Genomic DNA, 72089 nt, shown 5'->3' on the forward strand with positions numbered 1-72089 from the left:
GTCCACTATCCTACGGTACATCCATTCACGGTTTGCAGTCATTTTCTTATGATGTTACGAATAATAACCTAATCAATTAAAAGAGAACCATCAGAATGCTATGATGAAGAAAATATTAAATTTATCATGCAATATATGATGTCATACAATAACAAGAATTATGATGCATGCATTGATAACTTAATATTTTCATGTGCAAACTATTAATGACACGATACAATCATTTGAAGCATGCTTTTATTATACAGTTTCACATGGAAGCTATAATCAAATTGAAAGTAACTACATACAAGCATGAATACAATTACATCAAACATTGCAATACATCGTAATCATTCATATCAAACAAATGGCAAACATGTACTTGCAACAAACACACTTCAATATTCCACTAACTACTACCACGCCTAGCATGGACTCTGTACTCCAAAAATAAGAACACTTCCATATTCATATATTAAAATCATGCTCAGCATGATCTCCGAACTCTAACAAAACAACCCTAAATATCAACAACTAAGTGAGTGTGTGAAAAATAAAGTGTTACATCTAATAAATTAAATAACATGTGATACGCTTGCATCACTTACTCACCATGGGTATTTACCCGATTTGTATTGTTTTTGTCACTTACTTACCACGAGTGGCTGAGCACAAGCGGGTTCCGTTGAGAAATCTGCAAAAAACAATGTTTTAAAATGAAGTCACCACAAAAAAAAACTGAGGCAATTGAAAACATTTTGCATAGGCCTTGAGAACCCTCGAAACCGCAGGGGGTCGACCACCTGCATTTTGGCAGGGGAGTCGACCCCCTGCTGTTCCGGCAGGGGGTCGACCCCCTTACAAAGGGGGGTCCTGAGGCTCCCCCCCGAACCAATTTTTTTTGGGGCCTTGTATAATTTTTTAATTTTCTTTCCCTCTTTTAACTATCAAAAAAGAGCAATAAAGCATTTTGTTTAATCGTGGGGCTCATGTTTCCTTCGGTTGTTTCTTTCTCGAGGTTTTCGTAACACCCCTTCCCACAATTTTTCTATTTTTCTTTTTTCTGTTTCTTTCTCACGATTTTTTCAATGACTCTCCTACAACAATTTTTAGTATTGTCGGGTCTTCAACGAGCCTCACAGCGATTTATAGTGTTGTCCGGTCTTTCAACAGCGATTTGTAGTATTGTCGGGCCTTCCTATAGCGATTTGTAGTGTTTTTGGGTCTCCAACGAGCCCAACAACGATTTATAGTATTATTCGGCCTTAAAACAATAATTTGTAGTATTGTCGGGCCTTCCTACTGTGATTTGTAGTATTTTCAGGTCTCCAACAAGCTCCACAGCGATTTATAGTGTTATCTGGTCTTCCAACAACGATTTGTAGTGTCTTCTGCAAATCACTATAGCAATTTGTAGTGCTTTTGGTCTCCATCGAGCCCCACAATGATTTATATTGTTGTTGAATCTCACTATAGCGATTTGTAGTGTGTTCCGCAAATCACTATAGCGATTTGTAGTGTTATTTAGTAAGCAAATCGCTGTAAATCGCTACCCGAATTAGGACCAACTTGTTAGGGTCATATCTCCCTAATCGGAGGTCATATTCCAAATCCGTAAAAAGTAGTGTCTTCATTATTGAGTCTAGTTTATTCCTGTAAATTTTCAGTGATTTCTATGGTCATTTCATTCTCTATTTTAACTAAAAACCGGACCCCTATTATTCTGTGTTGTGCAACCCAAAAAGACTACAAATCGCTATAGTGATTTGCGGAAGACACTACAAATCATTGTTGAAGACCGAATAATACTATAAATTGTTGTGGGGTTTGTTGAAGACCCGAAAACACTACAAATCATTATAGAAAGGCCCGTTAATACTATAAATCGTTGTTGGAAGATCAGATAACACTATAAATCGTTGTTGGGCTCTTTGGAGACCTGAAAACACTACAAATCGTTGTAGGAAGGCCCGACAATACTACAAATCATTGTTAAAAGACTGGATAACACTATAAATCATTGTGGAATTTGATGGAGACCCAAAAACACTACAAATCGTTGTAGGAAGGCTCGACAATACTACAAATTATTGTTGAAAAATCGGATAACACTATAAATCGTTGTGGAGCTCGTTGGAGACCCAAAAGCACTACAAATCGTTGTAGGAAGGCCCGACAATACTACAAATCGTTGTTGGAAGATCAGACAATACTACAAATCGTTGTAGGGCTCGTTGAAGACCCGACAACACTAACAATCGTTATACAGGAGTCATTGAAAAAATCGTAGAAAAGAAACAGAAAAAGGAAAATAGAAAAATCGTGGGAAGGGGTGTTACGAAAACCTCGAGCAAGAAACAACTGAAGGAAACATGAGCCCCACGATTAAACAAAACACTTTATTGTTTTTTTTCGATAGTTAAAAGAGGGAAAGAAAATTAAAAAATTATACAAGGCCCCAAAAAAATTTAGTCCGGAGGGGGGGAACCCCCCCCCCCCCCCCTTAAGGGCAAAAACTCTAAATCAGGCTCCACAACTCATCAAGTTGAATGATGTTACCCACGCTAGGAGGAGCCCCCAAACCCCCTCCTGTAAGGGCAAAAACTATGAATCAGGCTCCACAACTCATCAAGTTGAACGATGCTACCCACGCTGGGAGGAGCCCCAAAACCCCCTTCCTGTAAGGGCAAAAACTCTAAATCAGGCTCCACAACTCATCAAGTTGAATAATGCTATCCACGCTGGGAGGAGCCCCCAAACCCTCCTCCTATAAGGGCAAAAATTCGGAATCAAGCTCCACAACTCATCAAGTTGAATGATGCTGCCCACGCTGAGAGGCGCCCTCAGACCCCTCTTCTGTAAGGGTAAAAACTCTAAATCAGACTCCACAACTCTTTAAGTTGAATGATGCTACCCACGCTGGGAGGATCCCCCAGACCACTCTCCTGTAATGGTAAAAACTCTGAATAAGGATCCATAACTCATTTAGTTGAATGATGTTACCCACGTTGGGAGGAGCCTCCAAACCCTCCTCCTGTAAGGGCAAAAAATCTGAATCAGGCTCCACAACAGTCAATGTGCAGGTCAGACGATGCTTGATGGAGCAATGTAGGATCTTCTGCTGGATGTGCACATAAGCAGAAAGAGAAAAGAGAGAGAGAGTGAGAGGGTTGATGTTCATGGCCTCCTCCAGGGGAGATTTCTTTCTCTAATAATCCTGCAGTGCAGAGACTGAGTCTTAAATAATCATCTTCGGGGCACTTAAGTCTTTATAAACACTCTTTTTTCTAGAATCGTCATTTTTTTTGGCACCAATGGAGGAGAGGGTACTTAAGTCTTTGCAATCGCATCAAACTTTAACGTTAATTAATGCTGACAAACATGAGAATACGAGACACACATGCTTAAATACGTGGTGCTTTTTGGGACCCCCGAGGATGAGATACCCTATTGGGGGTAACATATAACCTGCTTTGCAAGTTTTGGGTTTATGCTTTTATAATTATTGTTTACTTTTATAGAATGGTGACACCTGTACTTTTGAAAAAGTCTCCCATTTAGAGATTATTCAAACAGATCCTTGATTACAAGTTTAGTTTTTTTTGGGGGGTGTGCGCCTGCTATCCATGGTCTCACACCCACAAGCTCCAGTTTCACAGCAATAAATACATCTGTCAACATAAAGGTTGTATCTGTTTTTGATATTTCTAACGACAAAAGCTGATGATCAACAGAAATGTCATTTTTTATGAAACAATTTTCTCTTATAAATTTTTTTATACTATCTCTTCTACTACAAAAACTCCTTTTCAATCGATCCCTATTTCTTTTCTCACAACAGCATTCCTTCCTGTGGACCCACCTCAGCCCGCTGTCCTATCCATCCCTAACGTCTCCCCGTTGTCTTCCAGTCCTGTCCACCAGCCTTTTAATAAATCCTTGCCTGCTAGGTATCATTCTATAGTTATTGGTTCCCAAACACATTTCTTAAAACTCAAAGTCTATTTTGCTACCCATTACCATATTCTTATAACGCCCTTCTTGAACTTGAACAACACGGGGAACCGTCCAGTTTCTCTAGAGCCTTTAAGCATGAGAGCATTGGCAGGCATGCTATGAATGACGAATTTCATGCTCTCTTGTAAAATGGAAAATGCATGGCGTTAGTGCATCATTCTCCATATTATAATGTGGTCAGTAAGTGAATTTTTAAAATCAAGCGAAAGGCTGATGGCAGTCTTGGGAGATGACCACACCAAATCCGGATCGACTTGCAGTTTGCACTGACTACTTAACAACCTATCTTTTTACAAAAGGATTCCGATTTCAATCGGTACATCCAAAGCGGCAGGATCTCCCATCAAATGTATACAAATAAATCTAAACTATAAAACCAAGTCTAGAACAAGAATGTCACTGACTTTAACACACACTCCCTACAAAAGAACAAACTCACTCGACGACATACCAAAACTACTGGGGCACGACCTTCTGCTACAAAAGAGCAACTGTGGACTATGTTAATAAACACCCGCAAACCGAGGAACTGTGGCTTCTGCATCTCCAGCTAATTAAAAGAGCAGAGGAGAGAGAGCAGCCACGCTTCTTACTACGACCACGACTATATATATATATGTGTGTGTGTCTGTGGTAAAAAGATGAAAGAGAAGAGAAGTACAACCCTTCTGCACCTGCACCCATTGCCACTAAAAGGGAAGAGGGAAGCAGGGCGAGGTTGGAAAAAGTAATGGGTGTTTCACTAATATCCTACATAAGGAGGAAGTAGATGTTGATGGGGGCTAACAAATAGAGCCTGCTCTGCATGTTAAGACACACCAGACTGGGTGGTAACCATGGACGACGACTTGGCCCCGAGGCTGGACGCCTTCGCGTAGTTGCTCGATTCTCCCTTCCCAGAGGGAACGAAGAAGGTGCCGTTCAGCATCAGGTCACCCTCCGACCTCCAGTGCCAATCCTTCCATTCATCATCCGGCACGTCCAGCCTCTTCGTCACCTGCCAATACGTACCAAAACCCTCAAAATTGATCAACCAAGCACACTTGTTTTCACATTTTGAACTATGAATATCGAATACACCTATTAATATTCATTCGCCTCACCTCCTTGGCGAAGGGGTCTTGTGGAGCAAGGTATCGGTTGCCCTGGCTGTTGATGGTCGGGGACGCGCTTCCCCCGATAGCGTACATCTCCCATTGCGTATACTCGTTGTTCACCACGTGAAAGTAGCCGTGCCTGCATCTGCACCCACCCGCCCACTCCCGAAGCAGGTTATATGTTCCCCCTCCGAACAGGGTAGTTAGCTACATCTCATGTTCGGGGGTCCCAAAGAGCACCACGTATGTAAGCATGTGCGTCTCGTATCCCCATGTTTGTCAGCATTAATTAGCGTTGGAGTTTGATGCGATTGCAAAGACTTAAGTACCCTCTCCTCCATTGGTGCCAAAAAAATGACGATTCTTGAAAAGGAGTGGTTGTAAAGACTTAAGTGCCCCGAAGATGATTATTTAAGACCCAGTCTCTGCACTGCATGATTATCTGAGAAAGAAATCTCCCCTGGAGGAGGCCATGAACATCAACCCTCTCACTCTCTCTCTCCCTTTTATTTATGCTTCTATGCACATCCAACAAAAGATCTTACATTGCTCCATCAAGCACCGACTGACCTGCACATTAATTGTTGTGGAGCCTGATTCAGAGTTTTTACCCTTACAGGAGGAGGGTTTGGGGGCTCATCCCAGTGTGGGTAGCATCATTCAACTAAATGAGTTGTAGATCCTGATTCATAGTTTTTACCCTTACAGGAGGAGGGTTTGGGGGCTCATCTCAGCGTGGGTAGCATCATTCAACTAAATGAGTTGTAGATCCTGATTCAGAGTTTTTACCCTTACATGAGAGGGGTCTGGGGGCTCCTCCCTACATGGGTAGCATCATTCAACTTGAAGAGTTGTGGAGTCTGATTCAAAGTTTTTACCCTTACAGAAAAGGGGGGTCTGAGGGCTCCTCCCAGCGTGGGTAGCATCATTCAACTTGAAGAGTTGTGGAGTCTGATAAAGAGTTTTTACCCTTACAGAAAGGGGTCTGAGGGTTCCTCCCAGCGTGGGTAGCATCATTCAACTTGATGAGTTGTGGAGTCTGATTCAGAGTTTTTACCATTATACGAGAAGGGTTTGGGGGCTGCTTCCAACGTGGATAACATCGTTCAATTTGATTTGTTGTGGAGTCTGATTCAGAGTTTTTTCCCTTACAAGAGATAGGTTTAGGGGCTCCTCCCAGCGTGGGTAGCATCGTTCAACCTTATTCGTTGTGGAGCCTGATTTAGAGTTTTTGCCCTTATAGGAGGGGGTCCGGGGGCGCCTCCCCGACACGGGTCCCAAGTGTCGTGGTAAAAAAATGTACAGGGTGTCGTGGTGAGAAAAACATATGTTTGTTCCAAGCAAGGTTGAAAGAAATCAATGGAAAATTCAACATGGAGCATGCCAGAATCAAGATGTGGATGTCAAGCGAGAATGGTGTTGTGCAACTCAAATAACACAAAATAATAAGGGTTTCATTTTTAGTTAAAATGGAGAATGAAATGACAATAGAAATTGCTTAAAATTTACAGGAATAAACTAGACTCAATAACGAAGACACCATTTTTTACGAATTTGGAATATGACCTCCTGTTAGGAAGATATGACCCTGACAAGTTGGTCCTAATTCGGGTAGCGATTTACAGCGATTTGCTTACTGAATAACACTATAAATCGCTATAGCGATTTGCGGAAGACACTACAAATCACTATAGTGAGATTCAAAAACACTATAAATCGCTATAGCGATTTGCGGAAGACACTACAAATCGCTATAGTGAGATTCAAAAACACTATAAATCGCTATAGCGATTTGCGGAAGACACTACAAATCGCTATAGTGAGATCCAAAAATACTATAAATCGCTATAGCGATTTGCGGAAGACACTACAAATCGCTGTTGAAAAGCCGGATAATAGTATAAATCGTTGTGGGGCTCGTTGGAGACTCGAAAATATACAAATCGCTGTAAGAAAGCCCGATAACACTACAAATCATTGTTGGAAGGCCCCAAACCCCGACCTTGGAAAAACTTGAAAAAAAAAATTGAAAGGTTTAAGTAGAAATTCAGCGGAAAGCAGATGTGAAAAAAAAACAGCGAAGCCGCGAGTCTGGGCGGCCACCACAGATAAGTGCAATGAGTGGAAACAGTGTAACCAACGGTGTGTACAAAGGCGTAACTGTGAAATAAGGAGGGTAACCACCCCAACAGTTTAAAGGCTTTACAAAATCTAAGTACAAAAAGTACAAAACAGGAAATACATCCCAATAAACAACCAAAACCCCAAAAGGAGACCACTAGGTACAGGAACTGCAGGTCAAGTGTGTGGGTCCCCCGAGCCTCCACAAGTAAAGTAACTGAAGTAGAATCTACAGAACAAGTAAAGTAGCAACTACAGTAAGTCAGTTGTTTGGTTAGTCTTTAAGTTCTTCTGATTACTCCTTCGGATACGCGAAGGAACCTTGCATTCTGTGAGACATGCACTCGGTGTCTGTTATTCAAACTATCGCGTGGTAACCGGGGAAGCTACAGACCGAGTCAACCATATGCGAGCAGCGCACAGCTAGGAGAAAACACTCGCATAGGCAAGTATTGCAATTCATACTACTGCAGTAGTGAGGCCCTAAGAAGGTAACCTCGACCTCCCTGACTCTGAGTGACTGGAGGCCAAAGGAACGCTACAGCTCCTGTCAAAACACATGTCGTAGTAACGACAAGTCACTCAGGGTTGTACCATCCACACTCTCCCAAGGTGAACCATTTTGTGAATGGGGGCAAAGCAGGTTTATCTTTCTTAAGGCTCAAGTTCAAACATACCTCACAACGAGGAATCTGCTCGTGGTCCCCGCAGGGTATGCAAAACGAGTACTTGGCCTGCCCATCCACGTTCTCAGCCTCACACGGCCAACGGAGCACACTGCTCGTGAAAGCAGTCAAAACACCATATTATTTTATTTTCTGTTTAGGGTATATCACACAAGAGTCTATGCAACACAAGGGCCACTGCCCGAAGACTCCAACTGAGCCCACAACAAATCATTTCAATATTCATACCCTATGGTGTTCAATTTTCTCTCTTTTCATAAGGTAAGTGCACCTAATGCGTTTACTGATGCCTCAGCGATGTACCTCCTACGGGTACGTGCTACTCACAACTGTGTCAAGATGTGCCAAGTGCAAAGTGTAAGAGTATCACAATTTCTATCTTTTGCACAAATATAACCACAGAGGCATTACATGATATTAAACTGCACTATATTACGTATTTCAGTGTTATGATTGCATTTATCAACAATTTCATACTCAAGGGTTTGAAATTGAATTTAACCCATCATCCTGTCTAATGGGAATAACATTGGTTTCCCCCAAGGTGAATCGTTGCTCTTGCACGGAAGATGCAACTGCGACCCAAAGGACCATTACACATGGTTCAACGCACTTACATGTTTATGGTGAAATCTTTGATATTCCCGTCTTTATGGGAACAACATTAGCTATTTACACGGTATGGGGAGCTGCGCCTGCGGTCCCGAAACAAACCGTTTGTCAAAATAAACGCAGGACAACATTAATTGATTCGAAGTGTAACATCATCAAGAGAAATATTTGGACAGGACACAAGAGTGTCGCACGTCCATTCGGTCATACCGAAGCAATCATTTAAGTGTTATTAACCTCTATGAGTACATATATACATATATATATAGTCACGTTACAAAGATACTCAAGGTTCCACATACACATACTTATATAAATGTATGTATATACACAATCACACTTATATATATATCGAACTCGATGCAACCCAAGGCATGTGTACTTGTGCCAAAAACCTAGCCGAGGTGTGAAGGAGGTGTAGGCTAACTAAACCCGAAATTGGGTCTACTATGGTTCAGTTAGTAATGGACTCATGCTGGTTTTGAAAGAAAAGTGTCTGACAACCATGATAATTGGGTTTTGGGGCTGCAAGGGTGTCAACAAGGAGTTTACACACTTGCGGCCAAAAAGGGGTTCCAATCTCAAACGATGGTCTGGTCTTCCGGGTCATACTGTCATGCATGCCAACCGGATCTGGTCCGACCCATAGTTCGGGCCAGATCGACAAAGGGTTTCGGTTGGGGCTGATTCAAGCCGCCGGCAAGAGTAGCCATGGCTAAGTCTGCAAGTTGGTCACAAGGGGTTGGACACAGTCGGTCTGGTCCATAGGGCCAGTCTGCTGTCAGCCATCTATAGGTATGAACCATTCGGTTCATACCCAGACCCACAAGGGGTCAGCTCTCACAGCCCGAGTGCCCAGCACCGTGCGGCTGGCACCCAACTCCTCCTAAAGTAAAACCATGGCTGGCACCATGTGCCAGCCTGGTTTCTAACGCATACACAGGTCTGAACCATGGTTCAACCCTGCATGCAAACCGAGGGTGGCCGAATGAAAGAAAGACCTGGGCGCTCGGCACCACCAGGTTCCATCCGGCTCCACCAAAAAGTAGGCAGGGCTGGCACTGTGTGCCCTTCCCAGCAGCATGAGCAGGAGCTCACGGGGGGCGGGTGGGGGTGTCGAGCAGCCAACCCAAAAGGGGCTGGCCACGGCGTCTAGGCTCGCCTAGACATCTATGCCCTCCGGCTACCTAGTGTGCCAACACATAAAGATCCAAGCACTTGTTGTTTAAACAAGAAATAGAATAAGAACAAAAGAAAAGGCATGTGTGGCCTTGATGCCGGAGGCTCAAGGCCCTCCCGTCCCAACTGGGTCCTGGTCACACGACCCAGGCCATAAGCAAGTTGCAGCACTAGTTCCACATACTGACAGGGCTGAACCCGATGCGCCAACCAACCCACTGTGGTTGCTGCCGGCTGCAACACTCCCACAGTGTAGGCAGACACTCATACGCATGCACCACAAGGCTGGGTGCATGTTGGACGAGCCCAGCTCGGTCCAGCGCACCCCAGCCACTCAACTCGTCCAACACACGAAAAAAAAACAAACAGCAACTTCAAGGTCGACTTTCAGCAAACGTGAAGAATAATACAAAAAAAAGAGGAATAAGAAGATGACATATCATGTATTGAAATCAAAGCATGGAATCATGCATCCAAGGGAAAAGAACATAGTGAAATAGAGATAATCCTTACACACGAGCCAACATGAACAATAACCCAAAGGAAATCTTTGGAAAGAAACTTGTCACTCTAATCCGCCGAAGGAGCACGCACGCATAGGTGCGTTTGCAACCTTGGCTTCACGTTTTGACAATAAGAGCATTATGATAGGTTTCTTCACCTTAGCTACTTGAAGAAGAGGAAGGTGATGATGCAGCTACACGTTAAGAGGTTCCCACGGCTGGAGGGAGGAAGCAAGTGAGTGGGAAAGAGAGAAATTTTGGGAGAGAGAGAGAGTTCTTGAAAAAAAATCACCCAACAAGAGAGAGAGGGGCCCATTTTTTTTCTAAGGGTTTTATAGGATGTACTTTAGGTTGGACGGCTAGGATCTACCCCTTCAAGATGGAGGGTTGGGGTGCTCCACGCCCCCCCATAGCCAATGCATGTCAAGCTTTTAAACTTTTTAGAAAGACTTTCAAAAATAACATTTTGAAAAGCAATCAATGTTTTGAAAAATTTCAAGGGATGCCCAAGGCTAGCCGCCCCTTAGGCCCAACCCGTTTTGAGTATTTAAAAACTTTTAAATTTGTTTCAAAATTGCCATGGGATGCCAGCCCCATGCTCTCCTTTTGGAAAAGACGCCTCTCATGATGAGCTTTGGGCTCCATCATGAGGTTTTTGAAAAGATAAATGGCCAATAGAGGCCCTCTTTTTAAAACCATGCAACTTTCTTGCAAAACGCCACCCAGCTGGTCCACCCTTGACCAGCTGGTCAACCATGGCTATGGATGTCCACTGTAGGGGTCGTCCATGGGTCTTGGATCCACTAGGTGCTCCGGATCAAAAACCAAAACCCGTCAATAATGTATGTCATAAGAAAACACTTATTTAATGAAACAAAATAATAATTTAATTCCAACAAATTATTTCATTCTCTTTATAACCTTAATTAACGTAGAATGGTTGAAGCCTCTTAAGGAAATCACCACTCGTTCGTTAAAATTAAGCGTTCTAAGATTCGGGTCCAAAATTAAGTCAATACTCGTAATTCACATGCACTAACGAGGTTTCCTCGTCGTTCGGGTCTGAATTTTGGGGTGTATCACTACCACCCTATTACAATCTTATCCTAAAAGTTTCAGGTGTTGATTCGTTCTAGATTTCCCGAAATTTTTTTATTTACATAATATTACGCGATTTATCCAGTTCTCAAAATAAGCAAATCTTCAAAAATTGCCCAAAACATAAAAATTCATCGATTTCCATATAATTACACAATAATCATGAAAATTAGAATCGTGGATCTTACATCCTCCCCTCCTTAAAAAGGATTTTGTCCGCAAAATCGCTCTTAGGAGGTTACAAAAAGTTCTGGATAAGTCTCCCTCATGCTCGCTTCTGGTTCCCACGTGCATTCTTCCATGCCATGGTGCTGCCATCGTACCTTAACTAGCGGAACAGTCTTTGTACGCAAAACTTGATCTCGTCGATCAACAATCTCGATAGGCTTTTCTGACAAGGTCAAATCTTCCTGCACGTCCACATCTTCGTAACGAATGACATGTGATGGGTCAGGAATATACTTCCTGAGCATCGACACGTGAAAAACACTATGAATGTGGGCATATTGTGGAAGCAATTCGACACGATATGCCACTTCACCAATCCTCGCTACGATCTCAAACAGTTCAACATACCTCAGACTCAACTTCCCTTTCTTTCAAAAATGAAACACGCTCTTCGTCGGCGAAACTCTGACAAAAACCATGTCTCCAACATCAAAAGACAATTCGCGACATCTCTTATCAACGTAACTCTTCTTCCTATCTTGCGCTGCCTTCAAACATTCACGAATCTTCTGCAGTTGCTGCGTGTAATGCTGAAGAACAATCGGCGCTTCGCTCGCTCTATCGCTGATGTCGTCCCAAAAAGATGGCGACCGACAAGGTCTACCATACAACGCTTCGTACGGGGCCATCCCGATACTAGCGTGGTAACTGTTGTTATACGCGAACTCTACCAAACATAGGTGTGAATCCCATTCACCCTTCCAATCAAGCATACAAGCACACAACATATCTTCTAATGTTTGAATCGTCCGCTCGAACTACCCATCCGTCTGAGGATGAAAGGCTGTACTAAACTTCAATCTCGTCCCTAAAGCAGATTGCAATTGACCCCACAATCGCGAATTAAATCGGGGATCATGATAAAAAATGATAGATCTCGGCACACCATGCAATCGAACGATCTCTCTAATGTACATATCGGCCAGGCTCTCAAGCGACTGGCTGATCCTGATCGGCAAGAAGTGGGCAGACTTGGTGAGTCTGTCCACAACTACCCAAATCACATCGTGTTTACGCCTAGACAGTGGTAAACCTACCACGAAATCCATCGTAACATCCTCCCATTTCCACTGAGGAATCTCAATCCTCTGCAAGGTACCACCGGGACGCTGATGTTCCGCTTTGACTTGCTGACAAGTCAAACACTTTGCAACGTAAGCCGCTGTCTCTCGTTTCATACCTTGCCACCAATACTTCCGTTGTAAATCTTTGAACATCTTTGTTCCTCCCGGATGAATCGTGTACTTCGACAGATGAGCTTCGTCAAGAATATCTCTCTTCAGCTCAGGGTCGCTAGGTACCCAAAGACGATCTTTCATACGAACGTTGCCATCTTCAAACACTCTAAAAGAAGAGTCTGCTTGCTCTGACAAGGCTAGAAACTTGGCGTACTGACCGTCAAGCTTTTGAGCTTCTACTATCCTTGGCAGAAACTCAGATTGAATGGTCAGACCAGACAATCTGATCGAACCATCACCAACAAAAAAAGGTTTCCAGGCTATGAAATCTTCAATGAGCTTCTGGCTCCACACCAGACTAGCCAGAACACCACTCGATTCGTGGCTAAGCGCATCCGCCACAACGTTTGCCTTCCTAGGGTGGTAAGACAACGTGAAATCGTAGTCCTTGATAAACTCAAGCCATCGTCGCTGCCTCATATTCAGCTCCTTCTGAGAGAACAAATACTTGAGGCTCTTGTGGTCTGAAAAGACCTCAAACGATTTCCCGTACAAGCGATGTTGCCATGATTTCAAAGCGAACACAACTGCTGTCAATTCTAGATCGTGCGTCGGATAATTCCGCTCATGAGTCTTCAGCTGTCTGGAGGCATAAGCAATCACTCGTCCATGCTGCATAAGCACACAACCTAAACCGGTACCAGAGGCATCTGTGTACACCACAAAACCACCTCTACCAGAGGGCAAGGCTAACACCGGCGAGGTCGTCAACTTCGTCTTTAGGATCTGGAAACTGTCCTCACAGGCATTGTTCCACACGAACTTAACACCCTTATGTAACAGCTTAGTCAAAGGTAATGCGATCCTCGAAAAGTCTTGGATAAAACGTCGATAATAACCGGCCAATCCAAGGAAACTACGAATCTCAAACACATTCTAAGGCTGCTTCCAGCCCAGAACTGCTTCGACTTTTGCTGGATCGACGGATACTCCATCCTTCGATATCACGTGGCCAAGAAACATGACACGCTCGAGCCAAAACTCACACTTAGGGAACTTGGCGAACAACTGATGCTCACGAAGAGTACTTAAAACAATTCGTAAATGCTCTCGATGCTGCTGCGGACTTTCCGAATAGACCAAGATGTCATCGATAAATACTATCACGAACGAGTCCACAAATGGTCGAAAGATCCGGTTCATCAAATCCATGAATGTTGCAGGAGCATTCGTGAGGCCAAAAGGCATCACCACGAACTCATACAACCCATATCGCGTCTTGAAAGTTGTCTTCGCAATGTCATCCTCTCGGATACGAAGCTGATGGTAGCCTGATCTGAGATCAATCTTCGAGAAAACCTTTGCTTTCTGCAACTGATCAAAGAGATCTTCGATCCTGGGCAACGAGTACTTGTTCTTAATTGTCGCTTGGTTGAGCATCTGATAATTGATGCACAACCTCAAGGATCCATCCTTCTTCTGTACGAACAGCACTGGTGCTCCCCATGGTGAAGCACTAGGTCGAATAAAACCCTGATCGAGAAGTTCTTCCAACTGACACTTCAACTCTTCAAGTTCCGCTGGAGCCATACAGTATGGTGCCTTAAAAATTGGTGTCGTTCCAGGCATCAACTCGATACCAAATTTGATCTCTCGCCTCAGAGGTAACTCAGGTAGTTCCTCCGGAAAAACATCAACAAATTCTTTGACCACATCCAAGTCATTGATCAGAACCATCTCGGGTTCAATTGGGGAAATACTGACTAAGAAAGCAGTACCCCCTTTCCGCAGATACTTCTGAGTCTTAAAAGAAGAAATCATGCGGCTCTCACGCAGGGGTTGAGGAAGCTTGATTTCTAAAACAGGACGATCAGGCTGGGAAAGAACGATCTTGCCTTCCCGACAAAAGACTTGAGCATGGTACTCGAAAAGCCAATCCATGCCCAAAATCACGTCGTACTCTGTCATGTCTAACAGGATAACGTCAGCTGACAGGTTTTGCCCTGCCACTGACACTGCGATGTTCGAAATATATGAGTCACAAAAAGACTGCTCTCCAGTCGGAGTGCGAACCTCCAACAAAAAAATCAAAGGCTCAACAGACAAAGGCAAGGTATGAGCAAATCTAGCTGATATAAACAAATGAGTAGCTCAACAATCAAACAAAGTAAATGCTTCATGTCCGGCTACCGAGATCGTACCTTGGACCAACTCCGCTTTGGTTACTTGGTCAACCGTTGTCGCGTATGCTCGTCCGGCAACGACTCTTTGGTTTGCTGGCTTCGGTGGGTACGGCTGTTGCTGCTGCTGTGTAGCGGTCTGTCGCTGTTATGTCGGCTGTGAAGTACTCGGCGTATTCCTGTGCTGGTCATCCACTTGTTTTTTTCTGCAATCCCGGATATAATGACCCATCTTTCCGCAATATAAACATCCGCCTGTGTCCCGTGGGCACGGTCGCCCTGGATGATTTGTGGTACACTTCGGACAACTGGTCGCGGTAAGCTGCTTCTGCTGCGGCTGCTGGCGTTGCTGGTACTGGGGTCTATGGTTCTGATACTGAATCTGGCGGCTATCACTGTTGTTGTTATTGTTGTTGTGCTGCTTCTTTGACTGAGGACGAAATTGAAAGTGCACTAGGATCGAGGCAACGAGCACTAGAGGGGGGGTGAATAGTGCTTTTAAAAATTTATGCGGAATATTGAATGATTTTGCAAATCTCAAAGCAAACACACAAAGAACACAAGATTTTATCCTGGTTCGATCAAACCCGACCTACATCCAATCCCCAAGCAAAACCCGCTTGAGATTTTCCACTATCAACCTTGTAAACTACAAGATCACACAGACCATAACCGGTCCCACTTTCAGTAACAATCCTACTGAAAGCAAACAACTCCTTTACACCAAGGAGTCCTTCTTTTTACACAAAAGAAATAACAACTTACAATACAACCTATGAGCCTTCCTTTTGAATGCAAATGAGATGCAATTGGCTTTTGAGGTTGTTGAAACACTCTACTCACGAATTCACTATCTCTTAAAGTGATTTGAGTGAAAAACTGAAGTGAAAATATCACGTGAGTGAGAAAACAAATGCTTGAATGAATAGGAGTGAAAAGCAAGAAGTAATTCAATATAATTCTATTGAATTTGATGTTTTTGAGTGTAGAATGCACTCATATTTATAGTTAAAAGATTCCATACGTTGAGAGTATGAAAGGGTGTCAAAATTGTCCATTTCGAACGATCAAAACGTTTGAAAAATGAAAAGATGCACCTTTTTGAAGTTTCAGGAAAACGGCAAAATTAGTCGACTGAAACATCAGTTAGTCGACTAATAGTTAGTTATTAGTAGACTGACCGTTATCGTCGGTCGACTAATTTGTTAATCGAGCCGTTTGAAAATCTGAACTTTTGAAACTTAGTCGACTTGAGAAAAGTTAGTCGACTGATAATATCATCAGTAGACTGAAAAACCTTTTAGTCGACTGCTGCTAAAAACTTCTAAAAAAAACAAACATTCTGTTCAGTCGACTGATAAAAAGCATTAGTCGACTGCTGCTAAATTTTTTCAGAAAACACATGTTCTGTTCAGTCGACTGATAAAACCATTAGTCGACTGCTGCTAATTTTCCAGAAAACAGACATTTTGTCCAGTCGACTGATAAAATCTTCGGTCGACTAATTTGACAAGAATGACTTTTTAGAAAATATGGCGCAAAAGGATTAGTCGACTGATAAGTCTATTGGTCGACTAATAAACATGAAAATTTAAGAAATGAGTTTTCTAAAAAGATTTTCAAAAGAGTTTCTTTTAGAAAAGTTTTTCTAAAGACTTTTAAGGTGAAATGCAACCTAAATATGCACTCTAAGTAAGGCTCTTACAAGAATCTAAGAATTTTAATGAATTAAACATTTGCACACTAGTCTTTAAGGATTCTTCACCGAATTCTTCAATTTCTTCATAGCCTTGGCTGAAATGCAGTTGATTCTACTTGCTCATCATCAAAACCTTGTACTTGATGTATCATGTATGGCTTCATTGTTGTAACAGTCTCCCCATTTTTGATGATGACAAACTTAATCAAAGATGAAGCATTTAGATGCATAGATGGAGATTTTACTCCCCCTATCAATATGCTGCAAAACACTAAAAGTTAGCACATTTAAAGCACATATATCACATATTGATTGGTTTGCATTTCCATTCATCATTTCTTCATGCATTTAGAAATACATTCATTCAAAGCTTTCTTTTTCTGTTAATTTTGCATTTCTCCTGCAAGATCTCCTGTAATGTAATTGCTATCATCTTTTTCTCAAGATCTCCCTGCAATTTCAAAGTAATGCTATCTTTATCTTTTTCTCCCCCTTTGTCAGAATAAAAAAGAGTAAGGGCAAAAATAGCATAAGCAAAATAGAGATACAAGTTTAAAAATATTACAACCATAAAGTAAGTGATGTCTTCTTTTAAATCGTTGTAATTTTGAAAAGATTTTTATATGAAAAACATGTGAAAACCAGACATCAAATAATAAAAACCGGTTCTCACTAGTGGATGAGACCGGGTCGAACTCAGGGAACGGGAATATATCGTATTCAAGTACACAAATCTAACCTATTCTTTATTGTCGAATTATGTTAAATGTAAAATGTTCAGAAAAGGTAAAAACAACTAACTATTACAACAAATGAATACCCTTCGCAGAGGGCGTAAAGTGCAATATTTACAAACCCAATCAAAGTCCTAATTCTAAACTAAAAAGTAAAAATCTTCTACTCTTTTGCTTCCCCGTGTCACATAATCACTTCCGCTCCAATCCCTTGCAATCCTGCACAAGTCAAACGAGACACGAGCAGTACACAATAAAAGAATAAAACTATACTACAAGAATTATAAAATCTAAATGACTCCCCTAAGTAAAAATGATTACTAACTACTAATTGATATGAACTAAAATGCTAACTATTACAAAAGATGTTAATCAAGTCTACTACTAACTAATTGATTAACTATTGTTATATTAAACTAAACAACTACAAGCTAATGAATTACTAATCTGTAAGATGAAACATCAACAACCAATTCTCAACAATTCTTAGTGAAACTCAAATTTTGTTCCAGCTAATACTTAATGAACATATGCAATGAAGCTCATTAAAAATCAATAATGGAATTCAGTAAAAATCTGTAAGTAACAATCAGTGAAAAATATGAAAATTCTCTAAAAACCATTGCTAACATTAATCCAATCAGCTGGAAATTACACCAGAAATTCAGAAATCATTAACAGCAACAGAGATAGTAGTTTAGACATTTAACTTGAATCCAGCTATCCGGTTATACCAATTCACAACCCATTAACACATAAATGAACTGTTGTTACCAGATTACCATTTCAGGGCAAAAATGAGATGCCGACAGATCAAGATGGACATAATAATTGCCAGAATTTCAGTCATGAATCGGAACTCCACTCCATACCGAGGCTCAGTAGAACAAGTGATCAGAATGTTTCTTCACCCAAGCAAACAAAAATCTACTGATCCGATTATTGCCAGAATCTCCAGATCATTGCCGGACATTTTATCATCGCTGGAACAAATGCTCATCAATCATATGCAATTGATAATCAACTTATTTGCAAATACAAATCTATCTTTCAGAACAAATGTTTTCAACAAAAATTAACCGCTGTAGCTGGAACAATATCCAATGGATTAATATGATAAAACTATGATAATCGATCAGATGATCGATTAATCTCCACACAAATTGTTGAGAAAACAAATTCAGTGCTCGATTATTCAATCTGATTTATCCATTTCAGCTTATGATGATGTTGATGCTGATCATTAAACTAAAATGTAAATACAAAATCAAGAACAGGATGACATTTAGAATCAAACAACAATTATTCTAACAGAATCCCTTTTTTTTTATTTTGATTTTAAGCAACCGATCGACTACTGTAATGAACAATGGAATAAAAAAAAGAAAATTAGGAAAAGAAGATTAGGGGAAGAAAAGAAGATGCAGAGGAAGGAGAAGAAGATCTGAAGGAGAAGAAGAAGAATCAGAGGAAGAAGAAGAACTGAAGAAGAGGAGGAGGAATCAGAACTTACCGTGATGAAGAAGAAGCTGAAGAAGAGGTGGCGGCCTCCTCCACCACTGTTGTCACCGGACTGAAGCTTCACCACCACCGGTTGCTGGATTTGACAGAGAAAGAGGGAGAAAGGGAAGGTAGAGAAGGGGAGTAACCACCGGTGATGGTGGAGGAAGGAGAGAAGAAAGGGAATACAGGGAAAGAGGACGGTTCGGGCGTGAATGGAAGAGGCGCCCTTCTTTCTCTGTTTTTGGGGTTTTTAAAAACAACAAACCGGCTGGAACCGGTTTGAAGCAAATGCAAACTGGTTCAAGCCGGTTTGTTTATTATTTTTTTTTTAGTTTTCTTTTAGAAATACAAACTGGTTCAACTGGTTTGTGTTATTATTTTTTTTTCAATTTTCCAAAAATTACAAACCATGTAATGATTTGTTTTTATTATTTTATATTTATAATTTTTAAAAGTAAAGAAAACCTATTAATCGTTTTATTATGAAAATTTTCAAAAACAAGACTATTTATTTATAAAGAAAATAAAAAACTAATCTAATTATATATATTTTTTTCTTTTCTAAAAAAAAACAAACATTTAAAATGATTTAAAAAAAACTATTTTCTCTATTGTTTATTTTTAATAAAAACTAAAACCAAACTACAAAAACTAAAATAGGTATAAAAATGTAAAATAAAACTATTTTTCCTGCATTTTCTATTTTTAAATCATTTTAGCACATTTACTCGAAAACTAACATAAAATTGGGTTTTTGAAACATTATTTCATAAAATCATGCATTTTTAAATGTTAATTAACCCTGATTTATATGCATGATCAAATACCCCCATGCTTATATTTTGCTAGTCCTCGAGCAAACTAGAAAAAATGCAAGAAATCAAACTATCACCTAACTCACTTTCGTAGGAATCACGGTTGCATTTAGCTCATGCAACAAGCCCTTTCAACCCCTGGGTTACCCCAGTGGACGAGTAAGGTCTCGTGAGGGTTTGCAGTGATGCTACCCACAAACATCTCTGTCATGTATGCATAATATTACACATCCTCACAATCAGTAGGTAATTAAAGACTTTATTTTCACAAATATTTCCTGTTATTTCAAAGTCAAAATATAATTAGAATCTTTTATATACCACCACAGAAAAAGAATTTCTTTCACTTTTCTAAATATCACAATTATTTATGTTTTATTCTTAGAAAATCCAATAAAAACATATTATTATTTACTTATCCTCACTCATATGTTTTCTACACAGGTTTTCTCAATTACACTTCTAAGCATTGAACTTTTCTTTCTTTTTCAGCCCTTTTCTCAATTTTTTCATTTTTTCACGCTTTTTCTTTTGGCGTATTCATTCTTCTCTTATAGCTTGCGTGTGGTCTGCTTTTATGCCTTGTGCAATGTTAATATCTTCTATACTTTTTCAATACATACCAAAAGATATCAACTAAGACATAAAAGTGACTTCCTTCATTCACCTTTATAACATGAGAGTCAAATATTTCAACTTGTATCTGTTCTCAGTTACTTAGAATCACGAAGTTTTCCACTCTCCTTTTCGAAAATGGAATTAAAAGTTTCAACTTACATCTAAGTTCCATCTACTAAGGATTGTGGAATTATCCAAACAACCTAAAGCTGCTATATATTTTTTTTCTTTTGAGCTCATTTTTTTCGCTTTTGTTCATTTGCTTAGTTTTTCAAAAATAGAACTGTGCATATTCATATTTATGATTCAAAATAAATTCTAACATGTATTTATCATCATTTCTTTGAAATCCGCATAAAAAACCATAATTTTTAGATCTATGTCAGAAAAATTTTTCGTGGGGCTTAAAAATCCTCTAAAAACATCAGATTTGAAATAACATTCATATAAGTTCAAACTCTTTCTTTAAAAATCTACTTTTCATGAGAGATGTGTAAACATGTGCAAGAACGTAAACAGAAATATCAAGGTGTGCAAACTACACCCTCCCCCATGCTTGAATGACACTGTCCCAGTGGCACTCCCCCATGCTTATATGAAACTAAGTGAATGCACATGAGAGAAATAAATGAGGGAAAAGAGTAGAATGACCTGACATGAATTAAAAATGCACGTTCTATGAATGTAATGAATGTAATGAATACAATGTATACATGACAAAACATGAAACTCATAGAAAAGATAGAAAACGAAAAATAAAACCAAATGAAATCTATAAATCCTAACAAATGTAATACTGTACAGAATATGGGTTGCCTCCCATAAAGCGCTAAGTTTCACGTCCCCAGCCAGACGGATCCCTGGAAAAACCCTTCATCATCCATGAGATCAATGGACATGAAGTGAGACTCAACCGAGCTCTATGAAGAAAAGAGTGTCATCTGTGACACTACGCACTGTGTTTCCATCCCGTCTACCTCTAACTGTAGTATCAAAACTCTCTTGACATGAAGAACGGAGATTAGTCTCATCTGAGAGACTGGTCAAGAATCGAGAGTCTAGGACCGACCGAGTATCAAGGAATGCTACTTCAGACAAATGGTGAATATGATCTGGCTTGACTTGATCAAGCACCTTCTGCATCTGTACCTCTTGCTTACTAAAAATTGGTGATCCTAAAGGCTGAGAAAATGGGCCTTTATATGATGAAAATGTATGCTGTGAGTAAGGCCCCTTCTGTTGAGGTATCATGGAGATCGACTCGTCAGTAGAAATGATATGGGGTTCATGAGTCGATTCCTGAGTGGAGTGACACGCCTTCCCATACTGAAGGGATGTAATAGATTTGACTTGCTCATGATGTGAATCGGTGGGTTGCAAGTCAAATGACATGGAATCCTCTCCCTTTGAGACAACAGACTGACTATGAAGGTTCTCCTGGCTTTGCCTACTCAAGGTCTCAACCAACTGTCCCATTTGAGTCTCTAGCTTGGCTATTGACTGCGTATGGGAGCTCAAAACTTGTAATATCCTATCTTGGAAGGATTGACTAAATGAAGGCTCATGAGGATGGGGTTGAGTATAAAGAGGTTGGGCTGAGGGATGAACCTGTGGAAAAATGGGATGCGAGTATCCTTGTGAAGGGTTACTGGGTCTATACTGTGTCTGGGAGGGGTGATGGGATAGGGGAATGGATTGGTTTCGCCAACCTGGGGTATATGATGGTGTAAATAAATCAGGCATGGGTTTAGCGAAACCTTGGGCAGCATTCACCTGCTCCTAAACGAATTCAGAATATAATGGTGCTGCCGGACAATCTGAAACACAGTGTGCAGGGCTAGCACATAGCTCGCACACTCTTTCTACTTGATTTCTCGAAGAATTGGCTAGGAATTGATCTAACTTCCTAGTCAACTGGTCAACCTTGGTACGCAATTCTAACTCGGACCCAACTTCGGAAATCCCAACTTTCCTAGGACCACTAGACAGAGATGTAGTCCTATCGAGCCGTGAAGACAAAGCATGATGCATCGTGTTTTCACTCAAGGTCTTGAATAGAGACCACACCTCGTCCTCACTCTTGAGCATAAAAGTGCCCCAACAAGACGAATCAACCATTTGACGGTGCTTTTCAGTAAGCCCGTCATAAAAATACTGCACCAACTGCCAACGAGGCACCTGGTGATGGGGACACTTGCGAAGAAGATCTTTCAATCTCTCCCAAGACTCGTGAAATTGTTCTCCCTCAATTTGAGAAAAACTGGTTATAGCTTTACGAAACTGGTTAGTCTTACCAATTGGGAAATATTTTTTTAAAAATTCTTTTTGCATTCTTTCCCAAGTAGTAATACGAACCGTCTCAAGAGATTTTAACCAGTGCTTGGCTTTATCTTTGAGAGAGAATGGAAACAAAATCAACCGCATAGCATCATCTCCAAAGTTATTGATTCGCACAGTCGAGCAAATCTCAAGGAATTCGTCGAGATGACGATATGGGTCTTCATTGCTAAGGCCATAAAACGAAGGTAACATTTGAATCACACTGGCCTTAATCTCAAAATGGCTCGCTCCTACATCAGGTCTCGTGATGCAGAAGGTGGGAGTATACGTATTTGGCATGAAGTACTCCCTCAAAGGACGGATAAATTGATGATCGTCAGCCATTGCGTACACCTTAGAGTAGACTGGTGTAGCACACGTCCTAACTTTGGGTTTTCTACCTAACTAATGCACTAAGCGGCCAAACCACGCAAACCACAAAGCGAGTAAACTAAAAACAACAAAAACTAAACAAACACCATGCAGTTACACATAACAGAGATTATGCAAAGAAATATGAAATCTATGTGTACGGTACCAATCGTATACAGTCACCTCTAAGGGAATCCTAATAGGTGGGTTGTGCAGAAAAGTAAGCTTGTCTTTAAGATATGCACATACGTGGTTCTAAACCTAAATGCAACACAAACACTAGGCAGTAAAGTGAATACTAATATTACGCCGTTCCCCGGCAACAACGCCAAAAATTTGATGTCTTCTTTTAAATCGTTGTAATTTTGAAAAGATTTTTATATGAAAAACATGTGAAAACCAGACATCAAATAATAAAAACCGGTTCTCACTAGTGGATGAGACCGGGTCGAACTCAGGGAACCGAAATATATCGTATTCAAGTACACAAATCTAACCTATTCTTTATTGCCGAATTGTGTGAAATGTAAAATGTTCAGAAAAGGTAAAAACAACTAACTATTACAACAAATGAATACCCTTCGCAGAGGGCGTAAAGTGCAATATTTACAAACCCAATCAAAGTCCTAATTCTAAACTAAAGAGTAAAAATCTTCTACTCTATTGCTTCCCCGTGTCACATAATCACTTCCGCTCCAATCCCTTGCAATCCTGCACAAGTCAAACGAGACACGAGCAGTACACAATAAAAGAATAAAACTATACTACAAGAATTATAAAATCTAAATGACTCCCCTAAGTAAAAATGATTACTAACTACTAATTGATATGAACTAAAATGCTAACTATTACAAAAGATGTTAATCAAGTCTACTACTAACTAATTGATTAACTATTGTTATATTAAACTAAACAACTACAAGCTAATGAATTACTAATCTGTAAGATGAAACATCAACAACCAATTCTCAACAATTCTTAGTGAAACTCAAATTTTGTTCCAGCTAATACTTAATGAACATATGCAATGAAGCTCATTAAAAATCAACAATGGAATTCAGTAAAAATCTGTAAGTAACAATCAGTGAAAAATATGAAAATTCTCTAAAAACCATTGCTAACATTAATCCAATCAGCTGGAAATTACACCAGAAATTCAGAAATCATTAACAGCAACAGAGATAGTAGTTTAGACATTTAACTTGAATCCAGCTATCCGGTTATACCAATTCACAACCCATTAACACATAAATGAACTGTTGTTACCAGATTACCATTTCAGGGCAAAAATGAGATGCCGACAGATCAAGATGGACATAATAATTGCCAGAATTTCAGTCATGAATCAGAACTCCACTCCATACCGAGGCTCAGTAGAACAAGTGATCAGAATGTTTCTTCACCCAAGCAAACAAAAATCTACTGATCCGATTATTGCCAGAATCTCCAGATCATTGCCGGACATTTTATCATCGCTGGAACAAATGCTCATCAATCATATGCAATTGATAATCAACTTATTTGCAAATACAAATCTATCTTTCAGAATAAATGTTTTCAACAAAAATTAACCTCTGTAGCTGGAACAATATCCAATGGATTAATATGATAAAACTATGATAATCGATCAGATGATCGATTAATCTCCACACAAATTGCTGAGAAAACAAATTCAGTGCTCGATCATTCAATCCGGTTTATCCATTTCAGCTTATGATGATGTTGATGCTGATCATTAAACTAAAATGTAAATACAAAATCAAGAACAGGATGACATTTAGAATCAAACAACAATTATTCTAACAGAATCCCTTTTTTTTTATTTTGATTTTAAGCAACCGATCGACTACTGTAATGAACAATGGAATAAAAAAAAGAAAATTAGGAAAAGAAGATTAGGGGAAGAAAATAAGATGCAGAGGAAGGAGAAGAAGATCTGAAGGAGAAGAAGAAGAATCGGAGGAAGAAGAAGAACTGAAGAAGAGGAGGAGGAATCAAAACTTACCATGATGAAGAAGAAGCTGAAGAAGAGGTGGCGGCCTCCTCCACCACTGATGTCAACGGACTGAAGCTTCACCACCACCGTTTGCCGGATTTGACAGAGAAAGAGGGAGAAAGGGAAGGTAGAGAAGGGGAGTAACCACCGGCGATGGTGGAGGAAGGAGAGAAGAAAGGGAATAGAGGGAAAGAGGGGAAAGAGAACGGTTCAGGCGTGAATGGAAGAGGCGCCCTTCTTTCTCTGTTTTTGGGGTTTTTAAAAACAACAAACCGGCTGGAACCGGTTTGAAACAAATGCAAACTGGTTCAAGCCGGTTTGTTTATTATTTTTTTTTTAGTTTTCTTTTAGAAATACAAACTGGTTCAACTGGTTTGTGTTATTATTTTTTTTTCAATTTTCCAAAAATTACAAACCATGTAATGATTTGTTTTTATTATTTTATATTTATAATTTTTAAAAGTAAAGAAAACCTATTAATCATTTTATTATGAAAATTTTCAAAAACAAGACTATTTATTTATAAAGAAAATAAAAAACTAATCTAATTATATATTTTTTTTTCTTTTCTAAAAAAAGACAAACATTTAAAATGATTTAAAAAAAAACTATTTTCTCTATTGTTTATTTTTAATAAAAACTAAAACCAAACTACAAAAACTAAAATAGGCATAAAAATGTAAAATAAAACTATTTTTCCTGCATTTTGTATTTTTAAATCATTTTAGCACATTTACTCGAAAACTAACATAAAATTGGGTTTTTGAAACATTATTTCATAAAATCATGCATTTTTAAATGTTAATTAACCTTGATTTATATGCATGATCAGTAAGTTTTTCAAAGATCAGAAAAGAGAGTTTAGCAAATCCTTAATGGCAGTTACATCCTTCTGAATTGAAGCAAGTTGTTGAGTCACATCTTCACGAAAGGTGTGTTGATGCAGCTCCAAAGCTTCCAGTCTCTGCATAACTTCATCATGGTCTTGATTTGTCGAAAATTGTTTTCTTTTTGCATGAGATGAAGGTGTCGCAGAGGGTGAAGGTTCAAAAATAGATGGTTCATTAGGACCAGATGGTTCAGTTTGATCAACATTTAAAGGAGGCAGATATTTAATTTTCATTCTTTTAAAAATTGTTTGATCAAAGAACTCTTTTTGCTCAATGTACTTTTCATTTGTTAAAGGAACTTTAAAATGTCTAAAAATACGGGTTAAAAGACAACCATAAGGAAGAAATGGTTTTTGTTTCCACAAGTTTGTAAAATACACATTGGCCCAGTTGACAGAAATATTTCCAAAAAAAACATAAAGAGCCGTAGATAGATCTGTGGAATAATAATCAAAAGAACCAGTTTTGGGTAGAACATTGTGGGCAAGGATTCGTCCAGCAATGCGTGCACGAGTTTGAAGATTAGTATTTTTGAAAGGAGGGCAGTGAGGTGCTTCTGGAAGAAGAATTTGTTCAAAAACTCTTTCATCATTCAATTCATTAGTGTTGAAAAGAGTGTCTGAAGGTGGAATTTCATGAATTTCTCCAAGTAATTTTGAATCAAACTCGATTTCAACATCATGAACAAGAGAAGACAAAACTCCAGTTTCATGATTCATTTGTAAATTCGTGTAAAACAAGTGAATAAGAAAAGGATAGTGAAGGGTGTCTGCACAAGCATAAAAAAGATGTGAAATACCAGGAAATAATTCTCTTATTTTGTAAGGAGAAAACAAGTGAAATAGAACATTTCGGCCTGGTAAAATAGGTAGTGCAGAAATTGATCCAAAAGTGTCATAGAGAAGAGGATTGCGAAGTAATCTTAGTGAAAAACCATGTCTTGAAGTAGGTGTAGGAGGAGGAGAACCTAAACCTTTTGCAGATGCAGACTTCGTGCGAGGCATGGTTACCAAAATGTTGGCTTCCAAATGACGTCCGGCAAGGGGAAAAAAACTTTCCGGCGATAAAAAACGAAGGACAATGTGGTGGCTAACGATGAGGAGAAGTCGGCCAAAAGGGGATTCCGGCAAAGCACTGTCACAGCAAGAGAGTTCCGGCGTTTCAAGATCACGGCCAGAAGATTCCGGCGTCTCCCTGTTACGGTAAGAAAATCCCGGCGATGATGGAGTTGATCGGCACTCCGAGGGTTTTTCGGAAGAAAGAGAGGCAAGAGAGAAAGAGGGGTTTAAGGGTTTCGTTTTTAAGAAAAAAAGAAAAGGTACGAAGTGAAATAATGCCTCCTTTTTAAAAAAAAATGGGTTTTAAAAACAAATCCAAGGGGTGTCGGGTCCCTTCACTTAATTTTTTTTAAAAAAAATTTAGTCGACTAAAACTTTATCGGTCGACTAAAAAGTGCGACTTATTCTAAAAATATCATCAGTCGACTAGAAATATATTGGTCGACTAATATGGTGCGATACATTCCAAAATATAAAACACCAGTCGACTAAAATTTTATCGGTCGACTAATATAGTGCGATTTTAAGATTTTGTTCAAAAATCAACATTTTTATAAATCCAAAAACGAGCAAATACCTAGTTCTCTCCTAATTCTCATAAAATCTTTATTTTTAAGAGGTTTAGTGAAGATATCAGCATGTTGTTCTTTAGTGGAAATAAAATTTAACGAAATATCTCCTTTTAACACATGATCTCTTAAAAAATGATGTCTGACTTCAATATGCTTAGTTCTTGAGTGCTGAATAGGATTTTTCGAAAGATTTATAGCACTAGTGTTATCACAATAAATAGTTGTTGTGGAGTAATTCAAACCAAAATCTTTTAAGGTCTGTTTTATCCAAAGTACTTGTGAACATGCTAAACTAGCCGCTATATATTCAGCTTCAGTTGTTGAGAGTGATACTGAATTTTGCTTCTTACTAAACCAAGAGACTAAGGAATTTCCCAAGAAATGACAAGTTCCACTAGTACTCTTGCGATCAGATTTACTTCCTGCAAAATCTGCATCACTATATGAAACTAAATCAAAGGAAGATGATTTTGGGTAAAACAAACCGAAATTTGAAGTATCTTTCAAATAACGAAGAATTTGTTTTACTGCAGTTAAATGAGATTCCTTTGGATAAGCTTGAAATCTTGCACACATACAAACACTAAACATAATATCAGGTCGACTAGCAGTTAAGTATAATAGAGATCCGATCATACCTATGTAGAGCTTAGTATCTACACTTTTACCATTTTCATCTTTATCAAGAGAAGTAGTTGTACTCATAGGATTCCTTCTTGATTTCGATGAGTCCATCCCAAATCTCTTGAGAAGTTCTTTTGTATACTTAGCCTGATTGATGAAGATTCCTTCTTCAGTTTGTTTTATTTGAAGTCCAAGGAAGTAGTTTAATTCGCCCATCAAGCTCATTTCAAATTCTTCCTGCATAGCCTTAGCAAATTCTTTACAAAGAGAATCATTAGTAGAACCAAATATTATGTCATCAACATAAATTTGCACAATAAGAATATCTGAATTAAAATGTTTAATAAATAAAGTAGAGTCTACCCGACCAATGAAAAAACCAAATTGTTCTAGAAAATTTTGTAGTCTTTCATACCACGCTCTTGGTGCTTGTTTGAGTCCATACAGAGCTCTTTTCAATTTGTAGACCTTTTCTGGATATTTCTCATTTTCAAAGCCTGGAGGTTGCTCTACATAAACTTCTTCATTGATGTGTCCATTTAAGAATGCACTCTTAACATCAATTTGATATAACTTGAAGTTCATGTAACTAGCAAAAGCAAGCATCATACGAATTGACTCTAATCGAGCCACTGGTGCATAGGTTTCATCAAAATCTATGCCTTCTTCTTGATTATAGCCTTGTGCCACTAGCCTTGCTTTGTTACGAATGACTTCACCATTTTCATCCAACTTATTTCGGAAGACCCATCTTGTTCCAATTACTGGATGATCCTTTGGTCTATCAACTAGATCCCAAACATTATTCCTAGTAAATTGGTTAAGTTCTTCAGACATGGCTAAAAGCCAAAATTCATCATCACATGCCTCATTGATATTCTTTGGTTCTAATTTAGATATAAAAGCAACATTTGCAATATATTTTTCTAACTGCCTTCTAGTTTGGACACCACTCTTTATTTCACCAATAACTTGTTCATGTAGATGATTAGGAACTTTTTTCCAAACCGGTTGAAGAAGAATATTTTCTTGAGAAGTACTCTCTATCAAGGGTTCTTCTTGAAGTATTGCTTCTTCTTCTTCGCTTAGAGGAATAACCTGCTCACAATTCTCATCAAATGCAACATGTAAAGATTCTTCAATACAAGATGTTCTTTTATTGAAAATACGATATGCTTTACTTCTAGAAGAATATCCAATAAATATTGATTCATCTGATTTTGAATCAAACTTATCAAGATTATCTTTGGTATTTAACAAGAAACATTTACTACCAAAAATTTTGAAATATGAGATCTTTGGTATACGATCATAATACAATTCAAAACATGTTTTATGTAAAATTGGTCGAATAAGAACACAATTTAAGACATAACATGCTGTATTAATTGCTTCAGCCCAAAAATATTTTGGTAAATTTTTATCTTGAAGCATGGTTCTAGCACATTTTTGCAAAGTTCTATTCTTTCTTTCAACAACTCCATTTTGTGGAGCCGCTCTAGGAAAAGCAAAGTTGTGAGAGATACCATGTAAATCACAAAACTTTAGAAAAGATTCATTTTCAAATTCACCACCATGATCACTACGAATTTTAATAATAGATGTAGATTTTTCATTTGTAATTCTTCTACAAAGTTTAGAAAATTCTGAAAAAGCATCATTTTTGCTTTTTAGAAAAATCACCCATGTAAACCGAGAATAATCATCTACTATAACAAAAACATACTTGCTACCATTCAAACTTTGAATTCTAGATGATCCAAATAGATCTAAATGTAAAAGTTCAAGAGGATGTTTTGTTGAAACTATATCTTTTGCTTTAAAAGAACTCTTGATTTGTTTACCCCTTTGACAAGCATCACATAAGTGATCCTTTTTATATGGTATTCTAGGTAGGCCTCTTACAAGATCATTCTTGGATAATTTTGAAATAATTTTAAAGTTAACATGTCCAAGTCTCTTATGCCATAACCATTGAATTTCATTTGAAACAATAAGACATTTTTCATTAAAAGAGGGTAATTCATCTAGATATAGTTCATACACATTGTTTCTTCTTTTACCTTTAAAAATGATCTTTTTAGATTGAAAATCAGAAATTAAGCATAAATCATTTTCAAAAGAAACATGAAAACCTTTATCACATAATTGACTAATAGATATTAAATTATGCTTTAAACCATCCACTAAAAGAACATTTTCTATCAAGGGAAATTTTGGATTACCAATATTACCAATACCTATCACTTTTCCCTTGTTATTGTCACCAAAGGTGACGGTTCCTCCATCCTTATTTTGGAGGGTGGAAAATAACTCCGGCCTTCCAGTCATATGTTTGGAACAACCGCTGTCCAATATTCATTTGCTCCTTATGTTGTGTACCTACAACAAAATCAGAAAACAAAGCATTTGACCCCTTTCTATTTTTGGGTCCATGAGAGTTAGTCTTAGGAACCCATATCCATTTGGATTTTGGTTTCCTTTGATAATAAATATTCTTTCTATAAAAGGATTTAGAATAAACATTTCTAGAATAATCATTTCTAGATGCATTTCTATTAGAACTAGAAAGTTTAGTTTTATGAACAAAAGGTTGAGAATAATGTCTTTGATTTTTCACCACATAGTTTGGTCTATTTTGAGTATCAAAGAAGCTATATCCCAATCCGGTTTTATTAACCGAGCATCTTTGAGAACCAAGAAGTTTTTCTAGATTCTCTTGACCATTTGTGAATTTGGTCACTATAGAAAGAAGATCATTTGACTTTTCTTTAAGACTAGATATTTCCTTTTGTAAGAGATTGGTTCTAACTCCAATTTCTTTTATCTTAATTGCTTGGCAAGAATTTTCCTTCTTGAGATCTTCTATTTCTTGAAGTAACACTTTATTTTGAGAGTCAAGAGTTAAATTTTCAGTTTTTAACTCTTTATTTTTAGAACTAAGACTCTTAAATTTAGCATATAAATCATTAAATGCTTCAAATAACTCATCATAGTCAAATTGACTTACCGAATCTTCTTGTGCTACAAAACACATGTTGGCGACTTCTTCATTTGATTCTTCATCGGAAGAGGAGTCACTATCATCCCAACAGGCTTGAAATGCCTTTTTCTTCTTGAATTGGTCCTTGGGCTTGAATTTGAGAAGAGGACAATCTTTCTTGATATGTCCTGCCTTTTTGCAGTTAAAGCACTTTACTTCATTGGGAATGAAAGAATCTGCTTTCTTTGCCTTTCTTTGAAATCTTCCCTTTTTGATGAATCTTCTGAATTGCCTTGTGATGAGGGCAATATCTTCATCTTCTTCAGAATTTTCTGAGTCAGAAGTAGCCTTAAAAGCAAGAGATTTCTTTTTAGGCTCTTCTTCTTGTCTGTCTTGAAGTTGGACCTCATATGCCATTAGGTTACCAACTAAGTCTTCAAGAGTGAGAGTATTGAGATCATTTGCTTCTTCAATAGCAGTGGTTTTTCTCTCCCATTCAGGAGTTAAACACCTTAGAATCTTTCTGACTAAATCCACTTGTGAATATTCTTTTTCAAGGGATTTCAAAGTGTTAGTTATATCGGTCATTCTAGTTACCATGTCCGATATAGATTCATTTTGCTTCATTTTGAACAATTCAAATTTATGAACTAAAGAAGCAATTTTAGATTCCTTTACCTTTGACGTACCTTCGTGTGTTACGAGAAGAGTATGCCAGATTTCATTAGCTGTAGAGCATTGAGAGATGCGATTGAACTCTACCTTGTCAACGCCACAATATAAGGCATTCATTGCCTTGGCATTAAGTGAAGCAGTCTTCTTTTCATCATCGGTCCATCGGCTGAAATCAGTTGATGGAGTTTGGTACTTTTCTGAAACAACTCTCCAGATATCGAGATCCATGGATTGCAGGAATATTGTCATTCTTACTTTCCAGTATCCATAGTTTGTTCCGTCGAAGAGAGGAGGACGAACAGAGGAGCTTCCTTCTTTGTGCTGAGATGTTGTAGTTGCCATGCTAGATAATGGTCAAATCAAAGTAATAGCAAACCTTGCTCTGATACCAAATGAAAGTGCACTAGGATCGAGGCAACGAGCACTAGAGGGGGGGTGAATAGTGCTTTTAAAAATTTCTGTGGAATATTGAATGATTTTGCAAATCTCAAAGCAAACACACAAAGAACACAAGATTTTATCCTAGTTCGGTCAAACCCGACCTACATCCAGTCCCCAAGCAAAACCCGCTTGAGATTTTCCACTATCAACCTTGTAAACTACAAGATCACACAGACCATAACCGGTCCCACTTTCAATAACAATCCTACTGAAAGCAAACAACTCCTTTACACCAAGGAGTCCTTCTTTTTACACAAAAGAAATAACAACTTACAATACAACCTATGAGCCTTCCTTTTGAATGCAAATGAGATGCAATTGGCTTTTGAGGTTGTTGAAACACTCTACTCACGAATTCACTATCTCTCAAAGTGATTTGAGTGAAAAACTGAAGTGAAAATTTCACGTGAGTGAGAAAACAAATACTTGAATGAATAGGAGTGAAAAGCAAGAAGTAATTCAATATAATTCTATTGAATTTGATGTTTTTGAGTGTAGAATGCACTCATATTTATAGTTAAAAGATTCCATATGTTGAGAGTATGAAAGGGTATCAAAACTGTCCATTTCGAACGATCAAAACGTTTGAAAAATGAAAAGACGCGCCTTTTTGAAGTTTCAGGAAAATGGCAAAATTAGTCGACTGAAACATCAGTTAGTCGACTAATAGTTAGTTATTAGTAGACTGACCGTTATCGTCGGTCGACTGATCTGTTAATCGAGCCGTTTGAAAATCTGAACTTTTGAAACTTAGTCGACTTGAGAAAAGTTAGTCGACTGATAATATCATCAGTAAACTGAAAAACCTTTTAGTCGACTGCTGCTAAAAACTTCTAAAAAAAACAAACATTCTGTTCAGTCGACTGATAAAAAGCATTAGTCGACTGCTGCTAAATTTTTTCAGAAAACACATGTTTTGTTCAGTCGACTGATAAAACCATTAGTCGACTGCTGCTAATTTTCCAGAAAACAGACATTTTGTCCAGTCGACTGATAAAATCTTCGGTCGACTAATTTGACAAGAATGACTTTTTAGAAAATATGGCGCGAAAGGATTAGTCTACTGATAAGTCTATTGGTCAACTAATAAACATGAAAATTTAAGAAATGAGTTTTGTAAAAAGATTTTCAAAAGAGTTTCTTTTAGAAAAGTTTTTCTAAAGACTTTTAAGGTGAAATGCAACCTAAATATGCACTCTAAGTAAGGCTCTTACAAGAATCTAAGACTTTTAATGAATTAAACATTTGCACACTAGTCTTCAAGGATTCTTCACCGAATTCTTCAATTTCTTCATAGCCTTAGCTGAAATGCAGTTGATTCTACTTGCTCATCATCAAAACCTTGTACTTGAAGTATCATGTATGGCTTCATTGTTGTAACAGAAACTTCCTTCCACCCTGGTTCTTCTGAAAATGCCTCTTCCTTGGCCAACTCCCATGGCCATGATTCTGCTGTTGCTGACGTGGTACGGGAGTCTTCTGCGATTCTGCCCAGTCATGTTCAAGCAAGGAGGCCATCTCTAAAGCCTCATCGACTGTCGTAGGTGCACGTGTGTACACCTTCGCCCGTAAGACTGGCTTCAGACCTCGAGTAAATTTAAGAGCTCGTTCCTTTTCTGTCATGTATAAGTTCGGACAAAACCTCTCCAGGCTGTGAAAACGTGTGACGTATTCAGAGAGAGAAGAACTACCCTGTTGGAGGTCAAGAAACTCCTGTATTTTTTGGCTCCTCTCGTGAGCTGGAAAGTAAGCTGCGTAGAACGCTTCCACGAACTGGTCCCACTCTACAGGCTGGTTGTCGAATTTTATCTCTCAGGTGGTCGCCCACCACCTTTCTGCATCCTTCTTGAGACGATATGTCCCAAAATTCACCTTCTGATCATCACCAACTTATAACACACGAAAGATATGCTCTATTTTTCTGATTCAATCTTCGACTGCTTCTGGCGATGATTTTCCATCAAACGAGGGAGGGTTCAAGCTCATAAATTGCTTATATGGGATTGCTGTAACAGGAATCTGGGAAGGTGTTCCCTGTCCCTGGGCGGCCTCCTGGAGGTGCTCGCCCATGTTCCTCATGGTCTCAGCCTGTCGACCCACAACCTCTGTAAGGTTGTTCAGAGTCTCCATAAGGTCATCACACCTGGTGCGCCACGCTATCTAAATATGAAAAAATCTATGCATAAGCAACCAACAAAAACACAAAGGTGGGAAAATTTCCATTTTATTAATAAGAAACTGCAACATTACGGAAGTACCCTTCATCAAGATAGGGTTGGACAAGCGCTACCAACAACTTACGCACGACAAATCCAAAAATGAAACAATGACTCAGTGTTTCTAATATCGTAACAACACATCACAAATTCATGACTTGCTAGTGTAGAAGTCCCTGTAGTCTTTCCGACTACCATAGCGCCTCGGCCTAACACGTGGAGGAGAAACAACATTCATCAGCGGCGTGTCAGAGATCTCCTGGACTTCCTTCAGAATCGGTGGCACGTACTCTGAAGAAATAGCATAGGGGTAGGACTCGGGAGAATATTGGGGAGAATCAATCACTCTGCGCCTTTCTCCGTCCTGGCTATCCACTTCCACAACCAATGGTCCAGAAACCGAAGATACATCTTCGATGTCTTCCGCATTGCTCATCCAAAGTTCATCCCTCTGCTTCGTCTGACATTCCTCTACGACATGCCCACGAAGACTACAGTAGGGGCACTCAGCCAATTCACGGGGACAGATCTGCCCCGTGTGATCTTTCAAACATCTGGCACATGGAGGTGCCAACATATGCACATTACGTGCCAAATATCGCACAACTCCACTCAAAGCCTCTTCGCCTCGAGTCAGGTTTTGGAGAGCCTCCAAAATCTTGTTGTAAGTCGGGTTTGTCGACATCTATCACATAAGCAGAACCACAACACAAACTATCTAAAAAGCAGGAAATAAAGAAATGAAAGAAGCTTAACTTATACTTACAGTGCGATGGATGATGCACGATAAAGCTCTGACCACACACTTAAACTCTGCTCTGATACCAAACATTGTGGCGCCCCAAACCCCGACCTTGAAAAAACTTGCAAAATTTTTTTTTGAAAGGTTTAAGTAGAAATTCAGCGGAAAGCAGATGTGGAAAAAAAACAGCGAAGCCGCGAGTCTGGGCGGCCACCACAGATAAGTGCAACAAGTGGAAACAGTGTAACCAACGGTGTGTACAAAGGCGTAACTGTGAAATAAGGAGGGTAACCACCCCAACAGTTTAAAGGCTTTACAAAATCTAAGTACAAAAAGTACAAAACAGAGAATACATCCCAATAAACAACCAAAACCCCAAAAGGAGACCACCAGGTACAGGAACTGCACGTCAAGTGTGTGGGTCCCCCGAGCCTCCACCGTGTGTCATCGCATCTGCACTATACCTGTTCGTCACCTACATCCCCATAAAACGGGGTCATTCCTCTTGCGAGGTGGTGAAAAAACAACCACAAGCAATTATATAAATCAATTCACAGGGAAACTGAAAGTAAGCTAACAAGTGATAAGTGTAAAGTGACAAGTACTAGTCAACTAACAAGTAACAAACTGAAGGAACAGTAGAGCAAGTACTCAAAGCAGTAACTAACTGTAACAAGTGCCGTATAAGTAAGGTAACCAAGTAACAGCTGAAACAAGTAAAGTAACTGAAGTATAATCTACAGAACAAGTAAAGTAGCAACTACAGTAAGTCAGCTGTTTGGTTAGTCTTTAAGTTCTTCTGATTACTCCTTCGGGTACGCGAAGGAACCAAGCATTCTGTGAGACATGCACCCGGCGTCTGTTATTCAAATTATCGCGTGGTAACCGGGGAAGCTACAGACCGAGTCAACCATATGCGAGCAGTGCACAACTAAGAGAAAACACTCACATAGGCAAGGATTGCAATCCATACTACTGCAGTAGTGAGGCCCTAAGAAGGTAACATCGACCTCCCTGACGCTGAGTGACTGGAGGCCAAAGGAACGCTACAGCTCCTGTCAAAACACGTGTCGTAGTAACGACAAGTCACTCAGGGTTGTACCATCCACCCTCTCCCAAGGTGAACCATTTTGTGAATGGGGCGAAGCAGATTTATCTTTCTTAAGGATCAAGTTCAAACATACCTCACCACGAAGAATCTGCCTCGTGGTCCCCGCAGGGTATGCAAAACGAGGACTTGGCCTGCCCATCCACGTGCTCAGCCTCACAGGGCCAACGGAGCACACTGCTCGTGAAAGCAGTCAAAACACCATATTATTTTATTTTCTGTTTAGGGTATATCACACAAGAGTCCACGCAACACAAGGGCCACTGCCCGAAGACTCCAACTGAGCCCACAACAAATCATTTCAATATTCATACCCTATGGTGTTCAATTTTCTCACTTTTCATAAGGTAAGTGCACCTAATGCGCTTACTGATGCCTCAGCGATATACCTCCTCCGGGTACGTGCTACTCACAACTGTGTCAAGATGTGCCAAGTGCAAAGTGTAAGAGTATCACAATTTCTATCTTTAGCACAAATATAACCACAGAGACATTACATGATATTAAACTGCACTATATTACGTATTTCAGTGTTATGATTGCATTTATCAACAATTTCATACTCAAGGGTTTGAAATTGAATTTAACTCATTATCCTGTCTAATGGGAATAACATTGGTTTCCCCCAAGGTGAATCGTTGCTCTTGCACAGAAGATGCAACTGCGACCCAAAGGACCATTACACGTGGTTCAACACACTTACATGTTTATGGTGAAATCTGGGATATTCTCATCTTATGGGAACAACATTAGCTATTTCCACGGTATGGGGAGTTGTGCCTGCGGTCCCGAAACAACCGTTTGTCAAAATGAACGCAGGACAACATTAATTGATTCGAAGTGTAACATCATCAAGAGAAATATTTGGACGGGACACAAGAGTGTCGCACGTCCATTCGGTCATACCGAAGCAATCATTTAAGTGTTATTAACCTCTATGAGTACATATATATATAGTCACGTTACAAAGATACTCAAGGTTCCACATACACATACTTATATACACGTATGTATATACACAATCGCACACATATATATATATATATATATATATATATATATATATATATATATATATATATATATATATATATATATATATATATATATATATATATATATATATCGAACTCGATGCAACCCAAGGCATGTGCACTTATGCCAAAAACCTAGCCGAGGTGTGAAGGAGGTGTAGGCTAACTAAACCCGAAATTGGGTCTACTATGGTTCCATTAGTAATGGACTCATGCTGGTTTTGAAAGAAAAGTGTCGGACAGCCATGATAATTGGGTTTTGGGGCTGCAAGGGTGTCAACGAGGAGTTTACACACTTGCGGCAAAAAAGGGGTTCCAATCTCAAACGATGGTCTGGTCTTCTGGGCCATACGGTCATGCATGCCAACTGGATCTGGTCCGACCCATAGTTCAGGCCAGATCGACAAAGGGTTTCGGTTGGGGCTGATTCAAGCCGCTGGCAAGAGTAGCCGTGGCTAAGTCTGCAAGTTGGTCACAAGGGGTTGGACACAGTCGGTCTGGTCCATAGGGCCAGTCTGCTGTCAGCCATCTATAGGTATGAACCATTCGGTTCATACCCAGACCCACAAGGGGTCAGCTCTCACGGCCCGTGTGCCCAGCACCATGCAGCTGGCACCCGACTCCTCCTAAAGTAGAACCATGGCTGACACCATGTGCCAACCTGGTTTCTAACGCATACACAGGTCTGAACCATGGTTCAACCCTGCATGCAAACCGAGGGTGGCCAAATGAAAGAAAGACCTGGGCGCTCGGCACCACCAGGTTCCATCCTTCTCCACCAAAAAGTAGGTAGGTGTAAACACCCCAAATTTTCACCCTCATCCAGTACTTCCATTTCATAAGTCATTACAGATCATTGCATATCATTGCATGTATTCTGCATAGCATTGCATGTCATTGCATAGCATTGCATGTCATTGCATGTCATTGCATAGCATTGCATGTCATTACATCTCATTTTCGAGATCCAGCACTCCTATTTCAAAACATTCAATCCAGATTTGAATTTTAAAGCTTTATTTCAAAATCAATTTCAAAACCTGGGTTTTTATTCAATATTCTGGTATTTTCCAACCCCAGGACTTTGTATTTCGAAATATTTTCTCAGAAAACAATCTGGATTCCTTTCAAATTCAAACTTTAATCGATTTCAATTCACAGATGAGACCCATTCAGATGGTGTCGCTTCTGAATGCCTCTATTCATCAAATTTCTCAAATATTTGAAAGTTTCAGTTCGATCAGGACTCTGTCTCAGAGTCCTAATCCGGTCAGAAGTTTGGTTTTTAAGTCTGTTTTACTTCCATTCTCAATCTTTTTTGTTTGTTTTCGAAATTTAGGTCATTTCACAGAGTCCAGTTAGTTCAGGACTCTATTTTAGAGTTCGGTCGAGTTAGGAGTCTAACCCTGACTGTGTTTTCTGACTTATTTCATCATTTCTTGATAAAATCTTTTGAAAATTCTTTCATTTGGCTTTTAAAATCTAAAATCTCAGAGTCCTAAGAGTTCAGGACTCTAACCCGGAGTTCCAGTTCGCTTGAGACCCTATTTTCAAAGATCTTAAATTTCAAATACTGATTTTAACCCCTTTTCAAAGCCATTTTCAGTGTTTATTTCAAAAAATGTTCAAAATTCGATGTGGGCCCACTCAGTTGGCACCATATCCAGAGGAATTCTAACTCAGTTAGGACCTTATGCCATTTCAAAAATCCTAATTTTAAGTTTACTTTTGAAAATCTTTTGAAAACTCCTTCAATTTCAAGTTTTAAAATCGCTTTTTGAAAAACTCAAGTAGGGCCCACTTGGGGTGGCGCCATATTCGAGTAAGTCAGGGCTAGACTAGGGTTAGTTGATGTCTTGGTTAGTGTTAGAGGTTTAGAAGAGTCAAAACCATTTTGAAAAACTCATTTTGAAAGTTAGTTTTTAAAACTAGTGTTTTTAAAGGTTTTTAAAAGTGTTTTAAAAACCCAATGTGAGAGAATGCCAAGTGGCACCACATTTGGGGGATTCTTAGGTTTAGCTAGGGGTTAATTAGGAACTATTTAGGATAATTTAGACTAGGGGTAGTTAGGTAACTCCACCCCAAAATCGCCCACCCTTTAGAGTCCAAAATTTTCAAAATTGTCAATTTTTAAACCTAATTTTTTTATTATAAAAAGAGGCCCATAGGGGACAATTTTTTAATCTCTCTCCTATTGAGTTCTTGGAGCTTCTCTCTCTTCTCCAGCCCTTACTCCATTGCAGCAGCCTCAAGGTAATGTTTTTCTTTAATTTTTAGTTTTTATTTAAAGTTTTTCATTGTTTTAAGCATGATTTAGCCATTGGCACCATCATCTTCATGGATTAAACCATGGATTTGACCTCAAGAACCATCAAGAATAAGCAAGAACGATCCAAGAAGGTGATATAACCCTGTTTTGGATGATTTACAGAGATTTTAATTCATTAAAATTGATTTTAATATGATTCTTTGCATTATTAACCAATAAAAATATATGATTTACCCTTTTTAATGGGTTAAATCTATGTTTTAAAGGTGATATCAAATTCCAGCCATTGATTCCCTGTTTTTAATTTATTTTCATGGTTTATTCATGTTTGTTTTACGTTCTATAGCATGGAAATAATTTTTATTTACTGTTTTATGATTTATTTTATTTATTTACATTAGTTAATGCATGGTTTTTCAAGTTTCTTAAATTTCTGTGTGTTCTAGGTTTAGAACAGTAAAGATGATGTTATTTCGGATTGAAGCATTCATTGTTTATTTCTGATTTTTTTATATGTGATGCATGCATGAGTTATTGAGTTACTGTAGAAAAATCAGAGGTTTTGGATCTCGGGAACCCTGTCAAAACAAATCAGACATCAAATCGGGTTTTTAAAGCTTTAAAATCGTGGTATAAAATCAAGAAGGTAACTTGCTGTTATGATATTTCTCTCATCTTATATCCGATTTTAGATCTGTAAAGTGTTATGGATTCACATTGAATAGATATGTTTTCTGTGAAATTTTCGGATTTTTTTATCACTGTTTAGTATTTTTCCCCTTTTAGAGAATCTGTTTTTAAATTTAAAACTCGTTAGGGTTTACCAAAACCCTAATCAGACTTGTGTTAGTCATAAATCCCAAACCACAGATCCGATTTTAGATCTGTAAAAAGTGAGTATTGTTATTTTTCTGTCTACTGTTCACCACTAAAATTTCAGAGATTTTTGTTTAGAATTGCTATTTATGTCTGTATTTTCAATCTGGAATAGCTGTTTTAATCCCTGTTAAGAGTGATATATTTTAGCTCAGATTGCCGGAAGGGTTTCTCCCTAACCGTAGATGATTTTTCCGATCTGTAAATTGGGAAATCTCTGTTTTTATTTCTAGTTAGTCTCTGTAAAATTTCATAAATTTCCATGGAGATTTGACCCCTGGTTCAGGTCTTGGATTGAGACTGGTTGGTGAATTAGGTCAAAAATAGCATATTTTAGGGTTTAATGCAATTTTCGAATTAATTTAATGTCAAAAAATTATTTTTATAATTCCAATTCGACATTAGGGTTATAACAAGTGCAGGTACCAATTTTTATGGATTTTGGAATCCATTTGATGGCTGAATTGAGCAAATTGCAAAACCGGGTCCCTGAAAGATCCAAAAACACTGCAAAAATCACAAAATTTATGATATTATTGGATTTTCGTGCATAAGCATATATTTTTAGGGTTTTATTATGTTCATAATCATATTAGGATGTTTTAGGTTTAATTTTGTGCTCATTTGATTTCATTTAGTGCATAAAACCTAAATTTTTACCAAAATCTCTTTCTAAAAACCCTGATTTCAAGGCCATAGTCTTGCTATCGGGGGAAATTTGGTCATTTGACCAAAATTTCAAAATCTCTAACCCTAATTTTCACATATTTAAGCATGTCATATCATATTTAGCTTAGTTTATTACATTCAAATTTCAAAACTTGCATTTTATCAAAATATCTTTCTAAAAACCCTAATTTCAAGGCCATAGTCTTGTTATTAGGGGTATTTTGGTCATTTTGACCCCAATTTCGAAATTTCATATTTTATCTTCCTTATTTATTCAATTTTATTTCATACTTTATCATTTTGATTTAAGGGAATCAAGGAAAAGGCTTATATCTGGCAAAATCCAATAATTTCCTGATATTGTTGGATAAATCTAGAAAAGCCAACATATTTTCATTAACCAAGTTTTCTAGTTTTGTAGGTACATTGAAGACTTTATTTTTCATGTATTTAAATTTCAATAGTGATGTAATTTGTAATTAAACTTTGGAATAAGAATTTACATTTCCTGCTTAGCTTAGGTTGCATTGCATATAGCTTATTTTTATAATTTTAATATGTGATGGATGATGATTCATGCATATTTTTACAAATTCACCATGGTCTACACGAATGGCACATGCACTAGCTTCTATGAAGTTTATAAACTTGGTGGAATTTGTATTTATGGCCATAGTCAGAATATGAATGATACTTAGATTTATGATCTTCACATTAGCCACATTCAGCCTACACTCTTAGGCTAACTTCAAAATGCACTGCATTTCTCAAAAATACAAAAAGTATTTCTCAATTCCTCAAATCCATATTCATTCATTTCATGCATTTGTCAACTCCAATTCAAAATCTAAGTCAAGGAAATTGAATTCCTCAAAATCTCCTAAGTCTTATAGCAAAATCGATTTTCCCAAAGGCATTGAATTTCAAAGAATATTTCAGGTATTTCTCAAGTTCATAAACTCAATTTTCCAAGTTATGCAGTCAATTTCAAAGTTTGAAGTTAGAAAAATCAAAGTTTTTCTAAGTCTTATTCAAAAGAATATGGATTTGCCAATGATATTTCAAGTATTTCCCAAGTTCCAAATTCAAATTTTCTAAGTTAGAATTTCAATTTCCAAGTTTGAATTCAGAGAAACCAAGTCTCTCAGAATCGATTTTCACCAAATGTCAAGGATTTCTCAAAATCGATTTTTACTTCTCTCAGAAGTACATTTCAAATCCCATTTCACGATTTCTCATGTGATATCATTTCCAAGATTTACATTTTCTAAATATTTCAATCATTCAAAGCAAATATCATGTTTTCAAATGTGCATTTTTCTGAAAATTCATAGCACATGCTTGATTCTTTGTGCATTTAGAAATTAGAATATGGTTTAGACAAGTTGAATAGAGTAGAGCATAAGATTGATCCTTGGTTCAATTACCCCTGTTAAAGGTGGCAGGAACGGTTGAACCTCGTACCGACAGGCGAGTCCCATTCTTCGGAATTTTCCCGCATTTTAAAACGGAGGCGAGTTATTTTCAAAAACTTTTTCAAAGGTCAGTTTGATTTGCAAAAGTTAAAAATTTTGCGATGATAACAGGTTTGGCGACCGAGATGGGACCTGTCTTTGCCTGATCAATCTAATGCTCTACTTAGTTCAAATTGTCAAAATCGATTTCCATGGAATGTCAGTTTTGCTTTATGATATCATGTGAACCTAGGAGCCTAGACTTGAACCCAGCTGACATGAAATGCATATAGACTAGGTATGGTTTGGTAGGACCATATTGAGGAGAATTATTCATGCTCACATAGACTTAGGTCTAATACAACACTCCTCAATTTAGGAATTGTATGAAAACAATGCTTGCTTCTTCAAATATTTCAAAAATCTATCTCTTTAGGACTTAGAGCCTTCTATTTGATTGCATGTGCTCATGTTTTTCAAAAATCACCCCACCTATATTGTCCCGGTCTTCACGTTGCTGGGCTCTCTTCCAGAACCATAGTTCGGGACAGAGCCTCACAACTGGGCCACCTATTTGGGTGAAAACCCCCCTGCCACGTACCAAGGGCCATAGTCCAACGTATATCGGCAGGTGCTCAAGGATGTTGGAAAACTTGAACCTAGAACCGGAGGAATTGAATTTATGCCACGTACGTCTAGCCTTGGCTTGAGTATATAGGCATAACTGGATTGGATACAGATGATCTGAACCTTAGAGTTAGGATTAAGGTCCCACAACCATTTCAAAATTTGTGCATCTAAAGTCAGCTTTTAGGGAGTGTTGTATGTGCATACTTGTTTGTGCAGAATGTGATTGAATATGTTATAGTCATTTCCTTTTATTTTCCATATTTTCCCAATTTTCTAAAAATACTGGACGATTTTCTCAAAATTCCCCAATCTATGTCCATGTATTGTCCATGTTTTAAACCTTGGACGATTTTTCAAATACTTCATTTTTCATATTTCATCAAACCCTGGACGATTTTTCAAATTTCCCTTAATTTCCTTCAAAACTCCAGGTGATTTCCCATCTTTCCTGTCTTCTGGATCTCGAATTTTCTGCTTTATTTTTATCCTGCCTGCATTTTTCTCAAAATTCCTGTATTTTTCTCAAATCTTATTCCAATTTCCATGTCTTCCAGTCCGATGGCATCCAGTCAGCTTGATTCAGTCTTCCCTGACGGTCACATCTCCTACGAGGTGCGACAACGTCTTCCCGAACATCGAGTCCTCAGCACCGGATCCTTCTTTCCCCGGTGGTATTATTCATGGTTCAAGAACATCTCTCGTATGTTTCCGGACCATCTGGACGAGTGTGGATTGGAACTGGCGTCCGCAGTGGGAAAGCAGACAGTCAACGGCAACTTGATCCATGCACTAGCAGAGCGGTGGAATCCGAGCACTTCTACCTTCTGGTTCCCGTGGGGCGAGATGACAGTGCTGATAGATGAATTTTCAGAGATTATGGGATTGCCCGAGTCAGCCGGTCAGCCTGGAGATCCATTAGAGAAACAGTTTTTTATCAATGTCAAGGGTCTGGATTCCCGAGACGCTTTAGCTCGCATGACAGGACGCAAGTCTTGGCCTCTGATTGAAGAAGATGAAAACGAATATGTGGATCTGCTCGAAGTCTACAGACAGCATGGGACATTTGTGGAAGTCAGCTCGTTGTCCAGAACAGCTCGAGAGAGAATTCAACACGCGATGGTTCTGTGCACGGTGGGATTAGCTTTCTTTTCCGATGGACGGAATTACATGGATATCAGAATAGTTCAGCTTCTAAGGAGATGGGGAAGTCGACAGACCAGCCGCCTCTCAATAGCCATGGCCGCACTTGCTTTTCTATACCGAGGGTTGACTCGTTTCGCACTCGGAGAGTCGATCCTAGTCGAAGGGTGCACCTATGCCTTGCAGTCTTGGTTCCTCCGGCATGTGCTAGTCCGAGCCAGTTCATTCAGATACAATGGAGAGAAGCTTCTTCCAGTTGCACGATACCGGTTCTTGATCGACAACCTTCAGGAGGAAGAGGTCGTATGGGACTACTTTGATCGCCAGGAATCACCTCCCAGATATACTTATGCATACGGCAAGCGATTCAGGCTACTTGGCCCGTTCTTCTACGCATACTATCATCCAGAGCGGTGCGTCAGGCAGTTCTCTCAGAGGCAGAAGCGCGTAGAGATTCGTCCACTAGTCAGGGTTCTGCCAGAATTCGATCTCACATCAGATCAGTGGTCCGGAGCATACCATTCTGCCAGACATGGCTGGGATCCTTTGTCAGTCTTACTATTTTTCCTGGTCCTCGTGTATCTTCTGATTATCTGGAGTGGTGGAAAATTGTCTGTCCCCCTCCCCTCTGTCAAGTGTATTATTGATAAAATCATGTTTTTCCTCTCAATAAAAATTCCTTTATTTTACATTGGTTTGACGACCTCGCCTAGGTAACAAGGCATATTTTCAGTTGTTTATCTTGCAAAGAATAGCAACGCAATTATCGTAATCCCAGCACCGACTCAATCCCTAGTAATGGGATATTATTTCAATTGTCTACCAAAATTCTCAACAAATATTTTCCTCCAAACCAAATTTTCTTCAAAAGCCTAACCATCAGTTCTGCCCTGCAGAGAGCATCAGTAATATCCAAGAGAACATTTTCGATACCCGATGGTTGATACAAGATCCAGAAAGAAAGCCGCATCAGTTCGCGTATTCAGTAGCTTCAGAAGAAGAGATGGACTCACCTCGATCAATTCAGAGTCAGGGTCAGCAGGAGGATGATGGCATCGATCCCCAAATGTACGTCATGTTCAAAAAAATGATGACCAAGATGCTGGCAGAGCAAGCTGAGGCCAGTACTGAGCAAATTCAGGCCAAACAGAAAGATAAGTGTAAGGCCGTCAAGAATGTGAAGATCAGCAAAAAGCAGAGTCGTCACGAGGATACATCTGATGAGTCAGAATCAGTAGGCGGCACTGATAAAGAGTATGAAGTCTGGCAAGCACTTCAAAGATCCCCTCATAGGCAAGGGACAACCTATAAAGGGAAAAATCAAGCAATGGATGATCCGTTCTAAATACAGCTGAAGGAAATGGCAAAGAAGATTAAAGATTTGCAAGCCCGCGACAAGGGCAAGAAGGTCTTCAGGAGCAAAGATTTCTACAAGAGCATCACTCCCGTCAGGAATAATCAAGATTCAAAAAAGACAAATTCTGTTAAGGCCCACCGCGAGGGGTGCAAGGATAACAAGGGCAATCATACAAGTCAGAAAGAGAAATCTTTAAAGCAGAGTGAAAAATTGAGTCAACAGAAAGAGAAGAAAAAGCATGACGGTTGGGGTTACGATCGCGAATTCACTCCTCTAGATCAGCCCCTCGAAGAGGTCCTTGAATACATGCTGAGCAAAAGAATGGTTAAGCTTCCAAGAATTGCTAATCCTCTGGTCGCCCTAGGGAAATGGAAAGACCGCTTCTGCAAATTCCACCAAACAACGAGGCACGATATTGAACATTGTTTCGTCTTTAAAAATATCATCCAAGATCATATCGACAAGAATCTCTTCATTGAAAATGAGAAAGAGTACTGGTCAACTGTCTTATCCAAGTCTCAGCAAAAATCAAGTACTCGACAAGAGATGCAGCGTGATGATCCAAACCAGGACCACAAGATGGCTCCGTTAGACCAAATACTCGAGAGTTTCTTGGAATACATGCACACAAAAGATACAGTCGGGTCTCTGAAGGCTCACTCCACATTTTCTACCAATTCTACCAGAAGTAGCAATGGACAAAACAAAAGAGGAGGTAGAAAAAATCATACTGGAGGCTCAGGAAATCCAAACTCAGAGAAAAATGACCTCGCAAGTCGGAAGGATAAAATGGACAAGCGAGATGACAAGTCTTCCTCAAGTGTCCAATTCGAATTAAAATTCCAAGGAAAACCAAAGCATGATGGTTGGTGGTACGATCGCAATTTTACTCCCTTAGAACAGCCACTGGAGCAAGTTCTGGAATACATGATAGCCAAAGGGAAGGTTAGACTCCCCAAGATAGCAAATCCTCCTGTGATCATGGGAAGGTTTAAAGATCAGTTCTGCAAATTTCATCGGGCAATGGGTCACGATACCGAGCATTGTTTTGTCCTTAAAAATATTATCCAAGACGTCATTGACAAGAATATTCTCGTTGGAGATGAAAAGGAGGACCATTCATCCTGATCATGTTTCTCCCCAATCATTCAAAAAATTGATAACACTAGCACTTTCCTAATTTCTCATCTTGCTTTTATTATTTCAAAGGGATGATGTAATCTCGTCTGTCTTTCCTCTATTTGTTACCTTTCCTTCAATACATCAATAAAGTTGTCAGTTTTTCTCGCAAGCTCGGTGCCATTTTTTTTATTAACCTCGGCAAAATGTTCTTTTATGAGGAATGACCTCTTCAGAGTCTCTTCTGAATCAATCAAAAGCCAATTGTCGTGTCACCTTCAGAGAGCGCTCCTCGAACATCAATCATTTATCCTTTTATTCAAATTCTTCTTTCCCAGTTACACTGGGGCATTTTTAAAATTTTCATTTTATCTTCAAAACTTTCTGTATGCAGGCAGGATCAAACAAATCTCTCATTTCACGCACTTGTGCACGCATGTGCACCCATTTACATTCATGTGCATTTGCATACATTCATTCGCATTCATCTGCATCAATTTGCATTTGCATCGATTACCCATTCAGGATAAGGGATAAATCCTGAGACCCCGACATTTGTCTAGGTCAGCGTGAGGGTAAAAGATTGAAAATCTCACATTACAATCATCAAGCGCTTTCTAAACACCAACCTTTTTCAAGTTCGTCCTGTGGGCCGAGTTTTTATCAAAACCATTTTTACCGGTCAACCTTCGGGTGAAGCGAACTTTCTAAATCCAGTTTTCACTGGTCGAACTTCTTAAATCCGGTTTTTACTGGTCGAACTTCCTAAATCCAGTTTTCACTGGTCGAACTTCATGAATCCAGTATTCACTGGTCGAACTTCCTGAATCCAGTATTCACTGGTCGAACTTTTTAAATCCGGTTTTTACTGGTCAAACTTTCTGAATCCAGTATTCACTGGTCGAACTTCCTAAATCCGGTTTTTACTGGTCGAACTTCCTGAATCTAGTTTTTACTGGTCGAACTTCCTAAATCCGGTTTTTACTGGTCGAACTTCCTAAATCCGGTTTTTACTGGTCGAACTTCCTAAATCCGGTTTTTACTGGTCGAACTTCCTAAATCCGGTTTTTACTGGTCGAACTTCCTGAATCCAGTTTTCACTGGTCGAACTTCCTAAATCCGGTTTTTACTGGTCGAACTTCCTGAATCCAGTATTCACTGGTCGAACTTCCTAAATCCAGTTTTCACTGGTCGAACTTCCTAAATCCGGTTTTACTGGTCGAACTTCCTGAATCCAGTATTCACTGGTCGAACTTCCTGAATCTGGTTTTTACTGGTCGAACCCTCTAAATTCAGTATTCACTGGTCAGACTTTTTCAAAGCCCAGCGTTCGTGCGGGTACTTTTTTTTTAAATCCAGCGCTCGTACTGGTAACCTTCCAAAATCCAGCGCTCGTACTGGCAATCTTTCAAAACCCAGTGCTCGTGCTGGTAACCTTTCAAAATCCAGTGCTTGTACTGGTAATCTTTTAAAACCCAGTGCTCGTACTGGTAATCCTTCAAAACCCAGTGCTCGTGCTGGTAACCTTTCAAAATCCAGTGCTTGTACTGGTAATCTTTTAAAACCCAGTGCTCGTACTGGTAATCCTTCAAAACCCAGTGCTCGTACTGGTAACCTTTTAAAACCCAGTGCTCGTACTGGTAATCTTTTAAAACCCAGTGCTCGTACTGGTAATCTTTTAAAACCCAGTGCTCGTACTGGTAACCTTTTAAAACCCAGTGCTCGTACTGGTAACCTTTTAAAACCCAGTGCTCGTATTGGTACTCTTCCAAAATCTAATGCTCGTACTAGTTGAACTAGTCCCAAATGTCATCTTTATACTTATCAACTTTTCTTTCCTTTAAATGTCTTGAATTGGTCTAGAAGAGTCGAGTTCCGATTCGAATCTTCTTCCAAATCCAATTCAGAATTGGTCTAGAAAATCCAAGTCCCGACTTGAATTTTCTTACAAATCCAATTCGTATAATTTTTTTTCCTCTAGATTCTTGAATTGGTCTAGAAGAGTCGAGTTCCGATTCGAATCTTCTTCCAAATCCAATTCAGAATTGGTCTAGAAAATCCAAGTCGCGACTTGAATTTTCTTACAAATCCAATTCGTATAATTTTCTTTCCTCTAGATTCTAGAATTGGTCTAGAAGAGTCGAGTTCCGATTCGAATCTTCTTCCAAATCCAATTCAGAATTGGTCTAGAAAATCCAAGTCCCGACTTGAATTTTCTTACAAATCCAATTCGTATAATTTTCTTTCCTCTAGATTCTAGAATTGGTCTAGAAGAGTCGAGTTCCGATTCGAATCTTCTTCCAAATCCAATTCAGAATTGGTCTAGAAAATCAAAGTTCCGACTTGAATTTTCTTTCAAATCCAATTCGCTTGGTTTTCCTTTAAAAGTTCGAACTTCTACTCAAACTTTCCTGCAAATTTGGCAATTGGTCTAGAAGATCCGAGTTCCGACCCGAACCCTCCTTCAAAATCCAATTCATCTAGTTTTTCCTTAGAGTCTTGAATTTCGATCTTCCCTCAAACCCAGTTTAGCACCTGGTCCATTCAAAGCTCACAAGTTGGAATCATTCCTTCTTAAGCTATGATCCTTATGTTGAATTCCTATAGAATTGATAGTTCGTAGGTCGAACCCCTGCGAAACCAATGCCGGTCTAAATTGAACCAATGTCGTTCTTAGGTTGAATCCCTATTGAACCCATGTCGTTCCCAGTGAACCAATGTTGTTCTTAATTGAACCAATGTCGTTCGTAGGCTGAATACCTATCGAACCCATGTCGTTCCTAGTGAACCAATGTCGTTCTTAATTGAACCAATGTCGTTCTTAGGCTGAATCCCCATCAAACCCATGTCATTCCCAATTTCGACCCTTTTGGGTCACCCAATACCAATTTCAATCATCTTCTCTTGCGAGGGACCCTTTTTCCAGAGAGAGTTCGAGGGAGCTCGTTTCTTTTCGCATGTCTTTATTGTTCGTTCGTTGAACCCCTTTTTCTAGGGAGAGTTTGAAGGGACTCGTGATTCACGAACAGTTTGCAAAATAATCTTTATTGTCACACAAGGAACCCTTTTTCTAGGGAGAGTTTCGACGGAAGCTCGTCCTCCTTGTAACCCTAAATGTCTTTTGTTAGGCCACCCCCGTCGTCGAGGACCCTTTTTCCAGGGAGAGTGTGATGGACTCGTTTCTCTATGATATCCTTTCAATCTCTGTTAGTGGCCCCCTTTCCATAAGAGAAGCCTAGAAATAGGGAGTTTTGACGAAAACTCTATTTCTCTTCGAAAGTTTGTTTTGCAAACACCTCCTCTTCAGGGAAGAGAGGAGTATCTTTTGTTATCCGTTCAGGTAAGGGTCAAGCCTGAGTCTCTCCTTTGGGGAAAGGAGAGGAGAATCTAGCCACGAATGTGTCATATAGATCTCAAATGATTTCCTTCACCAAGGATTCCAAGAATATTTTGCCAATTTGCCATAAAAAAAAATAAAAAAAAATAGTTGTTGATTCCAAAATCTTTATCGCATAAAATTGTACCTCAGAATACCTTTAGTATTACTTCCAAAAGGACAAAGCTTTTGTGAAAAAGGATTCAAAATTCAAAATCTTTCTATTGGCCAACCAAAAGGATGAAGAATAAATCCGCGATATGGCCAGCAAAGAAAATTCAATGTTGTTGCAAAGCCAGAAGTGATTGATATTGATCGCAGTCAATGGCACATTTTTAAAGACCATTCTTGAAAAATAAAGCAGTCGAAATATCCTGGGTGATACAGAAAAATCCATTCAATTTTTATATCTCCTCAATTACCTAAGCTGCAATTAAATATCTGCAAAAGGGATCTCTCAACTGTCGTCAAGATGAAGGCGAACTAGACGAGTCGACCCCCGGGGCCAAAGAAGATTTGGATCATCTCCAAGATGACGGAGTTTGTGACGGATCCTTCCAGGAAAAGTCCAGATCACCGTCGAGATGAAGGCGAGTGTGATGGACCTCCCGACAATCCCTAAAAGGTATTTAATTTCTGTTATCATCAAGAGATTCCTAACCAAAGAGTTAATAACCGTCAATATAATCCCTGAGAGAGAAGAAGGATCGGAACATCTCTGAGATGAAGGAGTTTGTGACGTACCCTTCCAAAAAAAAATAAAGAGAGAAAAGCCAAGACATCTCCAAAATGAAGGATGATGTAATTCCCGAAAATCCAAGAGAGCTCCAATTCTGTCCAAAAAAAAAGAGTGCAGAAAGATCATCATGAGAAAAGAATCCCAGGATATCAGACTGCCGAATCTATCAAGAATCTTCTTTAATTTTGTGAAATTCTTTTATCAATATCCTTTCGCTAATAGTTCTCGCAATATCAAGAAAACATTCTTTTCCGTCCATATCAATGAAATTGATAGCCTCCTTGAAAGAAAGTCAATCGCAAGCAATTTGAATTCGAATCTTGATTCTACGGAGTTAAGCCCAGTCGAAGGTAATACTTCAGGTAGAAAAGAGGGAATATTTTTCATATATATATGTGCTTATCATTCTTGAATTAACTACAATTTTTTATCTTATTGGCAATCTTTTTAAGTTATCCTGACATGAAGTGAGAACTTGATGTTTATTTTGATGTATCCAGGCATTGTTGTTATCCCTTTTAGGATTGGATGATGGGAGTTGTCCAAGATCCTTCCCTTCTTGTTTTGATCTGAGTGCCTGGGCTCTCAGATTCACACACTTCCCTGTGCTCCCCACTGTCCCACCATAGACAGTTCCCGTTCAGGTTAAGGGTTAAACCTGAATTTTCCGCAAAAGGTCATCTATCTTAAAAGCCATTCAGTCTTAGCAATGAGACGTCCAAGATCAATCCCTTTTCAAGCTTTAGGGAACCCCCTTTCTTCCTTTTGCAAACCCCTCTCGGATTTATTGTGCAGAATTCGAAGGTCCCATCATGGTTTCTTCATTTGAGGATTCCGTATATCATCCCCTTTCAGGTTAAGGGTTAAGCCCGAGCCTCGTTTTTCCACGAGGTATCGTCCCCTTTCAGGTTAAGGGTTAAGCCTGAGCCTCGTTTTTCCACGAGGTATCGTCCCCTTTCAGGTTAAGGGTTAAGCCTGAGCCTCGTTTTTCCACGAGGTATCATCCCCTTTCAGGTTAAGGGTTAAGCCTGAGCCTCGTTTTTCCACGAGGTATCGTCCCCTTTTAGGTTAAGGGTTAAGCCTGAGCCTCGTTCCATACGAGGTATTTCCTGTCCCATCCAGGTTAAGGGCAAAACCTGAATCTCACTTCTTTTCGAAGTAAAATTTTCTCCTTATTCTTCATTTCATATCTATCATCATCCTTGAACTAATTCTTTCATACCCAGTCAGATTCATCTAATTGGGGCATTTTTATAGTCCAAATTTGGTGTGTTTTCTTTGCCACTAAGCTCAGCTTTCAACCGGCTTAGTAGCAAAGAGGGGCATCTGTAAACACCCCAAATTTTCACCCTTATCCAGTACTTCCATTTCATAAGTCATTACAGATCATTGCATATCATTGCATGTATTCTGCATAGCATTGCATGTCATTACATCTCATTTTCGAGATCCAGCACTCCTATTTCAAAACATTCAATCCAGATTTGAATTTTAAAGCTTTATTTCAAAATCAATTTCAAAACCTGGGTTTTTATTCAATACTCTGTCATTTTCCAACCCCAGGACTTTGTATTTCGAAATATTTTCTCAGAAAACAATCTGGATTCCTTTCAAATTCAAACTTTAATCGATTTCAATTCACAGATGAGACCCATTCAGATGGTGTCGCTTCTGAATGCCTCTATTCATCAAATTTCTCAAATTTTTGAAAGTTTCAGTCCGATCAGGACTCTGTCTCAGAGTCCTAAACCGGTCAGAAGTTTGGTTTTTAAGTCTGTTTTACTTCCATTCTCAATCTTTGTTAGTTCAGGACTCTATTTTAGAGTTCGATCGAGTTAGGAGTCTAACCCTGACTGTGTTTTCTGACTTATTTCATCATTTCTTGATAAAATCTTTTGAAAATTCTTTCATTTGGCTTTTAAAATCTAAAATCTCAGAGTCCTAAGAGTTCAGGACTCTAACCCAGAGTTCCAGTTCGCTTGAGACCCTATTTTCAAAGATCTTGAATTTCAAATACTGATTTTAACCCCTTTTCAAAGCCATTTTCAGTGTTTATTTCAAAAAATGTTCAAAATTCGATGTGAGCCCACTCAGTTGGCACCATATCCAGAGGAATTCTAACTGGTTCAGGTCTTGGATTGAGACTGGTTGGTGAATTAGGTCAAAATAACATATTTTAGGGTTTAATGCAATTTTCGGATTAATTTAATGTCAAAAAAATATTTTTATAATTCCAATTCGACATTAGGGTTATAACAAGTGCAGGTACCAATTTTTATGGATTTTGGAATCCATTTGATGGCTGAATTGAGCAAATTGCAAAACCGGGTTCCTGAAAGATCCAAAAACACTGCAAAAATCACAAAATTTATGATATTATTGGATTTTCGTGCATAAGCATATATTTTTAGGGTTTTATTATGTTCATAATCATATTAGGATGCTTTAGGTTTAATTTTGTGCTCATTTGATTTCATTTAGTGCATAAAACCTAAATTTTTACCAAAATCTCTTTCTAAAAACCCTGATTTCAAGGCCATAGTCTTGCTATCGGGGGAAATTTGGTCATTTGACCAAAATTTCAAAATCTCTAACCCTAATTTTCACATATTTAAGCATGTCATATCATATTTAGCTTAGTTTATTACATTCAAATTTCAAAACTTGCATTTTATCAAAATATCTTTCTAAAAACCCTAATTTCAAGGCCATAGTCTTGTTATTAGGGGTATTTTGGTCATTTTGACCCCAATTTCGAAATTTCATATTTTATCTTCCTTATTTATTCAATTTTATTTCATACTTTATCATTTTGATTTAAGGGAATCAAGGAAAAGGCTTATATCTGGCAAAATCCAACAATTTCCTGATATTGTTGGATAAATCTAGAAAAGCCAACATATTTTCATTAACCAAGTTTTCTAGTTTTGCAGGTACATTGAAGACTTTATTTTTCATGTATTTAAATTTCAATAGTGATGTAATTTGTAATTAAACTTTGGAATAAGAATTTACATTTCCTGCTTAGCTTAGGTTGCATTGCATATAGCTTATTTTTATAATTTTAATATGTGATGGATGATGATTCATGCATATTTTTACAAATTCACCATGGTCTACACGAATGGCACATGCACTAGCTTCTATGAAGTTTATAAACTTGGTAGAATTTGTATTTATGGCCATAGTCAGAATATGAATGATACTTAGATTTATGATCTTCACATTAGCCACATTCAGCCTACACTCTTAGGCTAACTTCAAAATGCACTGCATTTCTCAAAAATACAAAAAGTATTTCTCAATTCCTCAAATCCATATTCATTCATTTCATGCATTTGTCAACTCCAATTCAAAATCTAAGTCAAGGAAATTGAATTCCTCAAAATCTCCTAAGTCTTATAGCAAAATCGATTTTCCCAAAGGCATTGAATTTCAAAGAATATTTCAGGTATTTCTCAAGTTCATAAACTCAATTTTCCAAGTTATGCAGTCAATTTCAAAGTTTGAAGTTAGAAAAATCAAAGTTTTTCTAAGTCTTATTCAAAAGAATATGGATTTGCCAATGATATTTCAAGTATTTCCCAAGTTCCAAATTCAAATTTTCTAAGTTAGAATTTCAATTTCCAAGTTTGAATTCAGAGAAACCAAGTCTCTCAGAATCGATTTTCACCAAATGTCAAGGATTTCTCAAAATCGATTTTTACTTCTCTCAGAAGTACATTTCAAATCCCATTTCACGATTTCTCATGTGATATCATTTCCAAGATTTACATTTTCTAAATATTTCAATCATTCAAAGCAAATATCATGTTTTCAAATGTGCATTTTTCTGAAAATTCATAGCACATGCTTGATTCTTTGTGCATTTAGAAATTAGAATATGGTTTAGACAAGTTGAATAGAGTAGAGCATAAGATTGATCCTTGGTTCAATTACCCCTGTTAAAGGTGGCAGGAACGGTTGAACCTCGTACCGACAGGCGAGTCCCATTCTTCGGAATTTTCCCGCATTTTAAAACGGAGGCGAGTTATTTTCAAAAACTTTTTCAAAGGTCAGTTTGATTTGCAAAAGTTAAAAATTTTGCGATGATAACAGCAGGGCTGGCACTGTGTGCCCTTCCCAGCAGCATGAGCAGGAGCTCAAGGGGGGGGGGGGGGTCGAGCAGCCAACCCAAAAGGGGCTGGCCACGGCGTCTAGGCTCACCTAGACATCTATGCCCTCCGGCTACCTAGTGTGCCAACACATAAAGATCTGAGCACTTGTTGTTTAAACAAGAAAAAGAATAAGAATAAAAGAAAAGGCATGAGTGGCCTTGATGCCAGAGGCCCAAGGCCCTCCCGTCCCAACTGGGTCCTGGTCACACGACCCAGGCCATAAGCAAGTTGCAGCACCAGTTCCACATACTGGGACAGGGCTGAACCCGATGCGCCAACCAACCCACTGTGGTTGTTGCCAGCTGCAGCACTCCCACAGTGCTGGCAGGCACTCATACGCATGCACCACAAGGCTGGGTGCATGTTGGACAAGCTCAGCTCGGTCCAGCGCACCCCAGCCGCTCAACTCATCCAGCACACGAAAAAAAAATAGCAACTTCAAGGTCGACTTTCAGCAAAAATGAAGAATAATACAAAAAAAAGAGGAATAAGAAGATGACATATCATGTATTGAAATCAAAGCATGGAATCATGCATCCAAGGGAAAAGAACATGATGAAATAGAGATAATCCTTACACACAAGCCAACATGAACAATAACCCAAAGGAAATCTTTGAAAGAAACTTGTCACTCTAATCCGCCGAAGGAGCACGCAGGCATAGGTGCGTTTGCAACCTTGGCTTCACGTTTTGACAATAAGAGCATTATGAGAGGTTTCTTCACCTTAGCTACTTGAAGAAGAGGAAGGTGATGATGCAGCTACACGTTAAGAGGTTCCCACAGCTGGAGGGAGGAAGCAAGTGAGAGGGAAAGAGAGGAATTTTGGGAGAGAGAGAGAGAGTGTGTGTTCTTGAAAAAAAAACCGCCCAACAAGAGAGAGAGGGGCCCATTTTTTTTCTAAGGGTTTTATAGGATGTACTTTAGGTTGGACGGCTAGGATCTACCCCTCCAAGATGGAGGGATGGGGTGCTCCACAACCTCCCATAGCCAATGCATGTCAAGCTTTTAAACTTTTTAGAAAGACTTTCAAAAATAACATTTTGAAAAGCCATCAATGTTTTGAAAAATTTCAAGGGATGCCAAAGGCTAGCCGCCCCTTAGGCCTAACCGGTCTTGAGTATTTAAAAACTTTTAAATTTGTTTCAAAATTGCCATGGGGTGCCAGCCCCATGCTCTCCTTTTGGAAAAGACGCCCCTCATGATGAGCTTTGGGCTCCATCATGAGGTTTTTGAAAAGATAAATGGCCAATAGAGGCCCTCTTTTTAAAACCATGCAACTTTCTTGCAAAAACGCCACCCAGCTGGTCAACCCTTGACCAGCTGGTCAACCATGGCTATGGATGTCCACTGTAGGGGTCGTCCATGGGTCTTGGATCCACTAGGTGCTCCGGATCAAAAACCAAAACCCGTCAATAATGTATGTCATAAGAAAACGCTTATTTAATGAAACAAAATACTAATTTAATCCCAACAAATTATTTCATTCTCTTTATAACCTTAATTAACGTAGAATGGTCGAAGCCTCTTAAGAAAATCACCACTCGTTCGTTAAAATTAAGTGTTCTAAGATTCGGGTCCAAAATTAAGTCAATACTCATAATTCACATGCACTGACGAGGTTTCCTTGTCGTTCGGGTTTGAATTTCGAGGTGTATCACTACCACCCTATTATAATTTTATCCTAAAAGTTTCAGTTGTTGATTTGTTCTAGATTTCCCGAAATTGCTTTATTTATATAATATTACGCGATTTACCCAGTTCTCAAAATAAGCAAATCTTCAGAAATTGCCCAAAACATAAAACTTCATCGATTTCCATATAATTACACAATAATCATCAAAATTAGAATCATGGATCTTACAGAATGAGGTGGGGAGAGGCCCGTTTTCCCCTGGTTCACTGCCATTCCTAGCTTGGATAAGCCTGAGGTCTATTTTGTTGGCTGCTAAGTAGAAATTTTTGCATGAATGCTTTAGGGGGCATTTGAATGTGGTCAGGATAGCACACTCAGTTGGTGAACAGGACAGGATGTGCTGTCTCACCCTGTCCATGCATCATAGTTTTTTTTTTCATGTCCGTGCTTGTCTGTCAAAACTTGACAAGGAACTTCACCACCTTAGGACCGTTATAATTATAATTATAGCCACGGTTTCACTAGGGTTGAGGTCATTGGTTCCCTGACCAAGTGTCAACCTCCCTACATGGTCTTACGACTTTGGGGAGATTTATGTTTCTGATAAGGCCGCTCAGGCCTAGTGACTATGACTCCTTTAATTGTTAGCTAATTCAGGATAAGACTAATCAAATTAGACCTTGCCTTTTTGTTTTTTTAAAGGCGAGCTGGGGTTAGGCAGACCCACTACAACAGTTATTATTTTTAACATACCACTGGGGTTTGAACCTGCGACGTCCCACCACAGGGAGACGTGCACTGAGAGCTCCTACCAACCACTTTGAGCCCCTGTTGGTCAAATTGCACCTGTCTACACTAATTTGATATCGACATTAAAATTGACTCCAAACACCAAATTGGTAGTGCAGCTTTCGTTTTCATCCCTGAAAGTTTGATAACACTATGACATAAATAGGAAACTTTGTTCAGGATCTGAGTTTAGGAAAGGCATAAAGAGGAAACACCAATTTTAAGGAGGTGATTTGGGGCCTAGGGCAGCATTTTGATTCACCATGTCTCGGGCACATGTACCCAGCAGAAGACTTGCTGAACGTTTGGATTTTCATGAACATAGAGAGGGATGGGATTCAATCATCCCCAATGTCATATCGTAATGTGGGCACTCTTAGGTATCTGACATATGGGTCAACTATTTGAGGTGACACATTAGTCGGTGTGGGTACCCTTAGCCAGTGGCGTAGCTAGGATTCATGTGTGTGTGTGGGGGGGCGGGGGGGTGACAAACAGGGGTGTAGCAAAAAAAAAATGTGTGATAGGTCGGGTTCGGGGCAGCGCCCCCAAAATCTTTTTTTTAAAGATAAAATAAAAAATAGCTACAATTATTAATACAAATCTATTTTATATGGACAAATCAAACTATCTGCTGCTGTCTTTCTCAACCTCAATGGAAAGTTCTTAAACATTATCTAATGGCAATATATAACACTTGTGTGATAATTTGAAGTTCATAACAATGCATAAATTTTATTTATGATAAAATAAATCAAAATACAAAAGTACCAACTAAAATGGACCCTGACGGTTCCCCGCAGCATAAAATGGGTAAATTGCTTTTTTATTTTAAATAAAATCTGATAAAAAATAAATGCAGTGAATTGTTTCAGGTCAGGATCAACCCTACTTCGGAGTTGATTTGATTAAATTCACTCTAATCCACCTATAATTTGATTAAATCAAGCTAGCACATATTTGATTAGTCAAATTATCCAAAAGATCGGTGTCTCATCATCGTGCTCGATCGGTGTCTCATCATCTCGCTCACTCAGGAGCACGGGAACAACGCCAGAGGCTTGGAGGAGAAGTGTGGGCGGCCGACGTCAAAGGAGAAGCTCAGTCGCTGTCGGAAAAGAAGCTGGGAGCTGGGCGACGCGTTGGATCGGTCGTCAGGAGTCGGGGGATTTAGGGAAGATGAGGGCAAGGGCTAGGTCACTTAAAATCAAGATCAAACAAGAAGAGAGGCTGAGGGGTAATAAGTTAAACGGGTCGGATCCAGCACGAGCGGGTGCTGGATCAGACCCGAAAATCAGGGCTGGGATAGGACTGGGCTTTAAAAAAAAAATAACTCGGCCAGGAGGCACCACCCCCCCCCAGCTCCGCCTTTGCCCTTAGCCAACCGGATGTCAACGGGTCGAATGTAACCCAACTCGAATCAGATTAGTCGGGATTGCTAGCCAAATTCTGATTTGATTAATCATCAGATTCGGGTTCAGTGTTGAGTTTTGAATTCAAACTGAATCAAATCAAATGTAAATATTCGAATATGAAGCTAGTCGGATCTGGATTCAGTGGATGCAATTTCATTCGAATCTGAATTCAATTAGGTTATACCCAATTAGATCATACTTACACTACAAGAAATCTGTGAATTAGCGACGACCCTACTCCATCGCTAATCTGATGCTTAAGTGTTTAGAGATGGATTAGCGTCGGAGTAACGATGAATAGCTTTCATCGCAAAATTATAGTCGCCAAGTAGCGATGAAAACTATCTGTCGCTAATTTGCAATGACTTAGCGAACGCCAAGTTCTGTCGCAAAGTTGTCGTTACTATACGAAGATTTTCATTTTGCGACGGATTAATATCCATCGCTAATGTCATCGCTAATATAGCGACGAACTCAGCGACGAACTAAGATCCATCGTAAAAACATTGACCAGCTAGTAAATAGCGATGAATTAAATATTTCCCTAATCCGTCGCTAAATTGCATGGCGGTACCAAATAGCAACAGATATTTTCATAGCTAATCCGTCTCAAAAAAGAAAAAAAAATTGTTTAAAACATAAATATCAAGAAAAAATTTCTCGTAATACAATTTATATTTCATGTACAATTTATATTTCCTATGAATAAAATACAAAGTACACATCAAAACACATAAAAGGAAACTAAAACAATTAATCGATCCACTATAAAATTCGCAAGTTCTAATTATTTACAATTGAACATTTAAAAATTTTAAACAAAAAAAGGTGCAACAAATACAACACATGAATCTAATCATCACCAAGATTCTATGCGTCCTCCTCTTCATTGTCTCGATCTGCGTCTTCAGCTCCACTACGCTGATTAGCACCAGCAACCTATAGGAGAAAAGAAAGGTTAGTATTGATAAACAAAATATACTGAAATAAATTATATGCAATGCACCTAAGTTAAGGCAATCAAAGTAACATGAAATCTAACGATATACAATACATAATAAAACTTTCATACCTGAGATTCACCTACAGATGAAGTTCCCCTGTTCTGAAAAAAATTGCTCAACCCATTACGGACGATGTTGGAAATTGCTTCATGTAAGTAGTCATGCATTGTGTTCTTAACGAGGTGGCGTATACCATCCAAAGAATTAGGTGAGTCAGTTAGATGCTTGGAGCGGATGCTGACGGGAGAACTCTGTGAGCCGTGACTGGAGGAAGCAATGACTGGTGAGGTGTTCATATTACTCTCAAACCCGAACACACGACCCTTTTGGGGTTCACCTGTTGCAGTCACCCATGCTGCAGGATCAAAAGGTGGATGCTGAGTGGAGTCATTGTCATATCGCTCTATCATCTTTTGCTCATATGACTCCTACAAAGTAATTATTACAATATGAATTAAGAATTAAGAATTACAATGTCTATGATAACTTGTATATTATAATGATTATTAATACAATAAATATATATCGTTGTCGTTCTCGCCTTTTCTGATACAAACTCTCCTGTGGTTTTACGTTTATGTGTTTCAACAAACACATCCTTGTATAGCACAATGCCTCCTTTTTCTGCTTCCTGCGAAGTTAAATGATAAAAGAATTATTTAACAGGTTTGCAACAATACTTATAAAATTAACAATATATATATTAATGAGTTACCATTTTCTTCAGGTGGCTCCCAAAAGTCTTAGATCCACTTGTGTGTAGATGAGCATCAGGCATTTTCGCTCGGTTTTGTGCAGCCTTCGCTGAGCGGTTTCGAAATTCATGCCCCGCCCACTTGTCGCACATTGCATCCCAAACATCTGACCTGATAGTAGGAGGTTCATGGCCCTTCCATTGCAGTAGATCATTTATCCCGCCAGATATTTTTTGCTACAGTCTTCATATTATGCGGCATGTCTGCAAATCGATTGACAACCACCTTCTACCACACCTTTCTTGCATTTTGTTCCTCCATCGTAGTCACGAAGCGATTCGAAGCCTACAAATATTTTCAGAAAGTTAGTAAATATGACTATAACAAAAAATTAAATATGAAACACATTAACTATAAGAAACAATTGTACACCGTGAATGAGGACCATAATCTGTCCAACACCTCCTTCGGGTACTCTTTCCATTGAGCGATTGGTCCTGGTAGATGTTGAAGTAGTGAATTTTTAATATCTCCTATTACTTCTTGTGGCTCGAACCTCGCACTGCACATGAATTGGTACATATTAACTATCAATATATAATATTTATAAGATAAGTAATAAGTGAAAATAAAATACTTACGGTCGATTACCGATATACACTATTTAAATGAGTCTTCTTGTGTCATACTAAGAAGACCCTGCATCCTATGTTGGCTCGTGACTTGTATGAACAACTGGTGTAGGTGGGTCACGTATAGGCGAAACATCATCTAAAAAAAAATGTGTTAGAAATTCTCAGAATGCGCATTTAAACTAATCAAGTATACAATTAGTTAAATGATATACCTATCAAACCAGCCCATGAAGATGAAGGTTGAGACTAGCTAACACTGGATGAACGACCATTGTAACCTCCACGAACCATATTCTAACAAATAAAAAATGTCATGCAATACATTCAAATAATTTGAAATCATTCACATCAAGTATTGCAATACATTAAAATCATTCAAACACGTTACAATACATTCAAATCATAACTCGATACGAATCGAAGATACATAACCAAAGAATAAAAAATAATTTTGTATAACATTCAAACATCGGAATACCTTCAAATTATTTACATCATTGCAATATATTTCAATACATTCAAATAATTCAAATCATTTATATCAAGAATTGCAATACATTCAAATACATTATAATACATTCAATAGAGGTTTGTATTATAATATTTTGCTCACTAGCTCAAAGAAAATATCAATACATTCAATAGATGCATGCTATATATTTGATATATATCAAATTTAATAGAGAATCATCAGAATGCTATGATAAAGAAAATATCAAATTTATCATGCAATAAATGATGCATGCTATATATTTGATATATATCACACATACACACACACACACACACACATATATATATATATATATATATATATATATATATATATATATATAATATAATATATATATATATAATGTCATACAATCACAAGAACTATGATGCATGCTGTAACGCCCCAAATATTTAACTTGAAAATTTTGGAATAATTTTTTTCTTTCTAAACAACAGCGGAAAAGCTTTATTAAATCATTCGTCAAATTATTTGGGCGGGTTACAAGTAATAGCACAGACTCAAGGCATTTAAGTAAAATAAATGTTGGCATTGAAATACTACAAGTTATCATTTACAATTAATGATTTATTACAAGTCAGAAATCCTCAGGACATCCGAAGAAGATATGGTCACATAGAACTGTCCGCAGCGACGACCGCAATTGCTCGTCATTCAGTTTCCTGAAAACATTAATATAGAAAGGGTCAGACTACCACGTCTGAGTAAGAAGCATAATATCCATATGAATGTGCACAGTGTCATGTGTACAAGTATATGTGCAACATGTTTAGATAGAATTAATAACCATTTAACAATTGCTAAATGTACAGGTTACTAAAGTCAAGCATTTCATGATATATTCAATCACATCCAAGCACGATCCATCATACGCATAAACCATATTCACATAAGTAATAACAACTTTAAAACTAATGTGGATGTACACCTGACTTAACTAAAGCATTTCATGTAAAGTGTGCATAAATCACAAATATCACTATTCAACATATTGTTCATAAGTTATCATAGTTTCCATGTAAAGAAAAACCAATTTGAATCATGCCCTGCAGGAGTCACAGTTTACTCTGACATTTTCAACCTCAAGCAGTATGCAATTACTTGAAGATTTTTCTTAATGCACTAACTTTATGTTTCATTTTGTTAATTACCCTGTGGGTACGCACAGGCATTCGACATCGTAGCGGTCCGAGACCACACGAGGGTCTATTATTTTATAACCCGTGTGACTAACCGTACGGATATCCAAAGGGGACGGTTCACGACCGAGAGAGTACTCCCCAATGGCTAGAACTAGAATTAGGATGCACCCTGTACTTCTGCAGAAGACTTGGATCTACCACCTAGGACACATTGGTAGTCCTGGCCCCCTAATTTCGTGGACTGGGGACCGGTGAGACGCCTAGCTCTCACAAAAACAAGAATGTCCCACGGAGGTTATACCATCTACCCTCTCCAAGGTAGACCATGGGTCCTGTAACATACACCGTCTTCAGGTGTACCTAGAGCCCTGGGAAACCAGTAACATATACCGTTGTCAGGTATATCCAGTATTCCGGGAAACCAGTAACATATACCGTCTTTCAGGTATACCCAGAATCCCCCTTAATTATTTTCTATGTGCATAAGTTTCATTCGTGTTTTATTTGAATCCAGTAACATACACCGTCTTTCAGGTGTACCTAGAACTTTTGGGGAAGATCCAGTAACATATACCCTCTTTCAGGTATACCTAGAATCCCAAATAGAAACTGGTAACATATACCTTCCTTCAGGTATACCCAGAAATCTCGAATTTTCATATAAGTGTTCATGTGTAAATTTAGTTTTTGTCTTTGGTGCTAGGGTATATATATTGTACCCCACTGGTTGTGCCGCCACATGGCATAACCTAACTTTAACAATTCATAAGTGCTCGTACGACACTATCAACTTCTGCGAAGCTGTAAGCTCAAATTTAAACTTTCACATGCTTATGGCAGATCAAATGCCTTTTATTTAGCTAGCTTTTGCAATCAAGCATATACAAATTGACACTGGACATGGAAATAATTGTTTGTATGCAATTACCATAAAACCAAATTATATCATAAGTGCCCACATGACACTACAAGAGTTTTGTATACATAGTTTCCATATTGTACTACCATACCACTGTAGATTTTTCTTAATTGAGCAATTATAACAAACATATGCATTTACAACAAGCCCCCTACAAACCATTATGCTCTAAGAATACATCATTGAAATCTCATTCATTGTCACCTTCATTAATACGTAACATTCTTAAGCAAATATCACATAATAGTGACTTTCAGAGGTACACATATATCATAAGTGAATAGTATCTTCAGGTTCATAGTGGATTTACAGTCGTTGTGATAGGGTCATCATAATACAACTAGTAGTTTGTTGTTCATCGCATATCTCCTCATGCTTCAATAAGACTGGCATGATTTCAAGGGCTGATTTATGTCTAAACTAGATTTGCATACGCTGCCACATGACAGCCATATATATTCAATGCCAATTGCATGGTCATAGTGGATTCACATATACTACAACGTAACTACCATATTTTTTTATGATAAGGTGAAGTTCATAGTGGAGTTGCACATGTGGAATTAGGACATTCACATGTGAAGTAATTGGGGCATGATTCTACTAGACCTTTGCATATACCACTACAACAACCACATGTTAATAGCTTTTGATCTACACGCGTGACCTTTCACAATAAGAGTTTGGGATGCTTTGAAAGAGTCACTAAAACTCGTACATGATTAATTACATGTCAAACCGATACTTTTAATCATAAAGAAATTAGGGTGTTTTGATCAAGACACAACCCTCCGTTACCTCACATAAAGGAAACGTGATACAAAAATTATCTTTTTATATCTATTTGTTGAATGTATTATTTTGACAAATTTGATGATGTTTAGCAGGCCAAATACTCTACCAGACACCGTGATTATCCACCACCATAGTGCATGACCAGGAAGCTAGGCTACGACGAGTTGATAATGACCTTGCGACCGCGGTAGCCATGAGATTGGTGTACCCACAGCATGGTACACCTTGCTGGTTGCTTCGGTAAGGGGTAAATCGGGCTGGGATAGGGTTGACCCTAGTCTACAGTACTTATTTAAGTTGTATTGGCTGCACCTATGGGTGAGCCTTGTTCCCTAGAAGCATAGGTCTGTTGTGAGCAGCAAGGATTCATGTAAACCGTATGAAGGTGCCCGAGCTGGCTGGGTATTGACGGGTCCTTTTGCTTAGCCTTAAGTATATCTATTTTTTTTTTCTTTTTGAAATTATTTTTTAAAGACAATATTTTATAATCCCCACTACCTCCATTTTTGTCTCATAGATACATAGTTGTTCAATGAAAATTGTAAGATACCCTTGCTTGTTCGAGCTGCTCAAACCTCTAATATTCCAAGCCAATATTTTCATAAAAAAAATCAAAGAAAGATGTTACTTTATGTGCGTAGTTTGTCGTCGTTTGCTATGTGCCAAAATAGGTAGCCGACTAGGTGTTGACAGGTCATCCGGTCTGCTATATATATATATACTATTTGATAGGCAAGTTGGGACTGCGGCATACCCCTTTCCTTTACGTAGCATGGTACTAGTTTGGGCTTGCAGCACCTGACCAAGACGCCTTGCACTAGTTGAACGTCGATGGCTTGCAACGCCCAAGTCATATAAAAGTCATGGCATCTGGTGGTTGCTATTGATAACATGACCACCACTAGAGATTTCTACTTTATTGCCAGTAATTTAACTTAATTGAGATGAAAGATCAAAGTTTTTGTAGGCTTTGTTGTATACATATATGTTATTTCTCATTCTCTCTAACTATCTCATCTCTCACAGAGAGAAGTTGCTGATCTTATGTACAACTGTCACACATAAATCAGAAATTGGATTACATCTGATCAACTGCAAGCCCCTTATTGCACGCTTCTTCTTGGATTCCAGTGGTTTCTCCATAAACCAGTTGTATTACATTGTAACCCTATGACCACTTTATTCACGTATATGTATATTTTTCATACTTTAAAGTGGTGTGGCAAATATTTCTATTGGCCATAACTACCAATATGCTACAGCCAACATTAGCTAAAATCATATCCAAATAGCGTCCATTATGCATATACCTATAATTTCAAAAGGGTCACTTATAATTCTGATCACTATGTTTTTCTTATCCACATGTTTTTCCAAGTTTCTACCAAAAGGTGTACATATGAAAAGAATAGTTAGATGAAGAGGAAAATGTATCGGCGTTAACTAAGATTAGCGAAAGTATATTTCCAATGATGTAATGAAGCCTTGAGGTTGTTGTCTGTCGTAACATGAACCACAAATTTTTTTAACACAAATCAGCTAATTTAGTTAAAAAAATGAATATCTTAGCACCTTTTGTAAGTCTGCCAATATGGACGAATTCGCAGCATTAATACAAAAGATACATAGAAGCCAGACTCTAATTTTTAAGAATTTCAATCAGGGGCCAGTAGCAAGTGTTTTCTTACAGGGCGAGGCCAATATCTTCATCTATATGGTCGGTTTATTATCTGTAGTACCCATAACACTTTCCTTCCGCTATATTTTTTTTTTCTCAATTATTCATGTACAAGGTAAACTTAGAAAACTGGAAAATGTCTACTCTTGCATACACATGCTATACGAAGGCCTACATATCTCATAACATTATGCACAAGCCTAAGGAGATTCTGCCCTTACCTCTCGATGAAGATCGAACCCGGAGGTGGCCACGCTTCCTTCGTTGGTGCGTTGAATGACTTCAAGCAAGAGTCTTGCCGGAAGTAATGGAGGACAACACTCAAGGATGAGCCACACGGATGGGCAGAGGGGATAATGGTGTCAATGGCTGGAAGCAAACAGGTAGGTCTCATGGTTGGGCTGAGAGAGGATGGGCGTGAGAGAGAGAAGAGTTGAGAGAGGAGAGGGAGAGATGAAAATGATGGAGCCCCAAAAATGAGTTCACGGTTTTTTTTTTTTTCTCAAGGCCCACCTTTCCCTAATTAATCTCCTTCATTTAAGCATGATTTTTAATTTCTAAAAATTTTGAAACTGTCCACTATTCACGTTTTTTGTAACTCCCTCACCTCCACTTTTCCAGATTTTGAAAATATGGGAAAGTGGGTCTTTCCATAGAGGAAAACAGTTGGGTTTCTATTTTTGGAAACCGTCCAGCCGTCCCCTTTGATGGTCCAGCGTTTCCTCATTTAAACCCTTCTTAAATGAGGAGGTTTCATTGAATTTTAAAAGGCACAGTTCTTTTTTTTCAAAGTCGTTTTTAGCAAAAAGGCTCCATGGCGCACAAGGGATTTAAACAACCTCTTCTGCAAGGGGTAACGAGCCCCACCAGTGCGCCACACTCAATTTCGTTGCATATCTTTGCAACGAAATTGTACTTAACCCCTATTAACATTTTTTTTTTTGACATGTTTGGCCAAAATTCCGGAAATGACATTTTTGGCAAAAAGACACCTCCTCTTGTTAAAATTCGGGTATAAGGCTATTGAGATTTGAACTCAGGTTCCCTCCCGACTAGGCAAGACCTTTTGCCATAACACTACTTCACCTCTTGTTGCATGATAGGTCTTTATTAATTCATATGTATACGAATTTGGTTCATGACGAATCTCAAATACAAGTTGGATAAAAACTATATTTTAGATCTTTTGAACATTCTAACTAGATTTTTGGATCTTGTTCGCAATTCAACCTTATTTGGATCCATTAAGATCCAATTGGATTCTAATTGGGTTTCGAATCCATCCAGGATCCAAATCCGTTCATCGTACCCGAATCCAGATACTGGATCCAGTTGATCCAGTTTGGATTTCAAGATCCATTTGGATCGACTCTATATCATTTTATCGTATTTATTTTAAAGAATTTTATCCTTTATTTAGTTTGATAATTATCAAAAACTTGCGGGTTTTACATCCTTTCCCCCTAAAAAGGAATTTCGTCCGCGAAATTCGTTACAAGGATTAAACAATTGGGTTGGGATATCTTATTACGTGTGTTATACTTAATGAAAATTTTCAAAATCAATTGAAATTTAAACCTTGTATCTTATTTAAAATCTTATTCAGGTTATCCACAATCCCTACCTAGATCATTATGGTCTTTGTTTAATAGAAAGTGATATATGACCTAAAGATCTCACCTGACTCAGATATGATTCAATGTTCAACGTGTATCTAATCTCCATTCATCGGATCATATATTCTTGATAAGATTCGATTAAAGTTTGGTGTTGGATGCAGGATCAGTATATATACATATTTGTGAGATCTATATCCCACAAAACTTATATATCTATGTGTAGGGCTTTATGAACTGAAATTAGTTCAACTTAAGTTCTAAGACTTATCACCATTCAATCGAGATTCACTCTAAAGCATTAATCCCGACTTGGTATTGGGGTTGCCTGTTATGTCGCAACCCTAGTAAAGTGTTTAGTGAATCTAGGAGATCGTCACACTTAGCTCCTCTAGTCATTTAGTCGAACAACAAAATAACATATGTCTCCCGTATATCTTAATCACAACAAATATCGAATGATGTTTCTAACAACATATCTAGGTTCTCGATTTTCATACAATAAATCAATTTCTTCAGAAATTAAAACATAATTCAAACACTATATACTTACAGAGTTCTTGCAGAGTCGCTGGAAGGCCATGAACCATATATTCTTGTCCTGCTCTGATACCATAATTGTAACGCCCCAAATATTTAACTTGAAAATTTTGGAATAAATTTTTTTTTCTAAACAACAGCGGAAAAGCTTTATTAAATCATTCGTCATATTATTTGGGTGGGTTACAAGTAATAGCACAGACTCAAGGCATTTAAGTAAAATAAATGTTGGCATTGAAATACTACAAGTTATCATTTACAATTAATGATTTATTACAAGTCAGAAATCCTCAGGACATCCGAAGAAGATATGGTCACATAATACTGTCCGCAGCGACGACCGCAATTGCTCGTCATTCAGTTTCCTGAAAACATTAATTCAGAAAGGGTCAGGCTACCACATCTGAGTAAGAAGCATAATATCCATATGAATGTGCACAGTGACATGTGTACAAGTATATGTGCAACATGTTTAGATAGAATTAATAACCATTTAACAATTGATAAATGTACAGGTTACTAAAGTCAAGCATTTCATGATATATTCAATCACATCCAAGCACGATCCATCATACGCATAAACCATATTCACATAAGTAATAACAACTTTAAAACTAATGTGGATGTACACCTGACTTAACTAAAGCATTTCATGTAAAGTGTGCATAAATCACAAATATCACTATTCAACACATTGTTCATAAGTTATCATAGTTTCCATGTAAAGGAAAACCAATTTGAATCATGCCCTGCAGGACTCACAGTTTACTCCGACATTTTCAACCTCAAGCAGTATGCAATTACTTGAAGATTTTTCTTAATGCACAAACTTTATGTTTCATCTTGTTAATTACCCTGTGGGTACGCACAGGCATTCGACATCGTAGCGGACCGAGACCACACGAGGGTCTATTATTTTATAACCCGTGTGACTAGCTGTACAGATATCCAAAGGGGACGGTTCACGACCGAGAGAGTACTCCCCAATGGCTAGAACTAGAATTAGGATGCACCCTGTACTTCTGCAGAAGACTTGGATCTACCACCTAGGATACATTGGTAGTCCTGCCCCCCTAATTTCGTGGACTGGGGACCGGTGAGACGCCTAGCTCTCACAAAAACAAGAATGTCCCACGGAGGTTGTACCATCTACCCTCTCCAAGATAGACCATGGGTCCGGTAACATACACCGTCTTCAGGTGTACCCAGAGCCCTGAGAAACCAGTAACATATACCGTTGTCAGGTATATCCAGTATCCCGGGAAACCAGTAATATATACCGTCTTTCAGGTATACCCAGAATCCCCCTTAATTATTTTATATGTGCATAATTTTCATTCGTGTTTTATTTGAATCCAGTAACATACACCGTCTTTCAGGTGTATCTAGAACTTTTGGGGAAGATCCAGTAACATATACTCTCTTTCAGGTATACCTAGAATCCCAAATAGAAACTGGTAACATATACCTTCCTTCAGGTATACCCAGAAATCTCGAATTTTCATATAAGTGTTTATGTGTAAATATAGTTTTTGTCTTTGGTGCTAGGGTATACATATTGTACCCCACTGGTTGTGCTGCCACATGGCATAACCTAACTTTAACAATTCATAAGTGCTCGTACGACACTATCAACTTCTGCGAAGCTGTAAGCTCAAATTTAAACTTTCACATGCTCATGGCAGATCAAATGCCTTTTATTTAGCTAGCTTTTGCAATCAAGCATATACAAATTGACACTGGACATGGAAATAATTGTTTGTATGCAATTACCATAAAACCAAATTATATCATAAGTGCCCACATGACACTACAAGAGTTTTGTATGCATAGTTTCCATATTATACTACCATACCACTGTAGATTTTTCTTAATTGAGCAATTATAACAAACATATGCATTTACAACAAGCCCCCTACAAACCATTATGCTCTAAGAATACATCATTGAAATCTCATTCATTGTCACCTTCATTAATACGTAACATTCTTAAGCAAATATCACATAATAGTGACTTTCAGAGGTACACATATATCATAAGTGAATAGTATCTTCAGGTTCATAGTGGATTTACAGTCGTTGTGATAGGGTCATCATAATACAACTAGTAGTTTGTTGTTCATCGCATATCTCCTCATGCTTCAATAAAACTGGCATGATTTCAAGGGCAGATTTATGTCTAAACTAGATTTGCATACGCTGCCACATGACAGCCATATATATTCAATGCCAATTGCATGGTCATAGTGGATTCACATATACTACAACGTAACTACCATATTTTTTTATGATAAGGTGAAGTTCATAGTGGAGTTGCACATGTGGAATTAGGACATTCACATGTGAAGTGATTGGGGCATGATTCTACTAGACCTTTGCATATACCACTACAACAACCACATGTTAATAGCTTTTGATCTACACGCGTGACCTTTCAAAATAAGAGTTTGGGATGCTTTGAAAGAGTCACTAAAACTCGTACATGATTAATTACATGTCAAACCGATACTTTTAATCATAAAGAAATTAGGGTGTTTTGATCAAGACATAACCCTCCGTTACCTCACATAAAGGAAACGTGATACAAAAATTATCTTTTTATATCTATTTGTTGAATGTATTATTTTGACAAATTCGATGATGTTTAGCAGGTCAAATACTCTACTAGACACCGTGATTATCCACCACCATAGTGCATGACCAGGAAGCTAGGCTACGACGAGTTGATAATGACCTTGCGACCGCGGTAGCCATGAGATTGGTGTACCCACAGCATGGTACACCGTGCTGGTTGCTTCGGTAAGGGGTAAATCGGGCTGTGATAGGGTTGACCCTAGTCTACAGTACTTATTTAAGTTGTATCGGCTGCACCTATGGGTGAGCCTTGTTCCCTAGAAGCATGGGTCTGTTGTGAGCAGCAAGGATTCATGTAAACCGTATGAAGGTGCCCGAGCTGGCTGGGTATTGACGGGTCCTTTTGCTTAGCCTTAAGTATATCTATTTTTTTTTCTTTTTGAAATCATTTTTGAAAGACAATATTTTATAATCCCCACTACCTCCATTTTTGTCTCATAGATACATAGTTGTTCAATGAAAATTGCAAGATACCCTTGCTTGTTCGAGCTGCTCAAACCTCTAATATTCCAAGGCAATATTTTCATAAAAAAAAATCAAAGAAAGATGTTACTTTATGTGCGTAGTTTGTCGTCGTTTGCTATGTGCCAAAATAGGTAGCCGACTAGGTGTTGACAGGTCATCCGGTCTGCTATATATATACTATTTGATAGGCAAGTTGGGACTGCGGCATACCCCTTTCCTTTACGTAGCATGGTACTGGTTTGGGCTTGCAGCACCTGACCAAGACGCCTTGCACTAGTTGAACGTCGATGGCTTGCAACGCCCAAGTCATATAAAAGTCATGGCATCTGGTGGTTGCTATTGATAACATGACCACCACTAGAGATTTCTACTTTATTGCCAGTAATTTAACTTAATTGAGATGAAAGATCAAAGTTTTCGTAGGCTTTGCTGTATACATATATGTTATTTCTCATTCTCTCTAACTATCTCATCTCTCACAGAGAGAAGTTGCTGATCTTATGTACAGCTGTCACACATAAATCAGAAATTGGATTACATCTGATCAA

General features: G+C 38.5%; 1 pseudogene; it reads right to left on the reverse strand.

Annotated features, from left to right (window-relative positions):
• Nucleotides 1–4781: 4781 nt before the first annotated feature.
• On the reverse strand, nucleotides 4782–33803 carry LOC149845518 (putative pectate lyase 18 pseudogene; annotated as a pseudogene).
• Nucleotides 33804–72089: the final 38286 nt, after the last annotated feature.

Source organism: Nuphar pumila, chromosome 2 (genome assembly GCF_984573655.1).
Source record: "Nuphar pumila chromosome 2, dmNupPumi1.hap1.1, whole genome shotgun sequence".
NCBI lineage: Eukaryota > Viridiplantae > Streptophyta > Magnoliopsida > Nymphaeales > Nymphaeaceae > Nuphar > Nuphar pumila.